The sequence below is a fragment of the Macadamia integrifolia genome, unplaced genomic scaffold, assembly GCF_013358625.1.
Source record: "Macadamia integrifolia cultivar HAES 741 unplaced genomic scaffold, SCU_Mint_v3 scaffold1321, whole genome shotgun sequence".
NCBI lineage: Eukaryota > Viridiplantae > Streptophyta > Magnoliopsida > Proteales > Proteaceae > Macadamia > Macadamia integrifolia.
Genome location: NW_024868159.1, coordinates 109 through 72,197, shown reverse-complemented (window position 1 = coordinate 72,197; position 72,089 = coordinate 109). Strand labels below are relative to the sequence as shown.

At 37.8% G+C, this 72,089-nt stretch overlaps 2 protein-coding genes and 3 long non-coding RNA genes across 7 annotated transcripts; all 5 read right to left on the bottom strand.

The window, feature by feature from the left end:
- Window positions 1–3,398: 3,398 nt before the first annotated feature.
- Window positions 3,399–9,693, bottom strand: LOC122063431 (shikimate O-hydroxycinnamoyltransferase-like). The gene is made up of 3 exons (XM_042627138.1): window positions 8,003–9,693; window positions 4,818–5,245; window positions 3,399–4,355 (listed from the first exon to the last, which is right to left on the bottom strand). Exons 2-3 carry the CDS (start codon window positions 5,235–5,237, stop codon window positions 3,441–3,443), a joined length of 1,335 nt encoding a protein of 444 aa, XP_042483072.1. The 5' UTR covers window positions 5,238–5,245; window positions 8,003–9,693; the 3' UTR covers window positions 3,399–3,440.
- Window positions 9,694–24,159: 14,466 nt separating this feature from the next.
- On the bottom strand, window positions 24,160–25,254 carry LOC122063425 (splicing factor 3B subunit 6-like protein). The gene has a single exon (XM_042627131.1). It carries the CDS (start codon window positions 24,965–24,967, stop codon window positions 24,593–24,595), a length of 375 nt encoding a protein of 124 aa, XP_042483065.1. The 5' UTR covers window positions 24,968–25,254; the 3' UTR covers window positions 24,160–24,592.
- A 4,927-nt stretch (window positions 25,255–30,181) lies between these two features.
- Window positions 30,182–35,425, bottom strand: LOC122063428. Of its 2 annotated transcripts, XR_006135330.1 has the most exons (4): window positions 35,310–35,425; window positions 31,748–34,715; window positions 31,263–31,646; window positions 30,182–31,107 (listed from the first exon to the last, which is right to left on the bottom strand). It is a non-coding gene; the product is annotated as an uncharacterized LOC122063428 (long non-coding RNA). The 2 variants fall into 2 exon arrangements; XR_006135329.1 differs by lacking the exon at window positions 35,310–35,425 and having other exon boundaries at window positions 31,748–35,124.
- A 1,136-nt stretch (window positions 35,426–36,561) lies between these two features.
- LOC122063433 lies at window positions 36,562–39,251 on the bottom strand. 2 transcript variants are annotated; one of them, XR_006135331.1, is made up of 2 exons: window positions 38,392–39,251; window positions 36,562–37,106 (listed from the first exon to the last, which is right to left on the bottom strand). It is a non-coding gene; the product is annotated as an uncharacterized LOC122063433 (long non-coding RNA). The 2 variants fall into 2 exon arrangements; XR_006135332.1 differs by having other exon boundaries at window positions 36,562–36,962.
- A 4,570-nt stretch (window positions 39,252–43,821) lies between these two features.
- On the bottom strand, window positions 43,822–46,673 carry LOC122063424. The gene is made up of 3 exons (XR_006135328.1): window positions 46,420–46,673; window positions 46,007–46,317; window positions 43,822–44,940 (listed from the first exon to the last, which is right to left on the bottom strand). It is a non-coding gene; the product is annotated as an uncharacterized LOC122063424 (long non-coding RNA).
- Window positions 46,674–72,089: the final 25,416 nt, after the last annotated feature.

Below are 72,089 nucleotides of genomic sequence, written 5' to 3'. Positions count from 1 at the left end.
TTTGTTGGGGGAAAATATGCATGCCTATCTACCTACATCTCCTAAATGAAGATAGATCTCTGTCCTATCTGGATCATGGTCTCAAGGATCGGTATTAGTATTGGTATCAGATTGCCTGAATTGTGCAATTTATATTGGAACTGACTGAGGTTGATATTGGTATTAGGACGATTCGATATAAGTGGTTCAGTACGGATCATGGATTTAGTTTTCGGTATTATCTCTGATGATATCAATACGATATTGAACCAGATTGAATCGATATGTATCAATTATTTTTACTCTTATTTTTTGAAAAAAAATATATATTTCTATATTATTTTACCCTTAAAATGATGTGGGTAATCACCAGTATGATTGATACAATACTAATACTTGAAATAATGGTATGGATTTATAAAAAAAAAAAAAATAGTAGTACTGACCAAGGGTAAAATAAAAATTCTGTAGTTGTACGGATTTAGGGAATTATTTTATTGATTCAAAAAGAAAAATTTTTAAATATTTTTAATAATTTAAGAAAAAAATGTAAAAGGGTTTAGACTGTAGTACCTACTTGTCTAAGGAACCTCTCCCTTATTATTATATAAAAAATATTCCTAAAAATATTAAGATGACAATTTTTTGTCTGAGAACAAAGGGTGCGCTAGCATCTCATGCTCTTTGTCTCTTCCTCTGGGCAATTAAGCCATTTCATGTCTAGATGAGAGACAGAGTAAAAGCTGGTGGTCCACCTCCACTCTTGGACAAATGAAAATATAAAATTGTCCCTTATTATTATTATTATTTATATATTATATTTTTTTTATCTAATGAATCCATTTGATTAAAATTTAATAGATGGATAATGGTTGATGGACCCAACTTTTGAGGAAAGAAAATTGAGTGCCGATCACATGGCAGCTGCCAGCTATGGACTTCTCAAGCATTGCTTTTTCTTTCTTAAGGTATAGATGGCCTACCAGTAGCATTATGCAACCTCCTTTACCCAAAAGGAAGAACGTCCGTACCACATCCCTGGTCCAAAATGAAATCATTCAGGCAGATTTTTAAATTTGTTCATTTTTCTGGCAGAAATTAGGCAGATTTGGAGGCTTAAATTCTTATATTGTCTATCTTCCCTTCCCTTCCCTTCCCTTCCCTTTCCTTTCCTTTCCTTTCCTTTTTCTTTTGTACTTGGGGTAGGCTGGTATTTTTTTTTTTTTTTTTTTCCAGCTTATTGAGGGCGTTCAACAGGGTTCTGTTCCACAACTTCTTTCCCTAGGCGGACCGAAGCTGTAACTATTAGGCTATCCTAGGTACCATGGTACTGTTTTACTCTTTTTATACTTTGACTTGTGGCTTGTGTGGGTTTTAAAACCCAGAATCAGGTTTGGGATCAGTGTTGGTCAATTTTCTTCCGAATCAACTTAGACCAGCTTGAGTTAAACAAAATCGATCATTTAGCTTGGGTCAGGATCAGCCAAGGAACCTTCCCCTCCCTCCCTCCCTCCCTCCCTCTTGGGTTTTAGAAAACAAGAATTAGTCTCTATTGATTCCAAGTCATATCAGTTTAGAATCGATCTCAAAAACCCTAGAATCGACCATTTGATATGAAAATCCTGATTTTTTTTTTTTTTAAATATCCTCTTATTCAAGGGAATCTTGGCATGTGTAATTTGATTCAAAATGGCAAAAATCGGAATCAGACTTAGATGATTCAGGAGCAAATTGTTCCATTCTTTACTCAATTCACTAGTTTTTTAAACCATGCTTCCTAGTGTGAGTTGCGGCCTACAAAACTCAACTCCCCTCCCTTCCCTCTGCCCCCACCACTATACAACCCCAACCCCCAAAGATGAATTTGGTTCCTCTCCATCCGGCTGTACCCTCCAATCCCATCTCACACCATCCATGGGGTTGGAGGGTACAACCCGATGAAGAGGGATCCGGACTCCCCAGAGATGCTAAAAATTGGATGCTGGAAAGAGCTCCCCGTATTTCACCCTTCTGTGAATAGATAGTTTTTTTTATATCAGATGGATCACACAGCGGAGAGCATAGTTCATATGCAACCATCTCGGCAAAACAATCTACTCACAATAGTTCTTTGATGTGACCTGATCATTTTATAAATGGGAACTACAACGAGCATTGCCAGGACACAGAACAATTCACTTAAAATTTTCCTCATGATCCCCTTGGTCTCATACTCCCTGGCAGAGGGATCATTCAGCTGGACGTAACACAACATCTGTGGCAACCATGGTTTGAAAACTCAGTATCAGAAATAAGTTCGGTCAAAACTGACACTGATCCCCATCGCCCTTAAGCGGACAAAAATACCCTTGATTTTATGTTTAAAATCACATTTTTTTACCACTTTACCCCTCCTTATCCATACCAATCCATTTATATAATATCGATAAAAATTCAGATCAATCAAGACCAATACAAATCCGATCCAGCCGATTCAACCGATTTCATTCAATTCCTCAAACCATGGCGGCAACTATATCATGTTGCCCTCAAGGGTTTACGGATTCTATGTACTAGTTGTACACCTTTGGGTTTCGATGAATTGAATTGCACTTCAGGGCTTTGAACCGGCCCCCTTCCCTGTGACCCCACAATTGCAGCAGCCCCTCTACTTTTCTCCACCTCCTCCTCTTCTCTGGCTAACCATGTTTTATCTCCCCTGTCCCCCCCCCCCCCCCCCACTGTGTTATCCATATCAATCCACCAATAATTTTGACCAAGAATCATGATCAATCAAGGTCAATATCAATCAAATCCAATCAATCCGGCCAACAGAAACAAAACCATGAAACCTAAAATAGGGCAGATTCAAGGTCCAACAGGTCTCGCACATCTGCTTTCTTTCATCGGTACTTTGAAGTGATTAGAGAAGACATGTAGGCAAAAACTTTGGATGGGTAACCACCGATTCAGAGCCTCATTTGTTTTTTTCAACGGTTAATGATTTTCAATAAGAATAAAGAGCAACCAAATGTTCGAAGCTCCTGTTATGGTAGGGTTTGAGAGGGACAAGTATACGCAATCTTACCTCGTACTACACAAAGAAGCTGTTTCCAAATTTTTAATAATTTCTAAATCCATTTTCCGTGATAAGTGTTAATGTTAAATCGAGTTAGTGGTACCTACCCTCCCACATCTGTTCATCCCCACTCCCTGTTCATCTCCATTTTTATTTATTTATTATTATTTTAACTTTCAAAACTGGAAAAGTAAAAACCTTTAACTTGACTCAAAAAAACACAAAAAAAAAAACAAAAAACAAAAAACAAAAACAAAAACAAAAAAAAACACAAAAAAAAAACAAAAAAACAAAAAAAAAGACAAAACCCTAATCTCAGACTCTGGATAAGACACCTAGGGTGCAACCCTTGCCAGAAATATTAGGTCCCACTAATAAGGTTTTTGCTTATTAGCCCTCAGCCTTAAATGTCATGTATAAACTTCTTGAAGAGCTGCATGTGGTCATGTTCCAAAGCAATCAACAGTGATAAGCTCCCATCATTCATACAGCTCGGCAGTATATATGCCATACCATCAAGAGTCATCTCAGTGGGCCCCACAAAAATAGGTCGGCCCCACCCAAAATCTGCATCACATGTAGGCATCCTAGCCCAGCTTATGATCCTTATATTTGGGCACCTAAAAAAGTGGGTCCCATGCATGAGAGCCACCTGATTAAGATGCAACTCTAAGAAATCAAGAGCTGATCTCAGATACTCCTCATCCATCCTCACCATCGTTTCATGGATCCTCCCTACAGCATATTCCAACTGCTCAGATTGGAGGTTACCTGAAACCGCAATTGGTGTAGCTGAGAAGACGGCATTGCCAAAATAATCTGGTGGTATTGGAGGGCGGCTAAGTCTCGACCGTCCATTGGTGGAGATGTACATTTTGGTCTCTTGGTCATCAGGAAGTCCACGTGCCCTACATGCAGAGCGCCATGTGTGTCCCGCAAGTACCTCAAATGTGGAGTAGTAGGTAGTAGTATCAGCAATGCCCTCTTTGGCCTTGGCCTTCAAGGTATGGAGTTGATCACGAGAGAAGTTGAAGATAGCTGCTGACGTGGTGGTGGTGGTTATTGTGTTTGGGACTGATTGGGAATTTGCTGTATCTTTTAGGGTTGGAGGGGGTTGGAATTCGATGTGCTGGAATGCTGGCATAGGTGGATCTCGTCCACGTAGGTTGGTTTGATCGATGAAATGTTGGGTGGCTGGATTAATGCCACGTGCCATATCGGACCATGCATTAATGAACCGGAAACCTGAGGACCCGTCTGCCACGGAATGCTGGATCCCAACCCCAAGAGAGACTCCACCACACTTGAAGCGAGTAACCTATTTTTTTTAAATAAAATAAATCAATAAATGCTCAGTCAATTTGGCCCGGCCAACCCAAGCCCGCCCTAAGCCTGAACAAGGCTCAGGGAGGGCATGGCTTATCAACCTGTAAGGTGGGCCTGGGCTGAGATTTTGAGGCTTGTGGCTGCACCGGGCCAAAATTGGTCTGGCTTAAGTCTTGGCCTGAGCCCAACCCAACCCAACCCAACCCGGAATATGAATAAACTATAAATATATACAGCACTCAGTTTTTTAGGTAGACGTTCCCCATCCCCTCTTAAAGACAAAAGAAAAAAGCTTATTAAAGGGTATTTTTAAAAAAGTCTGGATCCTCTGCGGTGAGTGGTGAACGACAGTAAGCATCCAACCGCTGGGAGGACCCTGAAATGCACCCAACCGTTGAATGCTCACTGCCGCTCACAACTCACCATAGAGGATTTTTTTGCTTTAAAACCATACCTGCAAGACAACAAGAGGGAATGAAGAAATGTCACTTGTGTAGTCAACAGTTGGAGCAAGCTGCCTGAAATCTGATGATGAGGAAGGTACAAAGTCCCCGAGATCATCGATAAAAGAATCCGTTTCAGCCTCAACAAAAAGCACACCCTTGTCATTACAATCAATCACAATCTTCCCACTCTCATGATCCTTCTTCAATCTCCCAGCCAAGGGATAGAATGGCACAAGAACTTTACTTAATGCATCCTTAAGGATTGCAGCTTCAAAGAAGTTGTGAGAACTATTTGCCTTATAAAAGTACACTCTAGGGCCATGTGTTCTACGTGCTGCCTGGCCCAAGTTTGAGATCAGCAAGCTCATCCCTTTTGGTGTATCCTGTGCAGGGCACACCACGGTGGACTCCTTGACATTAACGATCATCTTTTCAGCTGCTCCAACAAAGCATCAATAAACATATGAAAAACTAGGGATTACAGGAGAGAACATGCTGCATGGTGATCATACATGGATAGCTGAAAACTACAATTATGCATGAACATACAAAGAAGGCATTTGATTGAATTTGAGTTTGAAATTTGACACGTGGCTAATTCAAACCTAGACCTCTCTATCCAAAGGTCAACATCGCCATATTATCCGGGCACAGCTCAAAATAGTGGATCATTATGTTAAACTTAACATAAATGGGCTGTGTAAACTAAATTTTCCCTTACTAAGGAAGGAATTATTTAGTATGGATTGTTTGTCAGATTACTAGATAGGCAAGGCTCAAGCATGGATATCAGGCCTAATTGAGTTATGGTTGAGTGTGCTCCCTTACGTTGAGAGGAAATGCCAAACTTAAATACTTTTTGGACTGCCGATCCCAAACCCGCATCAACGAGGGTTGGTGCATAGATAAGCAACTGAGGATTGTAAAAAATATACAGCCAACCCTTTAGCATTATTGGTGTACAGAAGGCTCAGCTGAATTGAATTGTATTTGGAGGCAAAACGGTTGTCATATTCAGAAAGCAAATAGGTAGTTTATAATGACTACATGGCAGCTTGCTTGGTATCCAAATGTAGGGCACAAGTAGGCTCATTCTTTCCCTCTCTCTATTGAATTTCAAAGCACTGGGATGCCATTATGACCTCCACACCCCCCCCCCCCCCAAAAAAAAAAAAAAAAAAAAGAATGTTTGAAGTATCATTCATATTGTTCCGAAAGTCCCATCCGAACGTCAAAACCCATGAGTTATGACATTGTCTCTTCATTGTGGGTGATGAAATTTTGGTCGATAACAAATAGCTAACCTCCATCGATCAGAAGGGGGGGAGGGTGTTGAATTTGCATTACTGTTTCACTTCCTAAAGGGGAAGAAAGGGAACCATTTATGATTCGGGCTTCACCAATAATGCTGTAACAGTATGATTAGACTCTGGGTTCATCAATATCTCCTAACCCTTAATGTTCATGGTTCTCTAAATACTCTTCTGAGAGTCGGATGGGATGGGTGAAGAGATTCTCTCTTCATTGGAATCTTTCATCTTGGGCTGTTCCCATTTTATTTTAAATTGTTTACAAAAGGCCTATATCATACTTATGCGATCATAAGAAAAGTGAATCACCAAAAGAAATTCAATTTGAAATGCCTCTTCAAATAGGAGAAAGAAACTTGGGTTGATATAAAATCATCAAGATTTCCTAGTGCAAAACATCACCAAGAAGCACAATTGATCGCTTTAACAAAGGAAAGAAGTTTGGTAAACTAGGAGGTGGGAATGAGTATGCAGAGGCAGAGGAAGAGGAGGAAGAAGAAAGATATAGAGAGATAGTTGTGTAATACGAAAAATAATAAAGGGAATAGGTAGGTCAAGGGCATAAGTTATGAAGGATTTTTTTTTTCTCCCTTGGGTAAGATTAAAGTCATGGAGCTTATATCATCAATTAGACTGAAAATTGACAATACTCAAGGTTGAAGCTTCACAGCCAGGAGTTTAGTGCTTGCACATAGAGAGGAAAGATTCCAATTCTATGGTGGATGCAGAAGATGTATATACCACTTATGACAGAGCCTAATTGTCTTATGGATAATGTTCTCTGTGGGGGAGCGCAGCCCTCCCCCACAGTCTATATCTCTCGTCCCCCATGTGAAATGACCTATATGGGCAGATGAAAGAGACAAGAGAAAATCCCCTTATGTTATTATGTGACAAGGTGAAAAGGTTCTTATCCAACAGTTCGAACCAGTGAGCCCTCCAAACAGTCACCAGCTTCTGAACGCAAGTTGTAACAAAAGGTCCAGTATGTATGAAAGTTTATTTCACCTAATTTCTGTATCCACCTACTGACCTACCACCATTCAGTTTGGTGAGAAGGAGTTGGTGGAATTCCATCAGCATCAAGCGCTTCCACTGAGATATACTGGTTTTCTCAGGAATTATAAGGGGTTCTATTCTTTCAGACACACACATGAGAAGATGGAGAATATGCTACCTGGGTTGCAGCTACTTGCTGACGACCAAAAGAAATTGAATAATTCACTTCCCCCTAGGGTTCACAAAAAAACTCTTAGGTTATAATATTTTCTAAACTGCTCTTCTAGATTCCATTTCTTTGGCTGCCACAGGGGTTGCAGGCTGCAGCAGCTAAATTTCATTTGGAGAATATACTGGTTTTTTCTCAGGAATTATAAGGGGTTCTAGTCTTTCAGACACAAACACGTGAGAAGAAGAAGAATTATACTGGTTTTCTCAGGAATTGTATGGGGTTTTAGTCTTTCAGACAGACACATGAAAAGATGAAAATGGTCACTAAATTTGTCAGATTTCTTCTATGGTTAGTAATCAAATTGTCTGCTCTGTTGGTGAGTCAGTTTTCTTGGTTTTATATCTCTTCTGTATCCATTACTTTTAAGCCTTGGGCAAGTTTTAGGGGTTTAAACCCTTAATTAAAACCCATCAAAATTCAAACCCATCTCAATTAATAAGTGTTTTTGAGTAATCATAATCTCAAATGATAATTTTCTTTTCCATTCAATATAAGAACCTACAACTTGCATTTCATGAAGGTAGTTAAGAGTAAATTGTTGATTGTTATTGAAGGCATGGAACCAATCCATGCCCTCTGTTATTCTTCTTGCTATGGAAAACTAGGGTAAATAAATTCAAAAACAAGTTGAAGGAGAAGGATTTAGACATACCTTTAAAATCTTCTTCTCTATCTGATCTTCCTCTTCCTCTTCCTCCAGTTACTTCAATAATCAAAGGCCTAGTAGATTTTCTTCCAAATGGTAATTAGTTCACCAGGAACCTTGTGGGGTCATGGTGGGATATTTCTCTGATAGATCAGATCCCCATCTCCTTTGAGCCCTGGATCTCAGACAGGAACCCCAAGGGGAGACGGTCCTCCACTGCTAGGAATGTGGACTCATGGAAGAGTTCAGATTGGAAATAGTTGCGCACCACCCCACAGCTACATGAACCCATTTTGAGATTTAGTTTCAGATTTGACTGCTTGCCTTGCTGCGATATTCCCATAGCGTTCTTGTAGCCATCATCTTCTTTATCGATGGATCTCTTAACCACCGAATTGATCTTTTTTTTTTTTGGCAAGAACTCTGTCAGAGAACGTAGCCTACGACAGCGCTCCTAGGATGTATCTATCCCTCCTCCCATGTGAAAAGACATTTCTAGTTTATGAGAGAGAGGGAGAGAGAGAGAGATATTGATGTAGGTCGCGCTTCCTAACAGAGAAACACTTCCTTAGTTGGTTCTTTCTGTGTTCTCTCCCTTACACCAAAGAGTAGGACTAAAATTCCATTGCGGAAAAAAAGCACTCCCTTGTCATGTGGCCCTACACTAGTGTGGGGGCCAATGAGGGGCAACTCTTGGATGCTTTCAAGTGTGCCAATGTGCATCCGCATGGCCAACGGTGTGTGTCCGAGGTAACATTTTTTATTCCAAAATATAATAATAAGGAACAAAAATCAGGTTTTCCAATCTCCTCAATTAATCAATAACGCACGGATCACATCGCTCCTATTTTTGTAGATGTTTAAGATCTCGTACCATTAACTATATTTCTGCTCAAGCCTACCACCGAAGTGGTCTTGTTTTCAGCTCATTTGGCTTACGTATCTATGAACAAGAAACAAAATGTCACCCTCTCTAACAACATATATGTACAAACTGTTTTATTTAATATTTAATTTCTTCTTTTTCTTATAAAAAAATAATAATAATAATTCACAGCCACACCTCTTTCTCCCTCCCCACCCGGCCCGTAGCAACACTCCCTCCTCTTCTCCAGCCCTATGAGATCCCCCCACCCACTCACTTCTCTCTCCCCACACTCATTTGTAAAAACATAGTATGTTTCCTCTTGGGCAAAAGGAATAAAATTGAGAATCGCCACCTAAAAAACAGGCAACCCTAAATTCCTTTTAATATTTGTTTGGATACCCGTGCATAAGAAAATTTGATTTGGCACACTATATTGTTGCTTGTATAGATGCACTTCTAATCCTTGGATAGAGAATCTAGTGTAATAAACACCAAACCATCAGACTAGTGGAAGGATACATAAGAGCATACTCAACGTAGTCTTTTTACACCCTGCATAATCCAAGTGTTTCATACTGGCAAGATTCTTTTTTCCCATTAATAAAAGATCCTAACCATTTTTCTTTATTTTCAAGAAGTATTATAGCAAGTAATTCAATCAATAAAAGGTTTTTGTTGAACTTCTAACCATAGCCTTTGCAGCTCTTTATTTCATGATCATTTTCTTATTTTGAGAAAAGAAAGAAACAATAATTTGGAAGAGCAGTACTGTTCTTCTCTGCTATAATGCTTTGTTGTTGAATCCTATGGCGGCCAAGCAGATGCTCTTAACTTTCCCCAGGAGGGTTGGAATGAAAGTACATTGGCTTCAGCTTCACAAGCTCAGATGCAAATGCAGAAATCAATGCTACTGTAGAAGAACATCCTAAGTCTGGATTGAAGAAGATAGGATCCAAGCATTGCCGGGCAACCACTGGTTGGTTTTAACCATGGATGGACCAGAGGTCTGTCCATAACTAATCCATATCATTTTGTTTTTTGTTTTCTAGCCTTCTAAATGATTGAACCTGCAATCTCAAACAGCTTATTGACAATCTTGATTCTACATGTCTTGAGATGTTTAACATGTTAAACATTGTTAAATTGACTTTCTCACTACATTGCCATTAATTTCTCCAATGAATTATACATTAAGAACTTAGATCATGCCAAACCTGAATCTTTACAATAATGTGAGTCTTAGATTACATTGCAGTTCAATCTTCGTTAGTTCTTCAGCATCTTTTTTGGTAGTGGCTATTTTTCTGGGTCCTGATTGTTACTCAATTTATGTAGCATTGCATAAGCTTGCACCATTTCATGTCAATTGCGATAGAATAGACCTATAACACAATCCATACACATTGAACAGAGGCAGAACTGATATTCCCTACCTTCTTTGATGCAAAACTAGTTATATGGCTCTCCATTCAGAATGTATCTTTTATTTATTTGATAAATAAAAAAATTCATTACCAAGGAAGAAGAGAGGGCAGGGAGAGAATATACAGCCCCTAAGGGCAAAGAATAGCAAAAACCATAAAAAAATATGCTACAACCTAAGAGAGGAGAGGGGAGGGGAGGGGAAATCAAAATAGAAGAAGATAAACCCCGCGAGGCTAGAAAGAGATTGTTCCTAGGGGAACTTACAACCGAAAAGGTAGGGATGAGGGAGAGCTTAGAAGAGTCTCAAAGTAGATGACATTCCAAATCCTGTTGAAAGACCAAGAATTGAAGGTCCATCTCAGAGGTTGTCCTTCCTTCTATTGTTTATTTCTTCTTGCTAAGAGTTATAGTTGCCAATGTCTTGTCCTGAGAGTGTCCCTCTTGTGAGTAGGCATCTCCTCTTCGGAAATAATGTCCAAGTAGAAGTTTTTTTTTTTTTTCATAGGATGTCCAAGTAGAAATTATTACTTGTGAAAAAGGAAACAAGTACATGATATGATTTAATTTTTTAAGACATGTTTTGCATTCGAGGTCCTGAGATTCAAAAACATAAAACCATCATATATGCATGATTATTTCAATTGTCAAAATTTTCTTTAACTTTTTTGGGGGTAGTAATTGTTGAGTTTAAAAAAAAAAAAAACCAATCCAATCCAATAAACCAGTGCTCGAATCTCTACCGCCACCTCCACCACAGAACAGAAGAAGTACTACCGTCAATATACATTCTATATGTGTTTCTGTTCTTTTTTGGTGGAAGAATTACCTTTTTCCAGTTTAAATCACAGCACCAAACAATGACTTTGGTCCAATGTGTGTCATACAGCCCTATCTAAAAGAACGTATGGTGATGGAGTTCAAGTTTCAGTGCTCAGGAAATTCTGGACTTCAGAGTCCTTCAAAATGTACATAGTTCAGTTGGACACCATTGATCTCACAAGCTACGCACTAATGATGTCTTTCAAAACAAGGACAGAATCATGTAGGGTATTGGTTTTTACATGGCATTCTTTCAGCAACCTCAAAAGTTAGTCCCTGCATCAACTTGACCTCACTGAACTCCATGGCATTCTAGTTTGTAAACTGAGATAATTTACTATCATGAACCACCCACTTAAAAGTTTTTCTATCTCCTCCAATGTCCTAATAGAGTGTGTATGATTTGGGTTTCAAAAGAATGGCCTTTTCTACCTTATATTTAAAAAAGGCCAGTATTTCTCTTGTTTAACATAAAAAAAGAGAAATTTACCAGAAAAAAAAAACATAAAAAAGAGAAACTATACATCATAGATTATTTCAGTTCTGTAGCTAACATGGCTTAAGATCACCTATCTAATGGATAATAAAGATCAGCCATAAACAATTCTAAACACTCCCCCACACCCCCCCCCCAAAAAAAAAAAAGGAAAAAAAAAGAGTGGTGGTAGAAATGAAGAAGGGACAACACTTTCTATATAATACTACTGTGTCTAGAAACTGGTGGAATTTTTTTTTTTCCCCTTTTGGGGGATATATAGAGACGGTGCATATTCGGATTTGACGTGAAAATACATGCACAACCTGTGTCTCATTCTACTGTTACTACTACCACTGATTGCATCAATTATTTGTCTAATGGCACTTGAACAGTCCAATAGGTGATGAGATAAACGAGGGTAGACTGGTGGCACATAAGAGAGAGAGGGTTCTACATGGAGGTTTTCTTCAATGAGTAGGTGAAGTCTCAACATGCCTTAGGTTTTCTGGTAGAAGAGAAAGAAAGCTTGCTGCTTTAACCATTGCCAGTGTAAACAGCAGAGATAAAATAAGGTGAAAACAAACTGTATCAGGGCTTAAAACTACTGTAATAGAATTAGGAAGTAGCAAATAGAAGAGAGAGCTTACCTAGAAATCCACCTAGGTTTGAAGGATGCCTAGGTTTGAAGGAATACTCTTTCAAGAAGTTTATTGCCACACAAAAGTAGCTCAGTGGCTAAAGGGAAATTTTACTTCATTCTATTCATACTAAAGTAACCAAGTGGGCTTCAATAAATAGAAAACCCAAATTCAGCCAGCAACGAGGCTTTGCTACACATCACAAAGACTGCACTAGAGAATGATGCAAAGAGACGAAAGATGGTCCGGTGGCAAAGAGATGATAGACAGGCAGGTTAAAATGATGCAAAGGCATCCGATAATACCTTAGTCATCCATAATAGTTGGGGAGATCACTTGGATAATGAAAAAAATTCCAAAAACAAAGCTCATTTGCACCCATATAATTCCAAAAATCATGCTCAACAGCCAATCATTTCATAAAAGTCTCCTTTGTCCTAGAATCTGTTATACCATTTCACACACTCCAACATCTATTCGACAATGAAAAGCAGAGAAGCTAATAAGACCCACAGAACCATTAAATGAGTATATAAATGAGGATTGGTAAGGTAGAAAATGGGGCTGGAAAAATAGTGTGTAAAAAAGAGCCATCAAGAAATGAAAGAAAAAAAAAAAGGCTGGCAAAAAACCACTGATATTTTGTGTACCTATATGATATCGATTGATGGCAGAGATCTGCCCAAATTTTTGCCTTCATCAACCCAGCTAAGAAGGCCATCGATTAGCACTAATTTGGATGACAACCAACAGCTTTCATGGGCCCCACAGCCAGCTCGTATTAGTGAAGAGTTTGGAGATAAACCAGTAAACAATTCGAGCCTTGCAGCAATATTCACTATGTTCTGGGAAAACTGGAAATTGTGTGGAGTATCTTTGGAAGATCACTTTCCAGGATTGAGCAGATACCAATTTGGGGGGGGGGGGGGGGGGATATTTTGTGATCAAGTGGGCCCATGATCAGCTAGTGAATACCAATTGTAGACTCAATTGCCAATATGTGGGGAACTCCTACAGCTGTTCTAATTAGATAGGTTTATATTGGGAGTTGTTTCTGTTTTGATTTTATTAAACTTATTTTTATTGGAGACTCTTTATTTTCCTTAATTCTTCTAGAGGTTACCAGAGTCTTCTATATATGTAAGGGCCTTGCTGCCTAAAAAGACGACATATTTGAAAATGAAAATATTGGCTTTATGCTGGAATGCTGAGTGATTCAGTAGCCCCGTGAGAGAGGACAGTGAGATGCCACTGCTGAGAGACCAAAATACGGTAAGAGGCCCGAGACTCAGAGAGACTGCCCTATCCTTCTTCCCTATGCCCTTCGACTTCTTCCCCCTTATCTCTATTTTCTGTTTTAATTTTCTGACTTGTTCCTTGAATCAAAAATAGATTGATCGTGTTTAAGATCCTGCATGGGATTAGGTCATTAGTGATCCAACCTCACATTACTATATGATTATAGAAACAGACCTCAAGTTATTAGCAGGTGAAGCAAAAAAAAGTGCTAGTTTGAGCACAAAAAGTGGCTACATTATATCATAGTGCAGCATTAGCAATCAAGTTCGATACATTAACTGATTAGTAACAAGCATCTGCCTGATGAGCAAAAGCTTTGCAACGGCCAAAACCACTGCTATGGCCATTACCACGACCATAACCCCAAGGGGCACTGCTGCCAGAGATGTTCAAGCCGTTACCACGGCCCTATAATGAGAAGTTGATGGAAGCATCTCAGCCGATGTATCTATGATTGCGCTGTGAGATTGAAGGAGGGACTTGTGACTCATGAGGAGACCATAGAGCTCAGTGTAGGAGATCAAAACAAATTGTGCCATCGTGGTAGGAACTAGCGACTGGTAATTAGACCAAAGAGAACGAAAAATATGTATATTGAAGTCTTCAGGGGGAAGGGGTTTCCCAATAGCCGTTAATTCATCAGAAATAGCCTTTGTGCGGTGAAGGACTAAGTGATGTTCTCATCAGGCTTGTGATTTAAGTTCTAAAGAGTGACATTGAGAGATAAAATGCACGTGGTGGAGAAAAAGCTGAGCGCGGCATGAAAAGCATCCCATATTTCTTTGCGGGTGCTTTGGTTGGCTGTCAAGGGAAGAGCTTCTTCTAAAAGGTTCATAATGGAAACATCTTGTTCATGCCAAGTCGCAGCTTGAGTCGGATCTTTAGGGCGCAGTTTATCACCAAGACATAGCCATAGAGACGTTGGCCTGTAAGGTATGGAATGATTTGTGTATCTCCCTATTTTCTCTCCTCAATAAGCCGGCCATGATTAATCAAGATTGCATTCGATCTCCTTGCCATGTTTGGCATGGATAGACTTCTTGTGTACCAAGTTCCTATCTGATTTCTTTCCTATATTATCTCCATATCACATGTTATAATATATTTAAGGGGCGCTTGGTCCAACGGTAAGGTACGAATGTTGCGACCTAATGGTCAAGCAGTCGAAACATCCTTTTGACATTCTCAGGGTAAGGCTGCGTAGTTCTCAACCCCCCAGACCTCGCACATGCAAGAGCCTCGTGCACCAGGTACACCATCGCAAGCTAATGCAAACTAATTACCAAATTTGGCTTGTTTTATTAGGAATAAGCCTAGGGTTGGGTTGTATATGTGTTGGGCCTTCAGTCCATGTGGTTTGGAGTGTCTTGGGCCATTTTTATGGGTCTAAAAAAGGGACTCTAAGATTGAGTACGGGATTATTAGTTAGTTTCCTTTTTTCATTCGTTTGCTTTTTAGTTGGGCTTTGATGGGGTTATGTAGTTTCTAATTTCACTACCTAATTAGTTTCTAATTTCAGTACCTGGTTAGTTTCTAATTTCTTATTTTCTAGTTTCTATTTTTAATTTTAGTAACTAGAGGTCTTGTGTTTATTTAGTTTCCTATTTCAGTTTTTGAAAACTAAAGTTAGTTTCTATTTCTTGTAATCCCCCCATCACTATTATAAATAAAGGAGAGCTCTCATTAGTAGAGCCACGATTTATGAATAAAAAGAAGAAGCTTACTGATATGTCTCTGTTGAGACTGCTGTGTGTTTGATCACAGTGGAAGGGAGTGGTGTTTGATCCATTCGACTCCTTGCGATGGGAAGCCCGAGAGGATCTACTACAAGTGTTTTCTCTCTTTTTCAAGGCTATTTACAAGGTTCTTTTATGGTTCTACAAGCTAGGTAACAGATCTGGTCTTTTCTTAATTTCTGGTTTTGGAACTCCCAGATTTCTTCTATTCGATCCTTCACTGATTAGACTACCCAACCACCTGATGAATCCCATCTTCTGGTTGAGTATGATACCTAATGAGAGGGGTCAACCTTAATTTGAGGTTCATCAGACAAGGGAATCAGCAGTTATGGGATTTCTCCCTATTCTGGCCAATCCTAATTTCTGCCCAAAATTGTGAATCGATCTGTTCTGGATGTGGCTGATTGGTTGCTGATAGTATTCCTCATTGATTTGACTTCATTAGTTGATGATTTCAGTCTTATATTCCCTGTTGTTTATTCGGTTACAGAATTGTTAATTTCTGAGATCGATTGTTTGATCTTTAAATTGTTATCAGTTTAGTTATTGTTCTGTTATTGGAATCATTGGGTGATCGATTGGTTGTTCTTCTGATTAAAAGATCCTGAAGATGAGACTTGGTTAGACCCCTATCCTAGTCCACATTACAAGTGATAATATCTATCAACACAGTATGTAATCTTTGTTGGGATTCTTTCCTTTACCAACAGATAGAGTTTCCATCTATGTGGGAAACTATACAAGGCTCCATGTGTAACGCCCCTAAATCTAGATGAGATATTGGTGCAGGCCCTCGTGGGCCACCATTAAATAACGGCATAATCTTCCAAAATTTGAATGGTCATCTCTATTTGTCCATCTGTCTGTGGATGAAAAACTGTGCTAAAATCAAGTTGAGTGCCCATAGCTTTCGGCAAACTTTGCCAAAAACGTGAAGTGAACCTAGAATCTCTATCTGACACTATAGTAATTGGCACTCCATGTAACCTGACTACCTCATCTATGTACAATTGGGCCAATTTGCCTAATGTATAATTCATCCTAATAGGTAGAAAATGAGCTGACTTGGTCAGCCTATCGATAATGACCCATACAGCCTCATGCCCTCTGGGAGTTCTAGGCAATGCTATAACAAAATCCATAGATATTTGCTCCCACTTCCACTCAGGAATGGGTAAAGGCTGCATGAGTCCTGATGGCCTCTGATGCTCTGCCTTCACTTGCTGACAGGTTAGGCATATTTGTATGTACTCTACAATCTCTCTTCATGTTGTTCCACCAATAGACCTCCCTAAGATCACGATACATCTTGGTACCAACTAGATGTACAACAAGCCGTGAGGTTTGACTGCAACTTGGCCTTGGCTGCAGCCCCCTCTCCCAACTCACTTTTCTCTCTCTCCATTTCTTGCTTTTCAAACTTCTGCAACCATGGAAGAACTAAGTTTATGGAAAAACTAAGTTTTGAGAAGATAAAAATCTCACCTCCACTTCCTCTTTCTTTTCTGAAATTTCAATTGTGAAGCTCTTCCTCCACCAAAATCGTTAAGAGTCCTTTCTCCCCTCCTCCTTTCCTCCACTTTCTTTACTTGAATTTGAAGAAAACACAGTCGCCCCAATAGTCCACCTCCCTCTTAACTCTCTTCTTTCCTTTTCCTTCTTTTCTTTTCTTATTGAAGGAGTTATACACACGCTCTCCCTTCAGAAATAAACCACTACTCTCTCTCTCTCTCTCTCTCTCTCTCTCTCTCTCTGTATATATATATATATATATGCAAACATTCTTCCCCCTACCTCTTCTCTTATTTTCTTTGCCTCTTAAATAACAATTAGGTGAAGTGAGTTTCAGGTGAGGGGACAAGTAGGTCCCGCCCAACCTTTTCTCACTTTCCCTCTCTTTTTATCTCCACCGACACCATAGACAAACCCCCCCCAAAACTCTCTCATTGTAAAACCTTTTTGTCTCGTTCTTTCAATTGTCAAACTATCCCAACCACTTACATGTGTTTCCATTGATGGAATTGATGTATACAATTACATATAAACACACACACACACACTATATATATATATATATATACAAATATTACTATTACAAACATGTAAATCAGAAATGGGGAGTGGGGTATTACATTCTTCCCCCCTTATACAAATTGTCCTCGAAATTTGTACGTACCTCAATTTTAAAAAAGATGTGGGTAATTGGATTGCATATCCTCTTCTCGTTCCCATGATGCCTCTTGAATTGTGTGATTCTTCCAAAGCACCTTCAGATAAGAGATTGTCCGATTACAAAGTACTTGTCGTTTACTTTCCAAAATCTGTAAAGGTACCTCTTCGTAGGACAAATCCTCCTTTAATTGTAGGGGTTCATATCCTAGCACGTGAGAAGGGTCCGCTACATACTTCTTGAGCATAGATACATGAAATACGTAGTGCTGGATAAGGCAAGTGGTAATGCAACTCGATAAGCCACTTTCCCAATCCTATCTAGGATTTCAAACGATCCCACATCTAGGGCTCAATTTGCCTTTTTTCCCAAACCTCATGACTTCCTTCATAGGAGATACCCTGAGAAATATCATGTCAACTCTAGATTCTTCCTTCTATTATCTGCATAGCTTTTCTATCGACTCAGGGCTGTCTTGATCATTTTCTGAATTAACTCGACCTTATCACAGGCCCTTTGTAAAATCTCTGGTGCTAACAGCCTCCTCTCTCCTACCTCATCCCAACATATTGGGGATCTACACTTCCTACCATAGAGAGCCTCATATGGTGCCATGTTAATGGTGGCCTGCCCTGGTAACTGTTGGCCTAGTAACTATTGTTATATGCAAACTCCACCAATGGTAGGTGATCACCCCAACTGCCCTTGAGGTTTATAGTGCAAGACCTCAACATATCTTCCAAAATGTAATACCCCACTCCCCATTTTTTTATTTATATGTTTGTAATAATAGTATATATATAGTGTTTATATGTAATTGTATACATCAATTCCATCAATGGAAACAAAAAAGTGGTTGGGATGGTTTGACAATTGAAGGAAAGAGACAAAAGAGTGTTATAATGAGATAGTTTTGGGAGGGTTTGTCTATGGTGTCGGTGGAGATGAAAAGAGAGAAAATGAGAAAATGTGAGGCAAGACCTACCTGTCCTCTCACCTATTGTTATTTAAGAGGCAAAGAAAATAAGAGGAGAGGAAGGGGGGAGAATGTTCATATATATATATATATATATATATATAGAGAGAGAGAGAGAGAGAGAGAGAGAGAGAGAGTGGAACATAAATGTGAGAGAGATGGACATGAGAAAGGGATAGATAGAGAGTAGTGGTTTATTTATGAAAGGAGAGTGTGCATATAACTCTTTCAATAAGAAAAGAAAAGAAGGCAAATAACAGAAGAGAGTTAAGAGGGAGGTGGACTATTGGGGTGGCAGTGTTTTCTTCCAATTCAAGTAAAGAAAGTGGAGGAAATGAAGGGAGAAAAGACTCCAACAATTTTGGTGGAGGAAGAGATTCACAATTGAAATTTCAAAAAAGAAAAAGTGGAGGTGAGGTTTTTAGCTTCTCAAAACTTGGTTTTTCCATAAACTTAGTTCTTCCATGATTGCATAAGTTTGAAAAGAAAGAAATGGAGAGAGAGAAGTGAATTGGGAGAGGGGGCTGCTGCTAAGGCCAGGTTGCAGTCCAACCTCACGGCTCGCTACTACCCAGTTGAGCTCTTGGCTTCTCCTCCCCTATTTTGATATTTTAAAGTCAACTTTGTTTAGTATATTTATAAAAAAGAGTTGCAGCAGCTATAATTAGAATCCCACTATTATTTGAGTTTTTAAAAGGCATTATCCAAATGGGTTCAAAAGGAGAAACTACTTCAAAGAAATTGAAATATACATGGAACCTAGGATACTAAAGCTGATTTGGTTATATTGGAAGTCTTCCAAGAGATCAGCTCTGATGGTAAAGAGTAAAGAAAAAGAGAGAAGAAAAATGGAAGTTTATGGCTACATAGAATGAAATCAGTTTTGTTCTGCCAAGGAAAGAATCTGGGCCGAAGAAAGATGCAGAGAGAAACTTGACCTCTGAATTAATTTTCGAGTTGAACATTTTATTGTATGATAATTATGATGTCTAGATGTATCCTGAAAAATTTAAGCTCAATCTAAGCTCATTTGCTATGTTTGAAAATTACATACCTGAACCCGGTCTATTAACAGGATGAAAACTATGATATTGTATAGGTGGAGTTAAAGACCCAACTTATACGTTGAATTTGAACGTGAGATTTGGTCTGTAAAAGTACCTATGAGTTGTTAATCATTCTAGAAATTTTAAAAGTCATTAAAGTACGAGAAATATGATTTATACGTTCGTAATTTTTGTTGCTCAGAATTCTGGTGCAATTTGTACACTAGGATTGGGCTTATATGAAATATATATGAAGCCTTTGATTTTACTTCTGATTTTTGGTGAATAACGCGGTTACTAAGTCTATGTTATGTATAAAGAAATTTGGAATTATTTGGATTCAGGAACTATTAGTTTTATAATTGTTACTGTCATTACCAAGATTTTGGACAGATTCTCTACATTAGAATTCGTTAAATAAAATAAGAGTGAGATGTTAGAATGGGAAGCTGAATTTTGGCTGAAAGAATGACCTAAGGGTGAGTTAGCTCTCTATTAAAAAAATTGGTAATTTCAAGAGATGCTCAAAGGGGATAAAATCATAGATGTTCCGAGTTGTTACCGGTGTACTTACCGACATAATTTCGATATAACTATAATGGGATTTTATTGGCATCTTGCCTATTAAGCTAAGATCAATAGAAAGAGATTTAATGACACGTACTGTTATGTAGGAACTTAAAGTCCAAGGGGTTTGAAAGCATTGGAAGTTGTGTAAGTATAGTAAAGGACATTTATAGTGGAGGTACACAGGTGAGGAAAAATCGGTCATATCCTTGCATGTTTTGCCATTTACAGTATATATATGTATGTCATTGCCTCCAAGATCTATTTCATGTCTTTACATGTATCAAAATATTGTTTCCGTAACTTGTTATAAGTGTAAGGCATGATAGAAATAAGATAAAACTAAGGCATAAATGGATTGAAGCTAAAGGTCTGTCAAAGTCCTTTCCAACAAAGGAACTGGGGAGGATAATGGGATCTTTCAATGTTCACCCTACTGTTATGGGACAATCAGTGGAGAACCACTAAAGGCTCCATCAATATCCCACTCCACCCAATTGTTGAAATTGACAGTGACAACTGGACGCTGAAGCTAGTACGCAAGACAAGAATAGAAAAGAAAAGAAAAAGAATAAAGATAAACTCTCAAGACATGACCCAGATCCTTTGAGCTCAAAAGCAAGAAAAGGGCAAAGCGTAGAGAGAGGAGCATGTGGGATGAATTCTCAAGACACGACCCAGATCCTTTGAGCTCAAGAGCAAGATAAGGGCAAGGGGTTGAGGGGAAACATCCTACCCAGAAGTAAGCAAGTAAAAGTAAGGATAAGAGAAAGTAAAAAAGAAAAGATAGGTTAAAGAGGGATAATTAAAGATAATGTTGAATTTGATAATGGGTTGATTTTAAATGCCATGCATGTCAGTATATGTATGATTAGATATAATATAATTTCAGATTTATGCATTCACAAAAGTAGCATGTGATCTGTGTGGTGTTCCTTCAGTCATGCATGTTCTACTTCATGATATGATTGTGTTTTCCTCACTGAGCTAGTTGAGCTTACCCCATGATATATACTATTTTAAAGAGCCAAAACATGTGCCATGTCTTTGTGCACAATGTGCATTTGGTGATAGAGATGCTGATTTTCCTTCTTCCAAGGAATAATCTAAGGATATAAACATTTTAGACTTTGTTAGGCTTTTTTGAAAGAATGTTGTAATAACTTTACAATCGATTATAGTACATTTCATGTATTTAATAGGTATAGACATATTAAGGCTGTCAATGTGTAATGAAGTTATAAGTATGACTTAGCTTCCGCTGTAGTATTTATGATATGTTTTTAGATTAGTTTCCACTGCGTATGTGTTTGGGTAAGAGAATTGGAAGATTATGTCGTTATTTAACGGTGGCCCGAAAGGGCCTGCACCCATATCTCACCCGAATTTGGAGGCGTTATAACATGTACCAATGGCCAAATGAAACACATGGAAAAAAGTACACTGTTTCGGAGAAAGTTTAGTAGTTTTGACTTTTAAAACCACCGAAATACCAAAATGAAACGAGTTCTTGAACCTTGCCACTAAGAACTATGTTTATTGGAAGACACAAATCGTTCCATACCTTATAGGTCAACACCTTTATGACTATGTCTCTAGCAATAAAACATGCCCTCAAGATCTAATTCAAGTTGATACTTGGTGTGAACATGGTGCATCCATTATGAGCCTTTTAATTGCTTCTCTCTTTGAAGAAGCTCTTCCCTAGCAATTGGCCAAAGCACCAACAAAGAAATATTGGTTCCCCTTCATGTCGCATTCAACCCTCCCTCCCTCCACTACGTGCATTTTATCTCTCAATGTTGCTATTCATAACTTAATTCACGAGCTTAAGGAAACCATTACTCAATTCCTTCACCTGAATTAGTGGCTATAGGGAACCCCTTCCCTCTAAAGATTTCAACATTCATATTTTTCGATCGTCTCAGTTGCTAGTTCCTACAATGATGGCATGGATTGATTCAAAACCTACATTGAGCTTCATGGTCTCCTCATAAGTCACGAGACCCTCCTTCAATTGAGCCGTGCAATCATAGATCCATCACTCGATGCTTCCGTCAACTTCTCACAATAGGGCCATGGTAATGGCTTGAGCATCTCTAGCCAAGGTGCCCCTCAGGGTCGTGATCGTGGTAATGGCATGGTAATGGTTCTATCCGTTCTAATACTTTCGCTCATAGTCCTTGCACAATTTGCAGCCACACCAATCATCAAACAGAAACTTTCTACTATCATCAACAATCACCTCAAATATAGTCTAAGCCTCCACTCCTACCCACCTCCTCCCTCATCTCATCAATACCAGCGTCCCCTTAACCGCCACCGCCTACTACACCACCAACCCCCAACCGAACCCTCACTAATCGTCCACCCCCTCCACTTGGCACACACCAAACCCTCCATTCCCCTAACCAGCCTCCCACCACCATAAACTCCTGGATACCCGACACTGGCGCAACTCACCATACAACCCCTAACCTTAAGTCTTTCTCTACCTTCAAACCATATATAGGTAACAATCAACTTCAAGTTGGCAACTGTAAGGGTCCCCCCAATACTGGTACTCTCTATTTCTTCTTCCTCTCGCCATTTTCTTCTTTCTAATGTGTTACATGTCCCTTCCCTTTACAAATTCTTTACTATATGTCCAACAATCTTGTCATGATTGTCTATTTTGAATATCACTCTTCTTACTTTCTGGTGAACAATCCAATGTCCAAGCAAACTCTCACTTCCTGCCCTCACACCCATAAGCAACAAGGGACGGTTGAAAGTTGTAATTGGCACATTACGGAAATCGGACTCATCCTTCTTTCTCAGGGTTCTATCCCCCTAGTCTATTGGGACTATGCTTTTGAGACTTGTACCTCATCAATCAGATGTTGTCCCCTATGAAGGAAAATCTCTCCCCAACACCCAACACCCAACACCCAACACCCAACACCCAATCAACTTGTAACCCAAAAGTCCCTAATTATTCATTTCTTAGGGTCTTTGGTTGTTTATATTTTCACTGGCTTCATCAATGTAATCATCATAATATGAATCCTCATCCACTCCTTGTGTTTTCTTAGGGTACAATCCCTTCCAAATTGTTTACCAGTGTATAGATCAAGCCACCTGTCGCATTTACATTTCTTGTCATGTCAGGTTCGACGAATCTACCCTCCCCTTTCACAGCACCCCTACTACCCCCACACCTGCCATTCCCATGCCTAGCCACTCTCCATAGGCCCTAGCCCCAATATTTCTCCCCCTCCCTCCATGCCCATCCCCTACCCTACAAAAGTGGCTGCATTATATCATAGTGCAGCATTACTTAGATATTGTTCTCTGATCAGTTACCTCTTTCCTTATATTCATTTATAAAATCAAAGCCGAGCTCCTCCCCTAGGTTTCAATTATCTCAGACATGAAATCCTAGTTGAAATTGTATATATACTCGGCAAGTGCCTCATTAGTTTTTTTCTCTTATTTAATGGGTTGGTGCTACATCATATGTTGTATTAGAACGAATAAGAATACTTAATTTTCAAGCAAAACTCAAAAGGCTCGACAGATTTATAGAGGCTTAATTCCCCTACCCATACAAAAGATATAAAAGAGGGTGTGGGGGATTAAAAAAAGGTTTGAAATAAAATATGGAAATTTGAAACATAGAGATATATAGCTAGTGATGGAAGACCGTCCACAAAGGTTTCTAACCCTTGGTGATCACAAAATTTTCCCAACAATTCTAAACAGCCATTCTATTCAATCCAAGTCTTTAAAGGTACAAATGCATATGAAAGAGTGTTATTTCCCTTTCCCGAAAAATAGATCAAGGGTACATTGAAGCAGAAAATTGGCTGGAAGACAAAATAGAAAGGACCACTAACATTAACGGTACACCAAAAGCAAAAATAAAATAAAATAAAATAAAATAACATAGATTGACACGTCTATGCCTTAGAAACTTACAGGCTCCCAAGAAAAGGATAGACATGCAAGGAGTGGAACAAGAACCAAAAATTGATACAAAATCATATGCCAGTGTTAACGGCCAGTCGTACTAATTGGGAAATGCCTTGGTTGTTGAATATGACAAAGACTTCCACGGACATAACCAAGCACATTCCCACCTATAAAATCCTGAATATCAAGTTCAATAGCCATTCCATTCATAAAAAACTCCCCCACAAACGGACATCCATATAAATGATTCCACATTCACAATATTTTGAGATTACCCCTTCTCCACCGCATTCCTAAAAACCAATTCCATAATGAAACCCAAAGAAGCTAATCTGACACCCAGAATCAGCAAATGAGTTCAAACACTGGTGAGGGGGAAAAGAACTCCAAAATCCAACAAGGTATGAAGTTCAAACCACAAAAAAACATTAACCAAACGATTATCCACAACCATAGGATTACGGAAACAACTTTTAGTTACTACTGAGAATTAGCCGAATCTATGATTTTGTACACAATATAAAGGTCTACTTATACGTCAAAACAAGCCAAAAATGAACACCCCCCCCCCCCCAAAACAAAGAAACCCTAATTCCAGCATAAAAGCAGAACAGGCTCTACTTATCTTTGGTGGAGACTCCATACTTCTCCTGCATCTTAGTAATCTCGTCCTCCTTTTTCTTCTGATCAACCTTCTTGCTCATCTTGGCCTGCTGATAGTACAACACGATCAGATATCGATTAGCAACGTTGAACCCAGAGAGGTGATCGACAGCCGTCTTAGCATCATAGATGTCTTCATAGACGACGAAGGCTGTGCCCCTTGTGTCCTTGTTGGTACCAATGCGAATCTGACGAATAGCACCATATTTACCGAAAATATCGTACATCTCCTCGCTCGAGATGTTGAAGGGAAGGTTTCTAACGTAGAGAACTCTGTTCACTTCGGGTGGCAGACGAGTGTTTCCCTTCCGGAGACTGATCGTCGCCATCGTTGCAACTTCCCCTTCTCTCTGCTGCAACAAAATTTAGGGTTTCAAATCTATGGACTTGAAGGAACCACCAGTAAATCAACTAGGGGTTTCAATTGAGTAAATCAACAAGGGTTTCAATTGATTACGAAAAAAGAAAAAGGAAAATTAGGGTTTCGGATTGGAAGATCAAAGGAGCAACAAATCAAGGTTTCGATAAAACAGACACAGGAGGCAATGGAAGAGGAAATTATCGAACGCTATCAGGATAGATATAAGTTTGAGGTAATGGTTTGTGTCAATTGGTCGGTTGGACTCAAGGATTTAAAGGATGGGATCGGTATCGGCGATCCGGATCGGATCGGTGGGTATCGGTCTGTTTTACCCCTGATTTTGATAAAAAGTACTATATTTTCCCTATTTTACCCCTGAAACGATCCAGATAAAGGTATCAGATCAGGGATCGGTCTCGATAGATACCAATCCAATATGACCGATACTTGAAACCATGGTTTGACCAGTTTCGATTTGCTTCTTTTTTTTTTTTAATATTCACTTTCACTGATTTCGATATGAGAATGCGTGCAATCGAAATATGAAGATGCATTGACTTTGATTAGGGGTGTCAATTCTTAAACCGAACCGGTAAAATCTACCGGATCGAACCGATAACAACGTGGACCGAACCGAACCCATGCCTTATTGGGTCGGTTCGGTTTGGAGTATTGCAACCCCAAAACCAAATCGAACCGCACCGGAAACCGGATGAACCCGAAACCAAACCGAAATCGGCTCAAAACCCGGACCGAAACTGAAACCAAACCGGTAAGAAACCGAAACACTCCAAAATTCATTAAAAAAAATCAAAATTTGCATATTTTTGTAAACATTTGTATGAAAAGTCGAATCCAAACTGGACCAAAAACCAAAACCAACCCGGTTACTAATCGATTTAAGAAACCGAAGACAAACCGAAATCGAAACCAAACCGAAACCGGAATTTCCTTATTGGTTCGGTTTCGGTTTCAACTTTCCCACACCGAAATCGACTCAACCCGGACCAAAACCGAGCCGGACCGACCGATTGACACCCCTAACTTTGATTTATGGGATGGAATGGTAGGTGTCCGATCTCCTAAAAAATCCTTCTGACGAGTATGCTGCTTGAACATTGTAAGACATGGAACCATCTCTCTTGATAACACTGATCATAAGTGGCAAAAGCTGTTGGAATCCTCATATTTTGTCCATAAGTTCTCCTTTTTTTTTTTTGGGTAGAAACCATAAGCCCTCCTCGCAACTGTAAGAATTTCAAATGTCTTTTTATATGCTAGTGCAGATGATTGCCCCAAAGGCATCGATGTATCATTACGGATGCATCGATTTTGATTTATTATCGGTTGTTATTTGTTTTGTCTCAATTTACCATGCAAATTTTTTCAAAGTTTGAAAAAATTATAATTTTAATTACTTCCGAGTTAGTATTGATTCCTTATCGGTTTTGGTTATGTTTTTAAGTTCAATTTGGTATCTCATCGGTTTCAATGTGATTCAATTTGATTTCGGCGTCACAAAACCTTAGCTCAAAACATGATGCAATAAGTTCATATCAGCTTTGATCGGTTTCGTTGGTTCACGTTAGGTTTTGACACTCTTACTAATAGGTAATGCTTAATCGTTTAATGACGATAATGCCACAATGTTCAGTTGTTTTTTATTTTTCCTTTTAGATAGATTCTCCTGCAATGCACAATCAGTTTGAAAGCATATGTGAACGACAAATCATGTACTACAACAAATTGACATTCTCTCACAATGCACAAATAAATCTCTAGAGTATTGTGATCCCGACATCGAGACCTCGGTGATTGATATTTTAGATCAACCAGTTGTTGTATCTCGGATTGCAAATGTAGATCACAACCCGATTCCGTGTGGAGCTAGTTTGGAGATTGATGAGGGAAAATCATTCCTTTATATTTTGGACTGGCACACTGGCTCCCTAGGTTGTCTCTCTTAAGTGGAAGAACTTTCGTTGATGCATATTGAGGAGGTGATTCATCATGTGGAAAATCTCTAGAAGAAGTGCCAAAGTCGAAACAAAAAGCAGATTCCTCGGTAAAAATTACTTCTTATTGTAGGAGGAAAGGTCATCGTAGTAATTTTGCCTCCTTATTTTCTTCACTCAATTGATTGGAAAATCTAATGAAGATCATAATATGAGTTCGTTGTTGCTCCTTTTGGGATGATTTGGTTTTCATTCACCCAGCATTCCTAAGGTGGATGTTTTGGTATGACTCTTTGTTTCTTCAAAGACCAGTGCCTCTTGGTGGAATTTTTGCCTTGCAATTTTTTTGTTCCTTCCCTTTCCATGGGGTTTTAATATATTTTTTATTCGCTCGAACAAAAAGATTGACATGCTAAAACTCAGGACAAATGTGAAGAATTAACATGATTTGTTAGACTGACTTTCACATTCAATTAACATCTTTATAACTATCTCAAATCATATATTGTAAAACCTTAATACAACCCATAAAAAAAATCATTATTTAGAGTACATCGACAACTAACAAGCTATAGTTTGCCATTTGAAATAAAGGTGAGACCTTATAACCGGCTTAGCCCTTACCATCTTCCAGGTTGTGGTTTGAATCAATAAGAGCTTTGAGATATACAAGTGAACAATTAAAGGGAAATGGACACGAAAAGTGCCAATATCTGATGAATGAGAATAGTAAAGTTTTTCTAGTTCATTTGAATTTATCCTCCAATTGATAAGAAATCTTAGAGAACAATCACAAAAACTGCAAGGGTTTGGATAATCTTTAGTACTTATTGATATATCATATAATAACCTCACCACTAAGGGTATAACAAGTGGCATTCAACCACAGACTAAGGGGTTCCTCACAACTCAAGGTGTCTATCTATAAGGGCGAATAAGGTATTTCACCCCTTAAGGGTATTAGGGTTTTACCACATCCACCCTATAAAGGGAAAAAGATGTAACTCTCATTCTCTCTCTCCACTGCTCCAATGGTTGTGTATGAAACTGACTTAGGCATCGGAGCCTCTTGGCCGGAGCACCCATCTGGCCCCCTGTTCTGCAAGTTTCTCTCCCAGTGCCGACTATCGGATTTCTGCATCAACACTTATACTATTTAAGTGTTTTTTGCTGAAGCCAAAAGCTTGTAATTCTTCATTTTTTTTTTTTTTGTTTTTTTTTTTTTTTTTTTTTTTTTTTTGTTTTTTTTTTTTTTTTTTGTTTTTTTTTTTTTTTGTTTTTTTGTTTTTTTGTTTTTTTGTTTTTTTGTTTTTTTTTTTAAAGGAAAATTCTTTATGAAGGTTATTCAATTGAATTCCTTTATTTTGTTCAATCATTTCTTGTGTAGACCTTGTCTCTTATCAAAGGGAATAAACAATCTCTTGTAGAATGACAGACGTTTGGAGCAAATGAGTTATGTTTTAACAGTGGAACAAGAAGTTATGTAAATTTATATGCCTTTTGGCCAAACCACAACATGTCAAGGTACAAAGGAACAGAGGAGTTGAATTCTCCAATAGTTACTTCCTGGTTTTGTAAAACAAAAGAACACATTCACAACTATATAACGGATGTGCAGCAACGACGGCAAGGGTGCAGGGTACAGAGGATGTGCAACAGGGGCGGGTTTGGATGTGTAAGTGTTGATGCAGAGGTGACCAGGGGATGGGCAGGGGAGGGCTGGCAAGCAGGTGGGGGGTTGGGGCAGAACAGAGTAGGATGGCCGTAGGGACGGGGGAGGGTGGATTTGAAGGGGATTGTTTGGGTTGCCGAGATTACAACACTGAGGTGAGGGTTTAGGCAAGGTGGGGTGGGGGTTACGATTGGTGATTATAGAGGCTGAGCCATGGGAGAGGCGGAGTGTGAATCTTAGGGGCAGTATGCGATGACAGAGCGCAATAGTAGTGGCTGTGTTGGCTTGCTCTGCTGTAATTTCCAAATAGATGCACTATAGTTTATGATGGTTACCTGCTATTATCTTAAATCTCTGACCTATATTGCTAATGGCAATTGTCTTTTAAGTGGTAAACCTCGTGGTTAATTCTGACATGATTTTAAACCTCTTAGTTTCCTTGGTCCATTGGTCCTCCCACCCCTCCCTTCTTTCCATTGTCATGGAAGCCTGGGATAAGCCTAAGCAAGCTTTCTCTTCCCCTCTTATTGCTTTTGCTAGGAAGCTTTGAAATGTTAAATGTGCCCTTAAAGCTTGGAGGACTAACTCCTTCGGGAATATTTCTTCTCAGGTTTTGGTTTTTAAGGATTTTTTGTCTAATATTCAAGTGTGGCTTCAGTCTGATCTTCTCAACACCCCATTGGATGTAAAAGTAAAAGAGGTCCTAGATACCCTATCCACCCTGCTTGCTTGTGAGGGAAATTTCCTAGATAAAAATCCAGGATAAAATGGTTGGAGCTTGATTATTCAAATTCTGCCTACTTCCATCGGTCTATGAATTCCAAAATCAATGTCAGTTCTCACTATGCTGGTGTCTCGAGATCTTAGTTGCATAGGGTTGAAGATATTAAAGTCGAGGTTGCTAACTACTTTAAAGAGATCTTTAGTTCCTCTTCAGCTTCTTATGGTTTTATCCTAGAGCATCTCCTCAATAAATTCTTTACCACTGAACTTGTAGTGGTCTCCAGGCCATTCCCTTTGAAGATGAGATTGTTGCTAACGTCCGGCCTCTTAGAGGCTAACAAAACCATAAGTCTTGGAGGGTTTAGTATGGGTTTCTTTTTGGCCTCCTAAGATATTATCAAAGATGATATTGTCAAGGCCATCAGGAGTTTCTCTCCTCGTCCCCAAGAAGAAAGGGTCATCTACTGTGTCAAATTTTAGGCTAAATCCCTCTGCATTTTGTTCTACAAGTTTATTGCTAAGGTGCTTGCTTTTGGGCTAAAGTCAGTGGTGGATCTTCTTGTTAGTGACAATCAATCGGCCTTCATCCTTGGTAGTTGCATTTTGGACAATATCCTTCTTTTTAATTGTGTTATGCCAAGAACCCTGGCAGAGAGGAGAAAGAAAGGGTGCTTGTGGTCCAACCAAATGGTTATTTTGGTATATGGGATTTTTTTTTTTTTTTGGGGTGGGGGGGAGGGGGGTGGGTAGGATTCTATGCTCTCTATATTGATGGTATTATTTAATCAGAATGATTGCATTAATTTGATTGAACATGGGAGTGCACAAGAAATTGAAAATAATTTTCACTGGTACAAGAAAGTTTATTATTTTGGAAACTTTAAATTTTCTATCAACGTATTGCTAATAAAATTAACTTAATTAACATATAAAATGTCTTTGGTAAGAGGAAACAAAACTCTCTCTCTGCAAAATACATAAGGGATATCTATCCAGGTCTCTACCAATATCATCTTCAATGATCAAGCTTGGCGAGGCAAGAAGACGTGGTGTATGGTGGCTCCAGAGAGTAGCATAACACAAGAAGGGCATCTTCTATGCAGAATTATGTATGCCTATGTTTGCTACCATTTCACCTGAACGCTCGAATTGTTAAGGAAAAGTTGTTCCTGAATGCTCGAATTGTTAAGGAAAAGTTGTTGGGGGTACAATGTCTTGAATTCCATCAGTGAAAATGCATGAGAAGGGAATCAATAAATTTTAAAGCCAAATCTTGGTCCATACGTGCTTGAGCTGTGACATGCCACTGGCTTTGAAAGGTTCCTCCCGAATGATATTTTACAACCTCAGGCCTTATGATGCAGATGGAAATCCGCAACCACTTGAGATGTTTGAAGTTGATAACATTTTATTTCTAGTACTATTTTGCCATGTGAGGAAGGTTAGAGAAAGATGACGACAAAGGCTCAATCAAGCATTGAGGTTTTCCAGAAACTGTCAAAGCCTAGTGGAGGTAACCCCGACTTGAGTATTGATGAATTGATTGCTGTTGTTGTCCATTCCATGAGTGGAAGCAAGAGTTTCCCAGTGGAATTTCATCTCACAAGGTGAATTCATCTATAACCAACTGATTGGTTTGGATCAACCATCCCAAAAAAGAAGTATTTTTTGATGAGATTCACATCAGAATAATGTCAAATCCACCTTGTCTGAACCCAACAAAAGCCAAAGCTTCCAGTGCATTACAAACAGCTACAACTGTAAATAGGACCAAAAATAGAAATTTAAGGTAAGTTCCATGAGAATGAAAGGGCCATTGATTGCACAATAAGAGTATTTATGAAAAATAATTCACATATGTATTGTAAAAGCAAAAACCTAATGAAGTGTAATTTAACATAAGATAGGCGTACCTTGTGAAACAAGTCGAGGAAAAAAATTCCCATGAGCATCATGTATCCCTGGTGTTCACCATTTGATGTTGTGTATTGCATCGGTTGCCCTTGACCCAAAATTGATGTTATCCAATGATCTATAGGATGCAAAACCCAAGTAGTAATTCTATAATTAGGACTACTGGCAATTCCGTACAAAATTTTGTTATGCACTCTCCTCATAGTAGGTACCACCATTTCTGAAATTTCTTAGATGAAGTTAGGGCACGTGATCATATGCATGAATTCTCGTTAATGACTATTGCTTCCCCTAAACCTTTATCAACGCATGCGAGGTGAAAAATGATATAGCTCTAGGACTTAGAACCGATGGTTTACCATGTAATACTCCATTTACCATTCCTGTTTTAGAGAAAACAAACCGAAACTTAGTAATAAGGAAATCAAAAATGCAAAAACGATAGGTGAATGGAAATCTATGTGCAGAATTCAACAATATTTACCTCATAGAACTTGGATATACATGGAGCTCAAACATTCCTAACTTTATCATCATATAGAGAAGCACATAAGACTGCTTAAAATGAGAAAACTAATAACTCAAAGTTGAAGAAGGTTAGATTTCCTCTATGAATCTAGTTTGAGACCCGACGACTACTTATATTGAGGTAGGAATGCTTCATGTTTCTAGCACAATATCAGCTGTTATAATACCTTTAAGTACATAGCTAAGAAAAAACAATGGAGGCTGACATTTCCATAAATTTTAATATAAAATAAACAAATTAGGGAGAAATTAAATATATAGAAACCAAAAGCTTCCATTAGTCGGTTTAGTACGTGTAATGTAGATGGAGACAAACAATTCCATCAATTTTCTTCTAAAAACACCCAATGCACGTTTTAAGATGTGATAGAATCCTTAACAATTATTAAAAAATCTTAACTATTACAACCTGTTCAATGGTCTAGCGAGGAAAATGCACTAGACGTGAGTTGGATTCCATTAGTCAGTTTGGCACATGTTTTGTACAAATGGAGATAACCAATCTCATCACTTTTCATCTAAAAACACCCAATACACGTTTTAAGATGTGATAGAATCCTTAACATTTATTATAAAATCTTAACCGTTACAGCTTGTTCAATGGTCTAGCGAGGAAAGTACACTGGACGTGAGTTGGTTTCCATTAGTCGGTTTGGCACATGTTTTATATAGATAGATATAACCAATCTCATCACTTTTGTTCTAAAAACACCCATTACATGTTTTAAGATGTGATAGAATCCTTAACATTTATTAGAAAATCTTAACCATTACAACATGTTCAATAGTCTAATGAGGAAAGTGCACTGGACGTGAGTTCGATTCCATTAGTCGGCTTGGCACATGTTTTGTACAAATGGAGATAACCAATCTCATCACTTTTCTTCTTAAAACACCCATTACACGTTTTAATACATGACAAAATCCTTAATATTTATTAGAAAATGTTAACCATTACAGCCTGTTCAATGGTCTAGTGGGGAAAGTGAACTGAACATGAGTTGGGTTCCATTAGTCAGCTTGGCACGTGTTTTGTACAGATGGAGATAACCAATATCATCACTTTTCTTCTTAAAACACCCAATACACGTTTTAAAATGTGATAGATTCCTTAACATTTAATAGAAAATTTTAACCATTACAGCCTGTTCAATGGTTTAGCGAGGAAAGTGAACTGGACGTGAGTTGGTTTCCATTAGTTGGTTTGGCACATGTTTTGTTCAGATGGAGGTAACCAATCTCATCACTTTTCTTCTAAAAACACCCAATACACATTTTAAGATGTGATATAATCCTTAACATTTATTAGAAAATCTTAAACATCTACAACCTATTTAATGGTCTAGTGAGGAAAGTGCACTGGACGTGAATTGGTTTCCATTAGTCGGTTTGGCACATGTTTTGCACAGATAGAGATAACCAATCTCATCACTTTTCTTCTAAAAACACCCAATACACGTTTTAAGATGTGATAGAATCCTTAACATTTATTAGAAAATCTTAGCCATTACAACCTGTTTAATGGTCTAGTGAGGAAAGTTCATTGGATGGGAGTGGATTCCATAAGTCACTTTGGCACGTGTTGTAACGCTTCGGCCCCATTAACCTTGGCATAATGTTATCTTCTTTGACCCATGGACCTCAAGGCTTTAAAATGCATTGTACTATGTTAAGAAGGCTAGAGGTTATCAATTAGCCAAATAATCTCCCCTAGGCGATGTGGGACTAAAGTTTATATACCCTCACTGATTTCCCAAACACCTTGTTTTTACTGTATTCCTAGTGGAGATACCTCACCGATCTCTCAGGCGGGTCTGGTACTTGCCGCATTATTGGGTTTTGCTCTAATATCATTTGCAATGCCCCGACCTCATTAACCTTGACACAATATTGTCCTCTTTGACCCATGGACCTCAAGGTTTTAAAACACATTGTATCATGTTAATGAGGCTAGAGGTTATAACTATGGATTGCCTACTATAAAAAAAAGCTGCAAATTTTTCTGCAACACATTTGTAACAATAGAATCTTGTGCCCAAAATTTGTAGCTACTTTTTTATAGTTGCGGATTTTTTTATTAGCCACAGATTGCAACAAAGGCTATAACTTTGCATATTAGTTGTAGATTTTTGTGCAGCAAGGTCTATATTGCATAATTTAGCTGTGGATTTTTATTTGTGAAATCTATAGTTGTTGACTTTAGTTGTAGAATTATTTTACCAAAAGTATAGTTGCGGATTTTTGTGCAGTAACAAGAATAATAGAGGTTTTTTCTTTTAAATGTATACGATTTTTCTCACATTTCTACTTTTTCTTAAACCCACATATTACACTTAATACATACACACAATACATAATAACTTTTTAACATCCAAAATACGGATAACTAAATCTTGCTTATCATCTAAATCACTTAAATTCAAAATATATCTAAAATAAATATTATGTTCATCATCATAATCAATTAATAAATCCAAGATACACGATGTATCAATATTCCTATCTTAGAGAACTCAACTCCATCAACAATTCATATTGTACATAAAATATACAACAACTTAGCATTTTCCAAACTAAATGAGGTCGGCTATATGGAACCGTGAGAGGGTTTAAAAAAAAAAGTAAAAAATAAAGAAATAAAGCAACACCTCAAGAGCATTCCATCTAAATAGGGCGGCTACAAGGATCTTCCCTCCCTGAACAACTTTAATTGAGGTCATACAAGAGTCAACAATTTATATTATATGCTAAGGAAAAAAGAAAAAAGAAAAAAGAAAAAAACATACTAGACTACACTAGTAGTTGAGTGCTCCTTCTTGATCTTGACCGCGTCTGAGCTTCCCAGGCTCTATGTTGTTGGGAAACCCATCAAGGGTCTTACCACCTTGTAAATTGATAATTTAATTTGAGTATCTGGGGTACTCCTGTAATCAATATTAAGAAAATTAACACTTAGCTGTCACTAAAGTAAGATCACGACAAAACCATAAGTTGTATAAGTCTAGTGTAATACCAATAATACAAATAACTTCTTGCATATATAAGCCTAGTCTAGAAACATTTAACATGACTTAACATCCTTAGCTCAAAGCCAAGTAATGAACTAAAGACTAAAGACGAATAAAATAAAAAAATCATACTTAACCCGTACTGCCATCTTTGCAGTCAGCACATTAATCAAAGAACAAATTCAGAAGAATTATAAAAATAAAGTAACGAAATGAAAATAGTATGAAAAAATCACAAGAACACCAGGAAGCAGCTAGGGCCCCTAAGCTTTAAGGTTATATAAATTACTTACCTGATCATGGAAAGGAGCCAAAAAAAAAAAAAAAAAAAAAACACATGCTTTAGAGATGCAGTCCTTCATTTCAGCACTTTAGTTGCAATCTCAATCATGTCAGCATTGACTTAATGATTGCTTGATTATTTGTTAATGAAAACTTGAAAACTCACTATCCTGTAAAAAGTGGATAGTGATTAAGGAGGTTATGAAAAGTACCATTTCAGTGACTCACCTCCATATAGGAATTGCTAGTTGATCTTGTTCCTCAGTAGAAGAATGATAATGATTTATATTGGAACCATTGTAAAGCTTAACAGGAATTGGAAGCCTGTTTGTACATGGTTTCACAAATGGGAAAGATAGAAAGTAATGTAAAAACAACATGGCAGAATTGTGAGTAAATATATATATATATATATATATATAGACACACACATACACACACTAGATAAAGCACATGTGCAAAATGTCAATGTGACAATTTTTTTTTTTAATATAGTTATGTAGCCCAATCTCCATATGATATCGATACGGATCATGTGAATTGGGGAAAAATTATTTTAACTTTGTAGCTATGCTTGATAGTGGCTCTATTTCATCCAATCCATATTGATATTGTAACGATATTGGCCAAGACTAATATGGATGCTGACAATAATACATATATAAGGGATCTTGGATGATAAAAATTTCCATAAATTAGGGGTGTTGGAAGATAAAAAATTATATTTTTGAGATGTTATTAGATTTTACGATTAGCATTTTGGAATAATTTATCGAAAGTGTTTATGTGTATAAATTTTAGATGAAGATGGGATGAGCCTCTAGCTAAATGGCAAGTGGCTAGATAGTTAGATCTAACATATGTCGAGGAAAGGTCTAGAGTTCCACCCTCCTACTAATAGTATAATAGAGAGTTCCCCTCTCTAAGATGAATGAATAATATATAAAATAAAAGAAAAGAAAAAGAAAAGAAAAACATCTCCCAAATTAAGTTTGTAACAGTTTACCAAGTTTCACTGTTATCTCTCCAATCAGAAAATAGAAATGCCACATGCAAAGATAACAATCTGGATGATATGTCAAAAGGAAAGATGAACTTAAAAGACATACACTGTAACTGTTGTGATCCTCTTTTACTTTCAATTGGATATCTTTCCAGTTTATTAGGGACATAAACCTTGGTTTTGGAGTATTAAAAAATATTGAAGGAAAAATGGTATTTAAATAAAAGTAAAAGATAAAGTAGTTAAGTGAAAGATTTGCCACTTCGTGTTTTTATACAGTAGTATGATATCAAAGTTAATTTTTTCTTACAATGAGAATTCACTTCCTTTTTATAGGGTTGAAATTGTCTGTAACGAACGGTGAAGTGCAATGAACATCCAAAGACATGTCTCAAGGGGCTCCCAACCACCCAGTACTCACTGCACTAGTGTAATGTCTGCAGAAGATTTCACGCCTTTTTATAGGCCTTACAATCCTTGAAAGCATCAAAATGATCTCAACCATCCCTTATAATCCTGAAGGATTGTACATAGAAAAAATAAAAGGAAAAAACATAAATAGCTTTATAATCCAATACATAGAAACTTGCCCTAAGGTATTGATACTTGTTCCTAGGCATTAATACTTCTTGTCTTCTTCTTGCTTCGGGAGGAAAAAATTCTTATCCAAGGGAAAGACTCTCCACAAATCTGGCTGGTTTTGGAGTTCCATGGGCCTTGATCAATATTGTCATTAATGTTGGTGGTTCTGGGACGCTTCTTCTTCCTCCTCACCGTTCATCAGATACGCGATCGTTGATGCTGAACAGAACACCACTTTCCCAAAGAGATAGGGCCCAAATCCTCCCTAACTAGTGCATGGTTTCCTGCTTATGGAGCTTTTGAAGTGGAGAGAGAGAGATTATTGTGAGTCAGGAGAAAATACTCTTCATAGCTGAGGTAAGATTTGAATACAAGTATAGGAAGAGTAACCCATTTGTATCTCCACTTTTTAGATAAGATGCAAGTTCGCACAGCTCCCCCTATTGGCAATCAGAAAATGATGTTTTCCATTATAAGTAGATGTTTATTACAATTAGATTACTTGCATATCCATATAAAAAAATTAAAATTAGGGGGAAAAAAAAAGAGGTTGCTACTGTGAGATTATTGTTCCTTCAACTAAGAAGAAAGATAATTGTCCTATAGGTAGTGTTATTTAATGATTTTTGTTCTTGTTGATTGTTTTAGTTATTATTTTATTTAAAATTGTGCTTGGGTGGTTTTGGTGTTTTATCTTTTGATTGGAGTGTCATCTTATTGTTTAAGGGTTTTGGTGAGATGTCCCCATTTTATACTATTTTTTCTTTTCTTTTGATAACTATTTAAGGGCAGCAATATTGAAGAGATTGGCTGTTGTATGTATGTATCCTCCTTTTGGTGAGCCTCCTATTATTTTGGGATTTTTGAATATACTTTTGTTATCCACCAAAAAAAAAAAAAAAAAATCTCCTTGTAAGGGTTGCTCCGGGTTCAAGAGTTTGAGCAGGAAAAATTAAAAGATACTATCCTTGCCTTATAATGAGTTTGTTTACATTTTCATTGAATTATGAACCCCACTTTTGTTTTTCAGATGCCATATTTAGATCATATATATATAATCACTTAATGTATCATGTAGTAATTTTAAAAGATTCTCCTGGATTGTATGGTGAAGCAGCTTACTTGATTGATATTTTCTTCTCTTATTTTGCTTAATAAACTATTTTCTTTCCTCACTAAAAATATGTCATTTCATAAGTATGTAAGAGTAAAATAAAAAAATTGTCCAGCCTTATTTGACGACCAATTTGGATTTATAGTTTTCTAGTTCCATTAATATAGTTATTTCTTATTTGATGATTGAACTCTCAATAAGTTTTTTAGTTACTTTTTACTGGTGTGATTTATTTCTTTAACAGTTCAAGGGTTAGGTTTGAATCGTGTGATGTGCCCCCTATTTCTTCATTTTCCTTTAAAACTTCAAAGGGTTACCTAGGGTCCTAGAGTTATAGGGTTAAAAGATATGGTTTTCTTTTATTACACTAATAATAATAATAATAATAATAATAATAATAATAATAATAATAATAATAATAATAATAATAATAATAATAATAAAATATGTTGTATCTTTATTACTCGGTTAATAATAGTTATTCATGTTTTCTTGCGAAAAAGTAGAGAATAGAAGACCATTAAAAAGAAAAAAATGAAAATATAATTATTTATTGCGTGAAAGACTCAATCAAATCAACTTATCATAATTTAACATGAGACTAGGAATACCTTGTGGAACAAGTTGAACAGCAAATTCAATAAGCATCATGTATCCTTGGTGTTCCCCATTTGATGTGGAATATCGCATCGCTTGCCCTTGACTTAAAATTGATATTACCCAATGGCCTACAGGATGCAAAACCCATCTAGTAATTTTGTAATTAGGGTTATTGGGTATTGGGTATACAATTTTGTTCTGCACTCTTCTGATATTAGGTACCGCCATTTCTAAAATTTCTTCGATGCATAAAGGGGCATGTGATGGCATGCATGAATTCTCCTTAAGGACTATTACTGATGGTTTACCATGTAATACTCCATTTACCATTCCTGTTTTAGAGAAAACAAATTGAAACTTAGTAATAAGGAAATCAAAAATGCGGAAACTCTAGGTGAATGGATATCTATGTGCAGAATTCAACAATATTTACCTCATAGAACTTGGATCTACATAGAGCTCAAACAATCATGACTTTATCATCATACAGAGAAGCACATAAGATTAGCTCAGGATGAGAAAACTAATAACTTAGAGTTGAAGAAGGTTAAATTTCCTGTATGAATCTTGTTTGAGACCCGACGAGTCCTTATGTTGAGTGCAGGAACGCTTCACGTTTCTGGCACAATATCAGCCGTTATAGTACGTTTGAATAGATAGCTAAGAAAAGCACAATTGAGGCTGGCATTTCCATAAAATTTAATATGAAATAAACAAATTAGGGTGAAATTAAATATATAGAAACCAAAAGTTTCCATTAGTCGGTTTGGCACGTGTTATGTACAGATAGAGACAAACAATATCATCAATTTTCTTCTAAAAACACCCAATACACGTTTTAAGATGTGATGAAATCCTTAGCATTTATTAGAAATTTTTAACCATTATAGCCTATTCAATGGTCTAGATAAGAGAGTGCCTTGGACGTGAGTTGATTTCCGTAGTCGGTTTGGCACGTGTTTCATGCAGATGGAGATAATCAATCTCTTCACTTTTCTTCTAAAAACACCCCATACATGTTTTAAGATATGATAAAATCCTTAACATTTATTAGAAAACTTAACCACTACAACCTGTTCAATGGTCTAGCGAGGAAATTGCACTGGACATGAGTTGGTTTGGCTCGTGTTTTATGCAAATGGAGATAACCAATCTCATCACTTTTATTCTGAAAACACCCAATATACGTTTTCAGATATGATAGAATCCTTAACATTTATTAGAAAATCTTAACCATTACAGTCTATTCAATGGTCTAGCGAGGAAAGTGCACTGGACATGAGTTGGTTTCCATTAGTCGGTTTGGCACGTGTTTTGTACATATGGAGATAACCAATCTGATCACTATTCTTCTCAAAACACCCAATACACGTTTTAAGATGTGATAAAATCCTTAACATTTATTTGAAAATCTTAACCATTTATAACCTGTTCAATGGTCTAGCGAGGAAAGTGCACTGGATGGGAGTGGATTCTATTAGTCGGTTTGGCTCATGTTTCGTATAGGTGGAGATATCAAATCTCATCACTTTTCTTATAAAAGCACCCAATACACATTTTAAGATGTGATAGAATCCTTAACATTTATTAGAAAATCTTAAACATTTACAGTTTGTTTAATGGTCTAGTGAGGAAAGTGTACTAGATGGGAGTGGATTCCATTAGTCGGTTTGGCACGTGTTTTGTATAGATGGAGATATCAAATCTCATCACTTTTCTTATAAAAACACCTAATACATGTTGTAAGATGTGATAGAATCCTTAACATTTATTAGAAAATCTTAACCATTACAATCTGTTCAATGGTCTAGCGAGGAAAGTACATTGGATGTGAATTGGTTTCCATTAGTCGGTTTGGCACGTGTTTCGTATAGATGGAGATAACCAATCTCATCACTTTTCTTGTAAAAACACCCAATACACATTTTAAGATATGATAGAATACTTAACATTTATTAGAAAATCTTAACCATTACAGTCTATTCAATGGTGTACTGAGGAAAGTGAACTGGACATGAGTTGGTTTCCATTAGTTGGGTTGGCACATGTTTTGTACAAATGGAGATAACCAATCTCATCACTTTTCTTTTAAAAACACCCAATACACGTTTTAAGATGTCATTAAAATACTTAACATTTATTAAAAAATCTTAAACATTACTGCCTGATCAATAGTCTAGTTAGGAAGTGCACTGGACGGGAGTTGGTTTCCATTAGTCGGTTTAGCACGTGTTTTGTACAGATGGAGATAACCAATCTCATCAATTTTTCTTCTAAAAACACCCAATACAAACCAGTCTTATCACTTTTCTTCTAAAAACACCCAATACAGATTTTTAGATGTGTCAGAATCCTTAACATTCATTAGAAAATCTGAACCATTACAGCTTGCTCAATGGTCTAGCGAGGAAAGTGCACAGGATGGGAGTTGGTTTGGCACATGTTTTGTACAGATGGAGATAACCAATCTCATCAGTTTTCTTCTAAAAACACCTAAACACGTTTTAAAATGTGATAGAATCCTTAACGTTTATTAGAAGTTCTTAACCACTATAGCTTGGTCAATGGTCTAGTGAGGAAAGTGCACTGGACGGGAACTTGTTCGTTAAAAAGGTCTTGCAATAAAGGGGGAAAAAAAAAAGAATTAATTACTGAGATTTTCCACCAAAAAATTAAAAATCGAAAGATTGAGATTTTAGATAAGTAAAATAAAAATATTAGGATACAGTAATGTATTGCGCTTATTATTTCAGTAATTAGATACATTGTGTTCATAAAATTTTCGAATAAAACTAATGTAATGTACGCAGCATCCCCCCTCCTGTGTACAAAACTCTAGATTCAGAAGTTGGGTCCTACATATTGTATTTTAGGGAAATAGCGGTAGTCTATACTCTTATATCCTTGCGTTTGGGGTTGATGTTGTATGTCTCTCAAACCCAATATCAGGGTCCTATGTTCTAGGGTTAAGAATTAAAAGGGGGGAAAAACACTTAAGGGTTAAAAACAACATTGATAGCAAAGTTTAAAATATATATATATATATATATGATGATGATGAGGTCATGCAATCCTTCTAGAGTGACAAAAGGTAGGAATGTGCTCTTCACTACAAGAAAAAGTCCTATTACTACGGTTTTCTATTTTCTTTCTTTCTTAATAACATCCAGAATCTGCAGGCTACAGCAAAAGCATATAGCTACAGATCAGTTGCATTTTTCTATCCATGGCTACAAGTGTCATCACTAAGGCTATAGCGATGGATTGCCTACTATAAGAAAAGGGTATTTTGTAGCTGCAGATTTTTCTGCAACACATCTGTAGTTGTAGAATTTTGTGCCCAAAATACAGATAAATACCTAAATCTTGTTTATCATCTAAATCACTTAAATTCAAACTACATCTAAAGTAAATATTATGTTCATCATCAGAATCAATTAAATCCAAAATACACGATGCATCAATAAACCTATCTTAGAGAACTCAACTCATTCAACAATTCATATTGTACATACAACATACAACAACCCAGGCTTTTCCAAACTAAATGAAGTTGGCCATATGGATTCGTGAGAGGGTAAAAAAAAAAAAAGTAAAAAACAAAGAAATAAAGCAACACCTCAGGAGCATTCCATATAAATGGGGTGGGCTACAAGGATCTTTTCTATCAGAACAACTTTATTTAAGGTCCTACAAAAGCCAACAATTCATATTGTTCGCTAGGAAAAAAACTACTGAACTAGACTAGTAGTTGAGAGCTCCTTCTTTAACTTGACCGCGTTTGAGCTTTCCAGGCTCTATGTTGTTGGGAAACTCCACAAGGGTCTTACCACCTTTTTAATTGACAATTTAATTTGAATATTTGGGATACTCCTGTAATCAATATTAACAATATTAGCACTTAGCAGTCACTTAAGTAAGATTCATGACAAAGCCATAAGTTGTATAAGTCTAGTATAATACCAATAATATAAGTAGCTTCTTGCATTTATAAGCCTAGTCTAGAAACATTTAACATGACTCAACAACCGTAACTCAAAGCCAAGTAAGAAAGTAAAGACGAATAAAATAAAAAAATGACTAGTTGTGTGACACCAAAGAATTCGGCAAATACCAGAACCTCCTAGGAGATCGACGAGGCGTCCCTACTAAGAATACGACAAGTATCAGGGTGCTTGGGAGATCGGTGAGGGTGCACGAACTTTAGTTCTACATCGCTTAGGGTAGATTATGAGGTTAATTAATAACCTCTAGCCTCCTTAACATGGTACAACGCGTTTTAAATCCTCGAGGCCTATGGGCCAAAGAAGACAATATTATACCAAGGTTAATGGGGCCTGGGCATTACAAATGGTATCAGAGCAGACCCTGACAGTGTGTAGGGCTATAGCGGGGACATTGTCCCGAAAGGGAGGAAGATTGTGACACCTAAGAATATGATGACTACAAGACCCGCCTGGGACATTGGTGTGGTATCCCACCAAGAATATGGCAAGTACCAGGGTGTTTAGGAGATCAGTGAGGGTGTGCAAACTTTAGTCCCACATCACCTAGGGGGAGATTATTGGGCTAATTGATGACCTCTAACCTCATAAAATGGTACAAAGTGTTTTAAAGCCTTGAGAGGACAATATTGTGCCAAGGTTAATGGGGCTAGGACGTTACAAGTTGACTCATACTGCCATATCTGCAGTCAGCTCATTGATTAAAGAACAAATTCAGAAGAATTATAAAAATAAAGTAACGAAATGAAAATAATATGAAAAAATCAGAAGAACAACAAGAAGCAGCTAGGGCCCATAATCTTTAAGGTTATAAGAATGACTTATCTAATTATGGAAAGGAGCAATAAAATCCCCCCCCCCTACACCCAAAAAAAAAAAAAAAAAAAAAAATTGCTGTAGAGATGTAGTCCTTCCTTTCCGCACTGAAGTTACAATCTCAATAATGCCAGCACTGACTTTATGATTGTTTGATTAATTGTTAATGAAAACTTGAAAATTCACTATCCTGTAAAAAGTACATGATAGTGATTAAAGGAGGTGATAAAAAACACTATTTCTGTGACTCACTTCCATACAATTCGACTCAGGTTTTATATAAAATGATAAAAATGGTAATACGAGTATGGGTTGGAGAAATAATATGACAACTTCTTTCAACATATGAACATTCTAAACTACATAATGCCCATTTCAGTTGTTATATTTAATTTAAACCACCATAGTATATACAACAGACAAAATATTGTTATGTCAACACAATGACTGCTTTAAAAAAAAAATATGGTAATAATAATTACTAGTTGAAGTTAATTTTGTTCCTCAGTAGAAGAATGATAATGATTTATATTGGAACCATTGTAAAGCTTAACATGAATTGGAAGTCTGTGTGTACATGGTTCCACAAATGGGCAAAAAGAAAGTAATGTAAAACCAACATGGCACAATTGTGAGTATATATATATCAAAGTTAATTTTTTTTTTACAACGAGATTTGACTCCCTTTGTATAGGGTTGAAATTGTCTACAGTGAACGGTGAGGTGCAGTGAGCATCCGGAGACATGTCCCAAGGGGCTCCTAACCATCCGGTGTAGCTGCAGACGATTTTCATGCCTTTTTATAGGCCTTACAATCCTTGAAAGCATCAAAATGATTTCAACCATCCCTTATAATCCTAGAGGATTGCAGATTGAGAAAATAAAAAGAAAAAACATGAATAGCTTAATAATCCAATACATAGAAACTTGCCCCAAGGTATTGATACTTGTTCCAAGAAGAAGACTCTAGAGAAAAAAATTCTTATCCAAGGGAATTTCTTTGAGAATGTTTGCCACATCATCATCCACTATTGATTTGAAGACTCCACAAATCCGGCTGGTTTTGGAGTTCCTTGGGCCTTGATCAACATTGTGGGCCATGTGGTGGTCCTGGGACGCTTCTTCATGAAGCTGGCAGGGCCTGCCTCACTATTTGTCTGACAATTTGGAGTTGCCCCTGTTTCAATATATTCTGCTACTTCCTCCAGGGAACGAAACTGTTTTTGAAGAGTGTATTGTAGTAGAACTGCATAATACAATAACAGAATTAGCAAAACAAGTCCATGGAATAGAGGATATGCTAAACATGAAAAGGAGATATCTAATTTATTTATTCTAACAAAATTTACTTTTTTCTATGATAAAGATAAGGAAATTCCTCAAATCTTATTTTGAAAGTTAGTTTCTCATCCTCCTCCACCGCCCTTGGTACCTTGGATCGAACCGGAGGCACCAGAGTGTCCCTACGGCAGTCAACTTTATTACTTCTTGACTGTTCATCAGATACGAGATCATCGATGCTGAATGGAACACCACTTTCCCAAAAAGAGAGGGCTCAAATCCTCCCTAACCAGTGCATGGTTTCCTGCCTATGGAGCTTTTGAAGTGGAGAGACAAATTCTTGTGGAGTCAGGAGACAATTCTCTTCATATCCGAGGTAAAATTTGAATACAAGTTCTGGAAGAGTAACCCATTTGTATCTCCACTTCTTTGATAAGATGCATGTTCGCACAACTCCCCCTATTGGCAATCAGGAAATGATGTTTTCCATTGTAAGTAGATGTTTATTACAATTATATTACTTGCATATCCATATAAACAAATTAAAATTATAGAAAAAAAAAGGTTCACGTATGGCTAGAGGTATTGTGATTCTGGTGCCTTCTTCAGTGTGGTGTCTAGAGGGATTGTAGTTTTGACAGTCTTGTAAATCTATTGAAGGTACTTGAAGGAACAGTATATGCTCAACTATGCAACATTGAAGGTTTCTGTTTTATCTTCATCAGCGGCCTACCCTCCTTGTGTGCCTCACCTAAGCGCCATTCGCTGCATCAACTGAAACTTGAGCTCTCTGCTTCACTCACTCCACTCGCTAAGCTTGCAGGATCCCAAGTTCTGCTAGCCAGGTTAGTTTTTCTGCAAGGGCCAATTAATTCCTCTTCCTTTTTTGTTTCTCCATGAATAGGATTTGCGGTTGGAACATTAGAGGCCTCAATCCCTCCCCAAAGCAATCCATTGTTGCTGAATTGCTCAAGCAATCCTAAGCAGGCTTCATGTGCATCATGTGTATCCAGCCTTATTTGATGACCAATTTGGATTTCTAGTTTTCTAGTTCTATTAATATATTTATTTCTTATTTGATGATTGAACTCTCAATAAGTTTATTTGATGATTGAACTCTCAATAAGTTTTTTAGTTACCTTTTACTGGTGTGATTTGTTTCTTTAACAGTTCAAGGGTTAGGTGTGATGTGCCCCCTATTTCTTTCTTCTCCCTTTTTTCAGTTAATAAAACTTCAAAGGGTTACCTAGGGTCCTAGAGTTATGGGGTTAAAAGATCTGATTTCCTTTTATTACAATAATAATAATAATAATAATAATGACAACAATAATAAGAATAAAAATAACAACAACAATAATATGCCGTATCTTCACTACTCGGTTAATAATAGTTATTCATGTTTTCTTACGGAAAAGTAGAGAATAGAAGGACCATTAAAAAAAAAAAAGATGAAAATATAATCATGCATTGCGTGAAAGACTCAATCAAATAAACTTATCCTAATTTAACATTAGACTAGGAATACCTTGTGAAACAAGTTGACAACAAATTCAGTGTATCCCTGGTGTTCACCATTTGATGTGGAGTGTCGCATCGCTTGCCCTTGACCTAAAATTGATATTACCCAATGGTCTATAGGATGCAAAACCCAATTAGTAATTTTGTAATTAGGGTTATTGGGTGTTGGGAATACAATTTTGTTCTGCACTCTTCTAATAGTAGGTACCACCATTTCAAAAATTTCTTCGACACATTTAGGGGCATGTGATGGCATTGATGAATTCTCCTTAAGGACTATTACTGATGGTTTAACATGTAATACTCCATTTACCATTCCTGTTTTAGAGAAAAAAAAACTGAAACTTAGTAATTAGGAAATCAAAAATGCGGAAACTCTAGGTGATTGGATATCTATGTGCAGAATTCAAAAATATTTACCTTATAGAACTTGGATCGACATAGGGCCCAAACATTTCTGACTTTGTCATCATATAGAGAAAGCACATAAGATAGCCCAAGATGAGAGAACTAATAACTTAAGAGTTGAAGAAGGTTAAATTTCCTCCATGAATCTAGTTTGAGACCTAACAAGTCCTTATATTGAGTGTACGAATGCTTCACGTTTCTGGCACAATATCAGCCGTTGTAGTACGTTTAAGTACACAGCTAAGAAAAGCACAATTGAGGCTGGCATTTCCATAAAATTTAATAGGAAATAAACAATAGGGAGAAATTAAATATATAGAATCCAAAAGTTTCCATTAGTCGGTTTGGCACGTGTTTGTACAGATGGAGATAACCAATCTCATCACTTTTCTTCTAAAAACATCCAATACACGTTTTAAGATGTGATAGAATCTTTAACATTTATTAGAAAATCTATACCATTACAGCCTGTTCAATGGTCTAGCGAGGAAAGTGCACTGGACGTGAGTTGGTTTCCGTGAGTCCATTTAGCACGTGTTTTCTACAGATGGAGATAGCCAATCTCAACACTTTTCTTCTAAAATCACCCAATACACGTTTTATGATGTGATAGAATCCTTAACATTTTTAAAAAAATCTTAACCATTACAGCCTGTTCAATGGTCTAGTGAGGAAAGTGCATTGGACGTGAGTTGGTTTCCATTAGTCGGTTTGGCACGTGTTTTGTACAGATGAAGATAACCAATCTCTTCACTTTTCTTCTAAAAACACCCAATACACATTTTGGGATGTGAGAGAATCTTTAACATTTATTAGAAAATCTCAACCATTATAGCTTGTTCAATGGTTTAGCGAGGAAAGTGCATTGGACGTTGGTTAGATTCCATTAGTTGGTTTGATATTGTTTTGTACAGATGGAGATAACTAATCTCATTACTTTTCTTCTAAAAACACCCAATACACGTTTTAAGATGTGATTAACATTTATTTGAAAATCTTGACCATTACAGCCTGTTCAATGGTCAGCGATGAAAGTGCACTGGTCGTGAGTTGGTTTCCATTAGTCGGTTTGGCACGTGTTTTGTACAGATGGAGATAACCAATCTCATCGCTTTTTTCTATAAACACCCAATACACGTTTTATGATGTGATAGAATCCTTAACATTTATTTGAAATCTTAACCATTACAGTCTGTTTAATGGTCTAGTTTGGAAAGTGCACTGGACGTGAGTTGGTTTCCATTAGTTGGTTTGGCACATGTTTTGTACAGATGGAGATAACCAATCTCATTGCTTTTTTTTTTTTTTTTTTTTCTCTTCTTCTAAAAACACCCAATACACGTTTTAAAATGTAATAGAATCCTTTACATTTATTAGAAAATCTTAACCATTTACAGCTTGTTCAATGGTCTAGGGAGGAAAGTGCACTGGACAGGAGTGGATTCCATTGGTCGGTTTGGCATGTGTTGTAACGCTTTGGTCCCATTAACCTTGATACAATATTGTTCTTTTTGACCCATAGACCTCTAGGCTTTAACACGCATTGTGCCATGTTAAGGATGCTTGTAGTTATCCACTGGTCCAGTAATCTCTCTATAGGCGATGTGAGATTACAGTTTACACTGTTGGAGGTTTGCTTTGACGTAATGCCCCGATCCCATTAACCTTGGCACAATATTGTCCTTTTTGGCACATGAGCCTTAAGGATTTAAAACGCGTTGTACCATGTTAATGAGGCTATAATTATCGATTAGCCTAGCAATCTCACCCGAGACGATGTGGAACTAAAGTTTGCATACCCTCGCTGATCTCCAAACACCCTTGTATTTGCCGTATTCTTGGTGGGGACACCTCAATGATCTCCCAGGCGGGTTTGTTACTTGCCCGTATTCTTGGGTGTCACATGTGTTTTGTACAGATAGATATGCCCAAACTCATCATTTTTTCTTATAAAAATACCCAATACACTTTTTAAAATGTGATAGATCCTTAACATTTATTAGAAAATCTTAACAATTACAACATGTTTAATGGTAGTGAGGAAAGTGCACTTGACGGGAGTTGGTTTCCATTAGTCGGTTTGACACGTGTTTTTTACAGATGAAGATAACCAATCTCATCACTTTTATAACCAATCTCATCACTTTTCTTTTAAATACTCCCACTACAGACCATTCTTATCACTTTCCTCTAAAAACACCCAATACACCTTTTAAAATGTGATAAAATCCTTAACTTTTATTAAAAAAATCTTAACCATTATAGCATGTTCAATGCTTTAGCGAGGAAAGTGCATTAGAGGGAAAAAGTTTTCATAAAAGGTCTAGAAATAAAAGAAAGAAATGGGAACCAAACATTGAGAATTCTACCAGAGAAGTAAAAGTTAAATCACTAATATTTTAAATAAATAAGATAAACATATTAGGATATGATAATGTATATTGCATGTTATTTTCGCAAATAGATACACCTATTTCATGAAAATTTTGCATAAAAATAATGTGACGTACGCACCATCCTCTCCTTGGTGCATAAAGCTCTAGATTCAGAAGTTGGGTCCTATACATTGTATTCTGGTGAAAGAGCAGAGTGGTCTATGCTCTCATGTCCTTGTGTTAAGGGTTGATGTTGTATGTCTCCCAATCCTAATAAATGATGGTAATTTTTAGCTATTTGAGTAAGCTTGGGATCCTGAAGTTCTAAGTTAAGAATAAAAAAAAAAAGAGTTGAAAATTCGTAGCAAATTGCAGTTTTCTATCCGCAAGTACAAGTGTCGTCGCAATGGCTATAGCTACAGATTTCCTACTATAGGAAAAGGGTACTTTGTAGCTACGAATTTTTTTTGTAATACATATGTAGCTGTAGAATTTTGCGCTCCAAAGTTTCTAGTTGCATTTTTGTAGTTACGGATTTTTTTCTTATGAAGACATGTAGTTGCGGATTGTAGTTATGGATTTATGTGTAGAAAAGGCAACTTTGGCTGCAGATTTTTGTGCAGCAAAGTCTATAATTGTGTAGTTTAGTCTTGTATTTTTTATTTGTGAAGTCTATTGTTGTGGACTTTAGTTGCAATTTTTTTTTTTAGCAAAACCTATGGCTGCCAATTTTTTTTTGTGCAGTAACAATATGATATACCTAAAAATGTCTCGCCTATCAATGGTCTAAACATGGTAGAGGACAAGTCAAGAAAGGAGATTGGGTCAAATATTGATGAAACCCATTTGAAGACGAATTCCTTATTGACATAGCCATAACCGGACTCGAACTCCCTGGGGAAACCAAACTCTTTGCTTGTAGAGTCACATTGGGAATAGACTCTCCATTGTTGTACGGATAAGGGATGTGACTTCTCGATCCTATCTGAGAAGAACTTCCCAATTCTTGCAGGATTTTACTTCGTCCCAGACTCCTAATGAAGGGCGGAAATTCCAAACCAACTAAGTATCTGTCCCCTCTGTCCTGTAAATAGGAGAGGGAAGGCCCCAGGTTCTTCACTATCTTGCATACTATTGCTCTTTCCGTACCTTCAACTTACTTCATATTCCATTGATGATGCAGATAAGTCATTTAATAGGCTTATTTTATTGGAAATAAGCATTGGGTTGGGTTATGTATGTGTTGGGCCTTTGATCCCATTGGTTTTATCTGTAATGGGCCACTTTAATAGGCCTAAAATATGGGTAGAAATTAGGAAAACGAGATTTAATTTATTAGTTTAGTTATAGTCCTATTTTGAGTCCATATTCTTTGTTATTTCAGTTTTCTAGTCAGTTTAGGTTTCCCAATTAGTTAAGGATTGGGTTAGGCCTTTCCTTTTTAATGTTTGAGTTAGCTTTGAGTCTTCCATATAAGTTTGTAAGGGGCTACAACATTGAACACGAATTTGATTTAATGAAAAAAAAAAAAAAGCTTTGTGCTGGAAAACTGTGAGATGCAGTGCTGTGAGAGACAGTTTGGGTGAGATACCCTAGGGAAGAGTGAGATGCTTGACCCAACCTATTCCCCTAACCTATCTTCCTTTCACTCTCTTATTTCTGTTTTTTTCATACAATCTGTCATACTATCTAATTTTTATTGAATTTACTAAAAATCCTACTTGGGATTGGATTACATTATTTGGTATCAGAGCTAACCTAACGGATGGAGCCACGTGATTTTCAGAGAAAAATTAATGTAAGGGGTTCCTTGATTGGGTAAAGGAATTGAACGTCTACTTTGATATCTACAACCTGATAGAGACACAACGACTTCGATATGCTTGCTCCCAAATGAGTGATTATGCTCAAATCAAATGCAGAATCCTTGAAAGGCAACTTCAAGCTCAGGGACGGGAGCCTAGAACTTGGGAGGAGATGGAGTATGAGTTGCCTCTGACCTTGCCTCACTTCTGGCTTAAGAAGAAAGTTAACTCCGTCAGAAAGCTTATATTAAATGGCTTGACCTTGGGGACTCCAATTCTACCTACTTTCATCCGTCTCTTAAGGCCAGAAATAATGCGAACACCATTCCTAAACCCTTCTCCTCTGGCATTAAGCTTCTCAATCCTGAGGACATAAAATCTGAAGCTGTCTCCCACTTCCTTCAGGTCTTCTCCCCGCCCCTCCTCCCCCCTCATATCCCTCACAACCTCCTGAACAAATTTGTCCCAAATGATTATCTCCCCAACCTTCATTCCATCCCCTTGGATGAGGAATCCTCTCAGCCATCCTTTCCCACAAAGCAAATAAAGCCCCTGGCCCGGACAACTTTAGTATGGGATTCTTCTCTCCCTGCTAGAATATCATTTGCAATGATCTCATTCTGGCTGTTCGAAGTTTTTTCTACAACCCAAGTCAGATCAGTGAAATCAACCATACCTTCCTTTGCCTCTTCACTAAGATGGCTTCCGTGAATGATTCATACCCATCTCACTCTGTAACCTTCTTTACAAGTTTATTTCCAAAATCCTAGCCAATAGGATTTAGAAAGTCATTGACTTTCTTGTGAGCCCAAATCAATCTTCTCTCATTGCTAGATTGAGCACCGCGAAAAATACCATCCTTTGCTACAAGATTATCGGGGGATTTGATTGGAAATCACACTCCTTTGCTCCTGTCCTCAAAATTGACATTCATAAGGCTTTCGACCCTATTAGCTGGGACTTCATCTCCAAAGTCCTACTTCATATGTCCTTCCCTCCCTCCTTTGTCTATTGGATCCACTGTTGCATCTCCTTTCCCCAGTTCTCTGTTTTAGTTAATGGAAGCCTAGCGGGCTATTTCCCCTTTGGTTGTTGTGGTATCAGGCAAGGCTGCCCTCTATCCCCTTTTCTTTTCTCCCTTTCCCTAGAAGTTCTGTCTCGTTCCATCCAGTCCGCTATTGACCTCCATCTCATCTCCCCTATCTTCAAATGCAAATCCCTTCGTCTCTCTCATCTTGCTTTTGCCAACGATATCATGATCTTTTCCAAGGCTGACCCCCTTTCCATCTCCACCATCATGTCTTCTCTCCATTCCTGTAAAGTCTTTCGGGCCTCAATATTAACCTCCTCAAATCGAGTCTCTTTCTCTTTGGCATCTCTATTGAGACCCAGGCTCATCTCCTTGGAATCACTGGTTTCTCCTTGGGCTCCTTACCTGTTAAATACCTGGGTCTCCCTCTCATCTCCTCTAGGCTTTCTGCCCATCATTGCTCCCCCATGCTTGACCTCCTCAGGAAGAGACTTCAGCTCTGAAAAGGTAAGCTCCTCCTATGCTGGTCGTCTCATCCTCATTAGATCTTTTCTTTAGTCCATGTACCTTTATTCTGGCATTTTTGTCCTCTCAGCTTTTATTAATCAAGTCCATTGAAGGACTCTTTTATTCCTTCCTCTAGAAGGGTTCCGATTCCGTTAAGTTCCTCTATCCAGGTTTTCCTCCCTAAGGCCGAAGGAGGGCTTGGTATCAGAAGAATTAAAGAAGTCAACTCTTTGGGCATCCTAAAGCTCATTTGAAAAATTGTGTCTAAGTAGAGAAGCATCTGGGCGAATGGACCCACTCCTCCCTGCTTAATCACAACTCTCTTTAGACTGCCCCCACCCCCTCTGATGCTTATTGGATCTGGAGAAAAATTCTAAACCTCAGACACTTGGCCCTTATTGCCATCTCCTTCTCCATTGGCAATGGCTAACTACCTCTATCTGGATGGATCCTTGGCACCCTTCCGGCATCCTTTCCTCTCTGGTCACTCCAAGGACCATCTACTCCTCTGGCCTCCCCAAATCTACTCCCGTCTCCTATATCATTTCTCCCCTGGGTTGGTCCCCCTATCTCTCCCCCCTCTTGCAGACCTCTGGTCTTCTCTCCCTCCTTTTCCCCTAGGGCACGAAGGTAGGGAAGACAAATGCACTTGGCTGCCTTCTTCCAATGGGATGTTTTCCTCTGCCTCTGCTTGGTCCTTTGTTAGATCCTCGGGCCTAGTTGTTTCTTGGCGCAATCTCATCTGGTTCAAGGGTCAGTTTCCCCTCTATAACTTCACCGTATGGAGGTGCCTCTCCAACTGCCTCCCAATCCAATCCTTCCTCATTTACTCCCACATCCCGTTGAACCCCTCCTGCTACCTTTGCACCCTTGGATTGGAGGACATCTTTCACCTTTTCTTCTCCTACCCAGTCTCTTCCTCTGTCTGGAAAACTGTTCTCTCTCGTTGCTAGCCTTCCAGTAGACCTAATTTTCCTTTTGATAGGGAATGGATCTGAATTGACATGACCTTTGTGGGCTCCTCCATTTGTGACACCATTGGAAAACTTGCCTTTTCTGCAATCATAAACCACCTCTGGATGGAGCGTAACATCCATAGATGTTCATCTAACTCCCGCTCTCCGGATAGGATTTGGACAGCCATCTTCTTTGATGTTTCCACCAAAATCCAATCCCTTCATACCTGCCCCGTCCCAAACTCTCTTTGGAACAGGCATATCATTGCCTCCTGAAACCTTTTAATTGACACCATCCCCCACACTTGATGCCTCCCCCTTCTCCTCTCGTTGCCTTCCCTTGCTTTTAGGTGTTTTTTCCCCTTCCCCCTCCCCATCCGGATCCCCATCCGGCCATCCCCCCCTTTTTTTAGTTGTATACTCTTGGTCTGCTAGATCGGTTTGCTTGTTGTTGCTTTGATGTAATTGCTCCCCCCTGGGTTGGCTTTTCCTTGTTGGCTTAAGCCTTCCCCCCTTTTTTCCCTTGTGTATTCTCTTCTCTGCTTTGGTAATAAATTTATTTATTCATCAAAAAAAAAAAAAAATGCCAATGACTATTGTCTTTTTAGTGGTAAACCTTATGGTTAATTCTGACGTGATTTTAAACCTCCTCGTTTCCTTGGTCCCTTGGGGCTATTCTACTCATCGTAGGTGGAGTCAGGAAATGCTCTTTTTTACATTTCTGAATAAGGAACAGCCAACTGAAATCGGTCGATTAATCCACCAATTGGCTCCATTCGCCAACCATAGTTGCTGATCCAATCTTTATTTTACTCAAAAAAAATTTTTCCCACCTCAGAGGTCGACTTTCTCTTCTTCCCTTCTTCCTTCTTTAATGAAAACTTTCAAGAAGAAATTCCAGTGTGGCATGTGAGTGTTGTATTGACTTGCATGAAAGAAATTTTCAAACTAGTAAATTAAATCAAGTTAGGGCAAGTAAGTACGGACTCAATTTTCAGAACACATACAACACACACAAAATCATGTTGCGGTTCTTTTTCCTTCCGGAAAAGCAATTTCACAGGGGGTGGGGGCTGGTGCTTGCAGATATGGTGATTGCAGCAAGGCAGCAGTGGATGGTGCGACGATGCCAGGGATGTGGTTCTTGGAGAGAGGTTGGGATGGGGCTTGAAAGAAAAAAAAAGAAAAAAAAAAAAAGCAATGGTTCAAAAACTCACCGAAATTTCTCCGAAATCTTGGGTTTTTTTTTTTTTTTTAAAGGTTTACTGAAATGAAATTGCATACGAAACATCAAAAGAAACAATTCAGGTCATCTTGACGAAATTTCGGTAAAAAATGCATTATTTCATCAAAATTTCAGTCATCTCAATCATTTTGTTTCACTTATTTCGCTAATTTCGGTCATTAGCGCCCCAAATGGCCAAGCAAAACACATAGAAAAAGTATACTATTTCGGCAAAATTTCGGTGTTCCGATGGTTTCAAAACCACCAAAACACTGAAAAGAACCAAGTTCTTGAACTTTGTTTAGAACATGGGTGTGACGTGAGGAAGAACAGGGGTTAATTGGAGCCGGTTTGGTGGTTGGGAGAATGGGGCAGGGTCGCAGATGGGATGGGGATGTGGGGCAGGGTGAGGATGGGGTGAGGGTAAGTGTGCGTGGATTATACCACCCCTTCCACTTCCAGTTCCTATGTTAATAGGAATGAGACTTCTCCTTGTTCCGACAACAACAAAAAAAACTTCGTTGCATGTGGGCCTTTCCTAGTGTTTTATTGTTAAGTATAGTTATGATTTTTTCGGTCGATCTATCTATCTAGAAAATAAATGGTAGTTCTATCTATCAATATGTATGGTTGGCGGTGGCCTTCTACATGGGAGAGGATGACTTTCAAGTTTAACCTGCTGTAATGGTGACAGCCATAGCAAGTTGAATGACCAATGATTGAGATTAAAATAAGTGAGTATAACTTCACAGTGAGACCTTTTGGAAATACAACAACAGAAAACTCAGCCTTATCCCAACTTAATGGGGTTGGCTACATGGATCCAGGAAAAAACAAAATAAGAGAAAAGAAAGTCAAAATAGAGAACAAAAAAAAGAACAATGAAAGTAAAAAAGGAAACAAGCTCAGCACCAGCAGAACAGGAAAATCTCAGCTAGATGGGGTCGGCTACATGGATCCTTGCGCTCCAATCAGGTCTATCCGAGGTCATATTATTTACAAGGAAATAAAGGGAAAAAAATATTGTAGTGTAAAGCTAAAATGATGAGCAAAGCCTAAGAAATGACAGCTAGCATAAAATAGGTTCACGTCTACATGTGTGCCTTGCTGAAAAGTGTTATATGATATTCTTAGCAAGATGAGGTGAGCTACAATGATCTTTGTCCTCCAATCAGCTCTATCCGAGGTCATATTATTTTACGAGAAATAAAGGGAAAAAATAATGTAGTGTAAGTGAAGCCCAAGAAGTGACAAGCAAGCATAAAACAGGTTCACATCTGCATGTGTGCCTTGCTGAAATGTGTTATATGATACTCTTCCTCTTTCAATAATATGTAGTACTCATCAACAAGGAATTACGGCTGATTATAATAGTTGATTCTCTCTCTCTCTCTCTCTCTCTCTCTCTCTCTCTCTCTCTCTCCTCTTGCATATTGGAAATTCGTTTATGTTAACTGTGTCATGCCAAAAACCTTGACAGAGAAGAGAAAGGAAGGGTGCTTGTGATTGAACCAAATAGTTATTTTGATTTATGGAAATTTTTATTTTAATGTTTTGGGGGGCATTTGTTATCCCTCTATCTTGAGAAAATATAATTTAATCAGAATGATTGCGTTAATTTGGTTGAACACAAGAATCCGCAAGAAATAGAAAATAATATTTCACTGATATGAGCTAGTTTATAATATGGAAATTTTAAATTTTCTGACATATCGTTAACAAAATAAACTTGAGGGAAAAAGAACTCTATCCGGGAGTAGAGTGCCTGCACCCAGACACAGGGTCAGGTGAAATGACTGTCCTCCCTCCATTAAAACACACTATTCCCGCCCCTATTAATGCTTCTGTGCGCCCCCCCCCCTAATTGGCTCCTACGCTGGCACAAATGGCCAAGCTTCTGAACATAAAACTCTTTCCCTGAACTTAAATTAGCAAATAAATGTCTTTAGTCGAAGGAAAGAAAACTCTCTCTCTCTCTCTCTCTCTCTCTCTCTCTCTCTCTCTCTCTCTCTCTTTACAGCAACAACAACAACAACTCAGCCTTGTTCCAACTAAATGGGGTCGGCTACAAGTATCCTTGCCCTCTAATCAGCTCTATTTGATGTCCTACTTGATACAGGACCTAAGCTATCTTTCTCTCTCTCTCTGCAAAATACAAAAGGGAGATCTGTGCAGTCTCTCTCAATCTCATATTCAATGATCAAACTAGGCTAGGCAGGAAGACACAGTGTAAGATGGCTCTAGAGAGTGGCATGAGGTAAGAAGGGCATCTACCATGCACCCATATAGTTCTTATGATGCATTCCCAGTAAAATAGATGCCCACATAAGGTTGAGGTCTCCTCCTTCATGGAATCCAAGCAAATCATGCACTTGATTCTAATTTCTCCAGTCTCAGGGTGAACTTGCCTACTGCTTGATGCACGTCCTAGCCTCAGCTGCAAAGTTGCAATTTCAGTAATGTCAGTAGTTTGATTAATTGTTAACGAGTACCTGAAAATTCAGTATTCTAAGTATCATAAAGAAATCTAAACCAAATAGAATTATCTATACCTGTGTTCGCGACTGTTTCGCCTAAAAGCTTGAACTGTCAGGGGAGGGTAGCATCAATGTATACATCAATACTCCTCTGAATGTGCATGCAAAGATCCCATGGTCCTTGCACATAGAGTTCACATGGAATTTCCTTTACGGCACGAAGGGAGAAAAAATGTCGGCCCTTACCCAATTTTTGCACTTCCTAGGAGTTAAACACTTGACCTCCCTTCTCTGATACCATGTTCGCTATCGAACTTGGAAATGCATTTGAAGAGGGTGGAGTGCTTCATGAGGAGAAAGTTTACCTCTTCAGTTGTACAGAGCCTCAATTGATCAGCTTCAAGGGTGAAGATAAATTATATGCATTCCTGTTGTAGCGGCAGTTATGTCTCCTTTTCCACCTTTTATAAGATTTGTTATCAAATCAGTTCAGAGAGAGACTGAAGAACTAATACCCATGAAGCAAATGAAAATGGACTGGGTTCCTTATATTCCTCTTGAAGATAAGGATACTCAAGTCAACAAAACGAGGTTCCTAATTTATATACTGAGCTGCACTCAAAGAAGGGCAGCGTCAATGTATACATCAACATCCTGCAAATCCCTCCTGCTGTGTTGAGGTTCCAGCATTACGTTACTTCCTTGGGTTCGACAGGCGCAGCATGTCGCGGATTACTGCTGCTAGTTCGGTCTAGAGCTACAAGGTTCACAGCAAAATATATCCAATTACCTACAGAAAAGATAATTGAAAGGATGTAATATGTAAATTAATCCAATTGAGGATGCTACACCATTTTCAAGTGAATTGAATTTCTTGTCAAGAACTTATTTAGATAAGAAGAAAATTTGTTGGAGATGGTAATGCATTTTCCTTATAATAGTTTTAGAAATGTTTATTGCCATAATATATGAAAAAGAACCAATTTTGCTACCTACAACAAAATCTTCTAGAGATATCTTTTTTGTCAAAAAAATAATTAAAAATGAGTATGGGTTAGAAAAAGAATGTGACAACTTCTTTCAACATATGAACATTCTAAACTACAGAAAGCCCATATCAATTTTTATATTTAATTTAAACCACCATAGTTATATAGCAGACAAAATATTGTTATGTCAATATACTAATTGCTTAAAAAAATGGTAATAATAATAATTGCTAGCTGATGTAAATCATGCTTCTCAGTAGAAGAATAGTAAATGATTTATATTGGATCTATTGTAAAGCTTAATAGGAGTTAGAAGCCTGTATGTATACGGTTCTACAAATGGTAAAAATAAAGCAATGTGAAACCGTCAATGACATGGCACCCTATGCATAAACATATATGAAAAATTAGGACTATATTGGTAATATAATTATTTCAGGCAACTAGTCCCAATTCTTATAGGAAAAAAAAAGTGTCCCAATAAGTACCAACAAACAGATGAGTCGACCAATTTTGAAAATTTAGTAGCTCCATGAAGGACCCAAGCCTTTAAATTTCATATTGAAAGGGAAACAAGCAACCCTTCATTAAAAAGGTGCAAAATACAAACCACTCACCTCTTGACCCAAGGTGGAGCTCTAGATCTTCTTCTCTCATCTGTCCTTGCCAACCCTCCAAACTTGAAAATGATGGCTGTCCTAGCGAGATTGAAGACATTAGGAGTAGTTGCATTATGTATCCCTGGTGCTCACCATTTGATGTGGTGAATCGCATCGCTCTCTTGACCCAAATTGGTATTACCCAATGGTCTATAGGATGCAAACTCCAAGAAGTAATTCTATAATTAGTGTTATTGACTGTCAGGTATAGTCTTTTGTTCTACAGTCTTTGTGGTAGGTACCGCCATTTCTAAAATTTCTTCGATGCATTTAGGGCATGTGACAGCATGCATGGATTCTCCTTAAGGACTATTGCTTCCCCTGGACCTTCATCAGTGCTTGCAAGGTGAAAAATGGTATAGTTCTAGGACTTAAAACTGATTATCTACCTGGTACCAATCCATTTACAAATTCTGATTCAAACAAATCAAACTGAAAGCTAGTAAGGAAATCAAAATACGGAAACTCTAGGTGAATGAATATCTATGTGCTTAATTCAACAATTTTTACCTCATAGAACTTGGATCTATATAGAGCTCAAATATTCCTTACTTAATCAGCATAGAGAGAAACACACTGGATAGCTCAAGATGAGAAAACTAATGATCCAGAGTTGGAGAAGGTTGAATTTCCTCTATGAATCTAGTTTGAGACTGATCACTCCTTATATTTGAGTGTACAAACCCTTTCCATTTGTGGCACAGTATTAGCTGTTATAGTATGTTTATTGGCACAGCTAAGAAAATCACAGTGGAGCCATGGAGGGTGGCATTTCCAAGAAATTCTATCGGAAAAGGAATCAAATCTTTTTAAAAATAAACAAATTAGGGAGAAATTAAATACGTAGAATCAAAAGTTTCCAATAGTCGGTATGGCACTCATTTTGTACAGACGGAGGCATATGGCACGCGTTTTGTACAGACGGAGGCATACGAATCTCATCACTTTTCCTCTAAAAACACCCAATATATCCTTTAATATTTAATAGAATCCTTAACATTTATTTAAAAAAAAAATTCTTAAAATGGAATCCATAACATTTATTGAAAACCATTATGGCATGTTCAGTGGTCTAGCGAGAAAGTGCACTAGAGGGGAACTTGTTCTATAAAAATATCTTGAAATAAAAGGAAGCATTGGGAACCAAACATCAAGATTTTCTACCAAAAAAGTAAAATTAAACCATTGAGAGTTTAAATAAATAATAACATATTAGGATACAATAATGTATCGCGCATATTATTTAGCAAATATATACACCTTGTTCATGAAGCTTTTGAATAAAACTGATGTAAGGTATGCACATCCACCCCCCCTGGCGCGGTGCATGCAATCTCTAGATTCAAAAGTTGGTTCCTACAATTTCTATTTTGGTGGAAGAGCAGTGCTCCCATTTTTTTTGAATTTTTAGGGTTGATGTTGTATGTCTCCCAATCGTAGTAGATAATGATACTTTTTGTCTGTTTGAGGAGTCTGGGGTCTTGAAATTCTAGGGTAAGAAGAGAGAAAAAAAAACCTAGTTGGAATTTGTAGAAAATAATTATTTGAATTAAAAACAACACTGATAATGGTGATTTTAGTTTTCAAAGAAATTTCATATGATAAGGTCATGCACTCCTAGTGTGACATAAGGCAGGAGTGCACACTTCACTACAACAAAAAGGCCTATAAGTATTTTTATTTTTATTTTTTTATTATTTTTTTTAACACAATAAGATGTCCGAAAATCCGTAGCAATAGTCTATAGTTGCAGATTATCCACATTTTTCTATCCGCTGCTACAAGTGCCATCGCATTTGCTGTAGCTTCGGATTGCCTGCCACAAGAAATGTGTACTTTATAGCTGTGGATTTTCGCAGCACATCTATAGTTTTAGAATTTTGTGCCCCAAATTTTTAGCTTCATTTTTTGCAATTGCAGATTTTTTGTGCAGAAAAAGCTATAGTTGCAAATTTTTTATTATATAGACGTGTAGCAAAGGCAATAACCTTGGATATTAATTATAGATTTTTGTGCTACAAAGTTTATAATCTATAATTGCAGATTTTAGTTGCGGGTTTTTTATTTGTGAAATCTGTAGTTGTGAACTTTAGTTGCAGTTTTTTTAAAGCAAAATCTATAGCTGTGGATTTTTTGTGCAGTGACAGTACATAACAAAGGTTTTTTTTAGCTATATAATTTTTTTTTTTTGGGGGTACATTTGTATCTGTTTCTTGTTCAATTTAGTTTGTCCTTGAATCTCAGATGACAATGTTTACTATGCCCCAAAAGAGTTGTTGGCTATTTATAGTGCCTCACCTTAAGTAACATATTCAGATACAGGGCACATTCTGGTAGGACCAAAGCTGCTCTTGAAACTTGAAATGTGTAATATGTTTTTGCTTTCCCCTTCCCACAACCTCCAAAAGAAAAAGTTCATATACATGTCTGAGAATATATAGTAGTTGCATCCAAAGTTTAAACAACATCATGCATGCACAATTTTTAGATGCATTTCTATAAACAGAAAATGCATAAGAACTGATAGTGATATCTTCAAGATCAGGATCGGGTGGTATTATTCAAGACCACACGGGGAGCATTCTTAACTCCTTCAAACTCTTCCTTGGTATTCAAACCAACTATGTTGCTAAATTCCATAGCATGGTGGAACGATTTTTGCATGCTATGAATCTGCGGGTGATGGCTCTGTGGATTGAATTAGATTAAGTGGCAGTTATAACGGCGGTGCAAGCTAAGCAGTTTCCTTGTTTGCTCAGCAGGATTGGACTTATGTGCAACCCTTTCTCAGCTCTATTTCTTGGAAGATCACACTGCTTCAGAGAGGCTAACCCCTTTGCAGACTTCTTGGCTGGAATTTCAGATAGCATGATAAACTTTCCTTCTCACTTTATTAGAGAACTAGCTTCAGATGCAATGTCCTAGACATCGTTTTCATAAGTAGCAGGAGTCCTCTGCTTCCTTTGTGATTGTATTAGATGGGTATGCCCATGTGATTTTTGTAACCTTTTTATTTTTTTATTTTTATAAAAATCTGATATTTTAGTGGAAAAAAAAAAACTGATGACAAAAAGCTATAATTTATATATTTGAACCAAATGCCCAAGATTATTGACGGTAAATAACATCAAAGAAATAACAAAACAATGGCAGATACTAAATTACAGCTTTGAACACTAATCTTTGCACCAACCCGCAGCTTCCCTTCCCCACGACTCTTATAGCTTGGCCTTGGAGTGCTCTGCTCACGTCACTGTGTCTTCTCTGTCCCAGTAGGTTCCTCTTGAAGCTTTCCCTTCGAGAGAGACCCATCATCTCTCTGTCAGATTCCTCTAGGCCTCCCAACCTATAGAACCGCTCGTCCACAAGGAAAGCCTCCACTTCGGAGGTCACCAGATCCAGCAACTCACCGCAGGCGCCTGAGAAGATATTCCTCCTCCAACTAGGCCAATGCTTCGCCCAGCTCCTGTGAGCCTTTGTTACATCCCCCCACCTTCTTAATGACCAATTGGACTATCTAGAATGCCCATGGGCTCAACTCCATCGCCAAGCATGGTGAAGTCCGCTCCCATCTCAAATCTTCACATGTTGATCTTTGTTGTCTACTTGAACCAGAGTTCCAGAACCAAATGCTACTCGTATTGCTGCCTCCATAACTCCCTCCTGATCCCTCATCTCTAACTATAATCACTCCCCCATTGGGTGTGTTTGGATCCTTGGGAACCCTCCAAGCTCCAGGTCTCCACCACCTTTACCTCTTCCTAGTGCATCCATCTCTTCATCTTTTATCCTCTTTCCTCCCTTAGTCTTTCATTCTCGGTGATTTATGCCCTCAATCGTGCCTCTGATAGGATCCATCTTTGGGACAACCTTCGCTTCTTAGCCCTCCTTTCTGCTTCCCTTCCTTGGGGTTTGGGTGGTGACTTTAATGTCGTCAGATCGGCTCATGAAAAGCAAGGAGATTCCACCATTGATCTCCTGTCTATCAATGCTTTTAGTGATTGCCTTGATGATATCGGCATGAATGATCTACGTTGGACCTGTGCAAGCTCTACTAGTATAATAAGAGATCTGGAATTAATAGGATTGCTTGCAAATTGGATAAAATCCTAGTTGATGAAGATTGTTATCCTTCTTCCCTCCCTCCCTTGCCACTTTCGGACTTCCTAGCATCTCTGACCACTGTCCAATTGACCTCCTTGTCCTTCCCTATATCTATTTTGACCTCAAGCCCTTTAAATTCGTTGACATGTGCCCCTCTCATCTCGATTTCCTTCCCCTTGTTAGAGAAAAGCTTGGACCAAACCGGTTCATGCCTTCTCCTGCCCTCTCATTGCCTTTTCCAGGAAGCTCAAAAATGTTAAATAACCCTTAAGCTTTGGAACCCCTCCACCTTTGGTAATAATTCTACCAGACTTTTGGAGTGCAGAGCCAAGTTGGCTTCCATCCATTCCGGTCTGCAAGATGACATTTATAATGCATCCCTCTCTTCGGATGAGCATGCCATTTCCCTCAAGCTTTCTGCTCTCATCTTCCAGGAAGGGAGTTTTCTCAAGCAAAAATCCAGAATCCAATGGCTTGAGCGCGACTCCAATTCTGCCTATTTCCATCATTGCCTGAAGGCTAGAACCAACTCCAAATCCATTCTCATACTTATTGCTAGAGATGGCTCTCCTCTCATTCGCCTTGATGCCATCAAAGCTGAAGCCTCTGGATTCTTATTTGAGCTCTTTAACCCCCTTCCTCTTCTTCTCCTTGTATCCCCCAAGTCTCCTAAACAAACTTATTCCCCCCACCTCCTTGGTCCCCTATAAGCCATCCCTTCTGATGAAAAAACTCTCCTCTATTGTTGGCTTCCACGCTTCTCACAAAGTCCTTGGCCCTAGATGGTTTCAATATAGGTTTTTTCTCCTTTGTAGGGATATCATCAAGGAGGATCCTCAAAGCCATTTGTAGTTTCTTCTTCAATCCTTCTCAAATCCAGGGAATCAACAAAACCTTCCCCTGCCTCGTTCCCGAGAACGACGGGGCCAACTCTATGTCGGATTTTAGGCCAATCTCCCTTTGCAATCTCCTTTACAAATTTATCGCCAAAAACCTTGCCAATAGGATTCAGGTGGTAATTGACTCCCTAGTCAGCTCTAACCAATCTACCTTCATTGCTGATAAAAGCTTTTATAATAATATCATCCTGTGCTAGGAGATTGTTCAAGGGTTTGATAGTGTTAGAAGTATGGCGTGAGAAAGAGGAGTCATGGCCAGCTGTCTAGCGCAAGCCACGACTCCCCTTAGGAGTGTTCTAGTTTAACTATAATTGGTTAGTAGATTAGAATTAGGAGTTAGATTTGTTTCTTATTTTATTGATTTCTATTCTTACTAGGAGTATATTCCTTATTCCTACTAGGAGTATGTAATTGCTAGTCTGTATAATGAATTGAGCAGGGCAGCCCAATCTCATCAATTGGGACTCCCATGACGTAAATTGCAACTCTCTTTTCTTCTCTATTGTTTACATAATATTAGAGGTATATCCCTAACTAGTAAAGTCGATCTTTGCTATCATCGGATAACTAGTAACAACCCCTTCGTCTCTAGCTTGGCTGTTACTGGTTCTTCCTAAGAGCTCCACGATTTCCTAGAGGGGATGGTTTCATCCCCTAGCTTGCTAGTTTTTTGAATGAAAGTTTGATTGATTGATATCAATCATATGGTGTGAAGAGTCTACTCAGAGCATTGTTGTGAGTGTTTGCTAGTTGGGTTTTATGGCTTGATGGTTGAAGAACTCTATTTGAAGAAATCGATTGTAGCTGTCAGGGTTTTGGCTCTGCCAAAATTGATTTTCGCTATATCTATCCAGTGTGGTCTTATTTTGGAAAATCCTTTTGGGGTTTTATTCAGCATTATATTTAGGACATTCAGTCCAAATTTCAGCAGCATTGAAGCATTGCACACCCAACCACAGGTATTCTACTATTTTTCCCAAGTTAGGGTTTTGAAATCTGAGTCGATTTCTCTCTGGTTGTTGATTTTATTGAATTTCATCTAGAGATTTGTTTTTTCTCCCTTGTTTTGATTTGTCAATTACATAAGATCAATCAGTTGTGTAATCTAAATCCCCTATAGGGAGGTTAGATCAATTTTTCTGGTTTCTCTATCTGTGGATCGATTTTTTGGTTCTTGTGTGATTTTCTATGAATCTTTGGCATCAATGGCTGACACTGAAGGAAAGAATGTTGTCACTGAGGTGATATCCTCATCATCATATATGATTACAGAAAGAAGCTTGTAGGGGCTGCCAATTTTCAACAATGGAAGAAAATTGTGTAGCTGGTTTTGATTGGTTGAAATCAATAGGGTCATCTAACAAAGTTGAAGCCTGCTAATGACACTACATGGGATACAGTTGATGCACGCATTTTGGGACAACTGTTGAACTTGATGGATAACTCCATAGTTGATGTTGTTACTCACATCAATACTGTGAAGGAGCTGTGGGACTATTTGAATGTTTTGTGTCAGGACAAAACAACCTCTCTCGCATCTATGTGCTGTCCCAAGAGTTTTATCGGACTGATCTGAAGGGTCGGCCTCTAACTTAGTACTTTGTTGATTTTAGAGGATGTCCCAGAAATGCTAATAAAAATTGTTCTTACCGTCTAACTTTGGAAACAAAGCATAAAGCATTCTGCAGAGAATGCAGAAGATGCTCTGGCTGTGAATGACAAGATCTTAAGGGAGAATTGCATCTAAGAGATGCAGCTAGCATGGGGCAGAAAGGGAAACTGTTACCAATACCTTATTCAAATGCCCCCACCATCCCCTCTGCTTTTTCTTGGAACAGACTTTTTATATTAACTAAAACTTAGTGCAAGATTACAGATCCATTCTTATAAGCTGTCTAACTATTGGATTCACCTTGTCATTTGGGATAGATTCTTTCGCAATGCACAAATAAATCAGTTTGAAGTATCTGTGAAGGGCAAATATCTTGCAGTACAGTAAATTGACATGCTAAAACTCAGGACAAATGTGTAGAAGCAGCATGATCTGTTGGACTGACTTTCACATTCCATTAAATTTTTTGTTTCTATCAGTAGTACACAAATCATATACTATAAAACCTTAATACAACCAAAGAAAAAAAATTTCTTGTGTGTACTTCCACAACTAACAAGCCTTAGTTTGTCATTCACAATAAAGATAAGACCTTACAGCTAAATCAGCCTTTGCCATCTTCTAGGTGGTCATTTAAATCACTAAGTGCTTCAAAATATACAAGTGACCAATTTATGGGTAATGTAGACATGAAAAATACCAATATCTGAAGAATGAGAATAGCGAGCACCTTAAGGAAGGGGAAAACTAAATTGTAGCCCCGTTTTCCTTGTTCATTTTAATGTATCCTCCAAATGATAAGAAATCTTAGAAAAAAAAATTACATTAACAGCTTTGGTTTGGACAATCATTAGTACCTATTAAGTACTTTTTGCAGAAGCCATGAACTTGTAATTCTTTCTTTTCCTCAGTTGTTTATTTATTTATAGAGGAAAAGAATTTATGATGGTTCTTCAACCAAATTCCTTGTTTTTTTAATCATTTCTTATGTAGACATTATCTCTTATCAAAAGGAACGAACAGTCTCTTATAGAATGACAGACCTTTGGAGAAGATGAGCTATTTTTTAAAAATGAACATAGTGTTCTGTAAACTTATATGATTTTTGGCCAAAGGACAACATTTCACGGTATAGAGGAGCAGAGGAGCTGAATCTCCAATAGTTACTTCTTGGTTTTGTATAACAAGAAGGGATCACAATCAAAACTATGTCATATAGTCATTACAAGCACCCCCTTTCAATGGGGCAGAAGGGTGTGCAGACTTCTACTTCTTCTCCTTCTCAGATGGATGGGGCCGAAGGGGGTACAAAGGTTGTGCAGAAAAGACAGCAGGGGTGTGGGGTACAGAGGATGTGCAGCAGGGGCGTGCTTGGGCGTGGGATGTTGATGTGGAGGCGAAAAGGGGATGTGGAGGGGAGGATGGGCAAGCAAGGGTTGGGTTGGGGTCATGGTTTAAGAACTCGGCGAGATCTCGTTATTTCGAAAAGACGAGTTGGCGTAACAGGCGAGGTCAAAAAATGACCAAATCTCGAGTGAGATCTCGAAATCTCGCCAAGATCTTGGTCGAAATCTCGCCTCGACCAGTTTCTGGTTTGGGCCACACTATATAAACATGGTTTCGACCTCAAGAGGCAAGATATCTCGCTGGTTTCGCCAGGTCTCGCCTGGTTTTGCCTCTGGGACCTATTTTTGAGAGAAAAAACACACAAAACATGTGGAACATCTGTTCTTTCTTGGAGATCTTCACTCTTAGTTGCATTGAAGCAAAGATATTCAAGATTGGTGGTACTAAGGTGAAATCTTCTTCCCAAACCCATTTTTTTCTAAGTAACATCATCAAATCTTGTTTCTTACCATTGGTTTTTTTATATGTCATGATACTAAGGGTGATCTATACATTCATGGAAGAAAAAATAATTTTCTGTTTTTAAATTAATTTTTTATTTTTTTGTTACAATAAATGCTTTTCTTAGGAAAAAAAAATTGGAAAAACATGATTTATGTAAGATGTTTGGTACTCATTTTTTTATATGTTGGTCACCAAAGGCTGATCTACAGCCTCATGGTGGCCATTTTTTTTTTCAGCTTTATGTTTACTTGCTATGTTGTTAGTTGTTAGGTGTTAGTTGCTAGTTGTTATTTGTTATGTTACATTGTTACTTGAATGCATGTGATTCATCAATCAGCAATAAGAATTAGAAATTATGGCTTTTATATATGCTAATGATTAAGTTGTATCAATATGGTGATTGTGGAAGGTGGATTGATGAATATATCATACTAGATGAAGTGTTCGAAGACTCGCTGCATACCTACATAGGGTATATTGTCAAAGTACCATTTGGAGTTTGTTTTTTGCAAATCTGATGTTTCCATTGTGTTTAGAATGGCTAAAATAGGGTAACTACACAGTTTCAGGGCCTACAAAGGCCATATGCCCACTGAGATCTACTAGTGAGTCTCGACCGCCCAAAAAATACAGGGTTTCAACGAGATCTCGCCAAGATCTCGCCATATCTCTTTTTTTGGGATAGCGAGATGGCTGGCGAGATCGAGTTTTAAAACCTTGGTTGGGGTGGGGGCTGGTCGTGGGGACAAGGGATGGTGGATTTGAAGGGGATTCTTTGGGTTGTTGAGATTCAACATAGAGGGAGGGGTTTTGGCAGGATAGGGCAGGGTGGGTGGGGGTTGCGGACGGTGATTGCAGTGGTTGTGCGATGGGGGCATCTGATGGGCTGGTCGTGTGCAATGAAAGGGGCAGTGTGCTATGGTTGAGGACCAATAGCAGGGATAAATTAAAATCAAGTAGATCTTCAAACAAATAAATTAAAATCAAGTTAAAGCAAGTAAAATTTCTATATTCTTCAAGGTTTTCTAATACTAATTTTTCTTAACAGTGTGTTGCTGTCTTACCGGTTACCTTCTAAACGGTGGAACTTCTGTTGGAAACTTCGTGTTCACCCAAATTTAAAATGTTTTTTTGGAGATTACTTCAAAATGGTTTGCCTACAAGGAATGTGTCAAATAATGGTTGAATGTTGAATATTGAATATTCTTGTGCCTTTTGCGAATCTCAGGTGAGTCTCTTTGGCATCTCTTTTCACTTGTGATTCTTTTTCTCTAAAAGGGTGTGGGCTGCAGGACCTCTAGGCGTTAGGCTGTTTATTTTTAGAGTTTCATTGAAACCAAATTGTTGCTAACTTGGGATAATCTTAATCCTCTCTTGAATATTAAGAATGTTAACCGATGGATTTCTAATCAAAACTTGTTATCTTCATGGCTTTGTGTTTCTTTGTCCAATGTTTCAGATCTGAAGGATTCTTACCCCAATTATCCTTACTACTGTTCACATTAAATTATCTTATATTAATTTGTGCAGGAGTTTCCAATGATATTTGAAAGATTCAGGATTGACCTATGGAATTCTGTTTCAAGGCCACATTATTTGGATGGAGTCAGGATTCATGTCTAGACAAGACTAGCAAGCTGCAACTAAAGGTTTATTAATCGATTAAGAAAAGCTGGCAGCTGCTTGGGTCTAATTATTCAAGAGATATGGACGGATTCCCAGGTTTTGAAGGATATGTTGCCTATTCCGACAGATCGTGCATGGCCTTGGTTCTCTTTTGCATTTTTCTTGAGATTCGGGGGCCATTTTGCTAACTTGGCATATTTATGTTAAGGATGATGAAACTGTTCAGATTATCAAAGGTGCAAACAAGTCTAGGCGTAGGAGAACTCATGTTAGGGTTTCAGGGATTTCCATAAATAGTAACTCTAGGTTTTTATTTATTTATTTTATGGAGAAAAAGACCTGCCCTAAAGTAAAATGACCTTTCAAGTTGAGGTGCTTTCCATTTTCTAATTTATCCAAAAATCAAGTTTTTCCCCATATAGATTTTCTCCATTGCTCAAAGTTGATGATCTTGATAGTCTAAACACTTCCCAAATTAGAGAATGGAACAAGATCTTCAAAATTATTATTATGATTTTTTTTTTTTGGGGGGGGGGGGGTTTAATATCTCCATTGAAGGCTTCCTAGAAAGGATCACACCAACTTAGGAAATAAATCCGTAGAAGCTTCCATCCATCAAGCTGGATCACCTTTGCCAATTATGCAACTTCATCTTTAGATCTAATATGATCTTCCTCAATATGGAAAGAACATCAACTAAGATATTCCTTGAAACTCCAATTAAATATTGAACTTTCCAAAATAAGAGAATTTCTGAAATAACCTCCAAATCAATATTGACTTTATCAGGTCTCGGATATGTGGTTAAGTATGTTTACCCTTTTAATGATGGTAATACCTTTATTTTATGATAATGTCACAATGCTCAGTTATTCTTATTTTTTAGGACAAAGTTTTTGATCTGAGAGCAACCCTTGTGTCTCTAGCCCATAGGCATAGGAGGCATGCAATGACCAATGTACCACTCCTGGGGGTGTGTGCCCTAGTGTTTGGGCACTAGACCATTATGGGATAGAGGACACTTGCCTTATTTTTATAAAAATGAATAACCAAAATTTATTTTTTTTCTTGCCCAATTTATTTATTTTTTCTTGCCGTTTGGTTGATAATCAAACAATGGAGGATTGTTGTTTTCAATTTTGAATTCTATATCAAAATTGAGGCAGATGTGGCATCGACCTTCGAGGGTTTAGCAGGTTTCTTGGCTCATAAGAATTCTTGATCCATGGGCTCTTCAAATGAAGTTAGAGCTTTAATATAATTTTTGTTGTTTTTGCGGATTAGGCCTTTCAATGGATTAGGGTTTATCAGCTAGAATTTTCCTTTTTTTTTTCTTTTTCTTTCTTCAAGTGTTGAAATGAAGATATGAAGAACTCTGATTGATGGGTTCTTCTGGCTTTGTGGATTCCTCAAAGCACGTCTTAATTTTTCTTAATTTTCTATCTTCACCAAAGATGAGGAATTTTTTTTCTCTTCTTCAATTTTCTTTCTTCTTCTATCCAACGAAACATAGCTTTATTGTTTTACGAGGAAAATAATAATAATAATAATAATAATAATAATAATAATAATAATAATAATAATGAAATATAGGGCTAAAGAGACGAACGAAGCCCAATAAACAGGTTTATGTCTGCATGAACGCCACTCTGATACAAGTCCAAAGTCCAATCTGTTGGGAAACATGTCCACACTCCTTGCCATGTTTTGGTGTTAACAAACAAACATACATCTTTAACTTGATTGTTAAAGTGTGATTAGCTTGAAGAAACCCTTAGAAGATCGAAGGTCGAATCAAGACATGACTCTAAGCTTAAAGACATGAAACAACAAACAAGAAGGAAAGAAGATGAAGGGCTAAAGAATGGAAGATTCAAGTGAAGAAGAAGACCACTAGGATAGATTAGTTATTTTTAATATAATTTGTAATTTCCACATACTTATATGCACTCACCTCATGCATGTGCATTGCATCATATTAGAATGACCATAGAGCATGCCTTGACTAGGTATGAAAAGTTTCTAAGTGGTGTGGAACACACAGTAACCTAACTCAAGGGTATTTAGGGAATCTTAAAGTTAGTATCAGGAGACGAAACCTTCATAGAAGTTGTAGGAAATTGAGTTGTGATTCCAACACAACTGATCTCAAGTCAATCCAAGGTCGGACCAAAAAGTTATAGTCAAAACACTAGTGACTGGTCAGTATGACAGAGCATGTCATGTTGGCGGTCGACCGGCTGGAAGCCCCGGTCGACCGGAACCACCCAAGACCATAGGCGGTCGACCGTCTGGAAGCCCCGATCGACCGGACCTGTCCGAGACCATAGGCGGTCGACCGGTTGAAAGTCCCGGTCGACTGGTGCCTGTCTGGAAGTACTCCAACGGCTATTTTTTTGCCTACAACGGCTCTTGACGGTCGACCGGCTACCAATGGCGGTCGATCGGTATACCCAGAATATGTTCGTTAGAGCTTGATTCCCTACCTAAAATGCGTCACTAAGTTCACCTATAAATACCCTAATCACTCTTAATTAATTATTCATTAAGAAAGAGCTTTAAGAGCATTGTTGCAAGCATTAGAGAAGTTTATTTTCTACTTGAGTTATTCTATTACACAAATCCCAAACAAGAGGCTCAAGTCTTAATCAAAGTCTTGTACTCTCTCCTGTGCAAGTCAAAGCCGTAAGAGAGGACTTTACAAAAGGTGCATCACTCATCATTTATTATTCATTATCATTTGCACCACACTTGAGGTATTCCTTTTATTCCACTATTTCTTATTTTCTGTTTTTTACAATTCTAGACTGTACTTAGGATTGTAAGGATACTCTTATCCTAAAAAGAGAAAGGTCTCTCTCTACCTCTAAAAGAGATTGTGAATGCGTCTCTCTGCCTGGAAAGGAGATTTGTAAGGATACTCTTATTCATAAAAAGATTGTAAAGGTTTTTCTTCCCTACCTACTGTACTGAAAGGGAGAACTAGTGGAATACCTTACAAGAGGATTCTTGTAGGGAGTGGACTAGACTCGAATTGAGTCGAACCACTATATATCTTGTGTCGTGGTTGTTCTTATTTTATTTATTCAGTATTGCTTTTAAATTACAATCACACTTGTGATCTATACATCGAAAAGAGTTAAATTCCACTAGTATAACCTATTCACCCCCCTCTAGGTTATTTCAATTGGTATTAGAGCGGGAGCTCAATTTATTTAAGACTATATCGTCTTAATAGTGAGTCAAAGACCATGACCACATTCCAAGGACCACCAGAAGGCATGAACGCCTCGAGACCCCCGTACTTTAATGGAGAAAACTTTTCTTTCTGGAAGTGCAGATAAAAGAATTTTGTGTGTGGTCACAACATTCTTGTATGGAGAGCCATAGAGAATGGACCATACACTATCACCAAGATAGTTGATGGAAAGACAGTACCTAAGGATGAAGGAGAATGGACAGCTAAAGACATCACCCTCATCCAGTACAACTTCCGTGCCATTACATTCCTTCAATGTGCCCTCAATGAACAAGAGTTCAACCGAGTCATTGCATGTGACACGGCTA

Coding starts and splice junctions, on each gene's coding strand:
- LOC122063431 (XM_042627138.1), bottom strand. CDS start 5,237: ATGATCGTTAATGTCAAGGAGTCCACCGTGGTGTGCCCTGCACAGGAT. Junction 4,356..4,817: donor TCCCTCTTGTTGTCTTGCAG/GTATGGTTTTAA, acceptor TAAAAAAAATAG/GTTACTCGCTTCAAGTGTGG.
- LOC122063425 (XM_042627131.1), bottom strand. CDS start 24,967: ATGGCGACGATCAGTCTCCGGAAGGGAAACACTCGTCTGCCACCCGAA.